Below are 60,948 nucleotides of genomic sequence, written 5' to 3'. Positions count from 1 at the left end.
CTTCCACAAAGGAGGTGAGATGGTCACTTAGCAGACCATAGCTTGGTGTGTCCCACCTATGCAGAGCCAGCCACAGCCCTACATTCCTGACACCAGGAAGTTAAGGATTCACACTCCCTTCAATCATGCCCAGATGCTGACTGAGCTTCTCCAAACATCTCTCAGCAAAATATTTCATCAAGGAAAATTGGCTTTTTTGCAAAACCTGGTGTAACTTTTTTTTTCCCACAGAAAACAAATACTTTTTTTTTCCCCGTGGCAATTTTTTTGGGTTTTTTTTTTTTTTTTTTAAATACAAAAAAAATGGGTAAGAGAGGTAGGGAGAAGGGTTCAAGTCTATTCTCTGGAGACCAATTTCAGTGACTTGAAAAGAGCTGTGGCACCTGGTACCTACCTAGGGTTTGGATCAGGGAATAAAAGTGGTGTTTGATTTTTTTCTGCTCTGATCAGTGTTGCAAGGTGGAGTCACTCACTGCCCTGTGTTTGATTTCAGAAGCTGCACCTCAGAGTGGTTGGACCAGGCAGTGATCCCTGCTTAGTGAGTGAAGTGGTTTGGTCCAAAATACTCATTACTTATTTACACACTTGTGGAAAACCTACGTGGAAGCCCAGAAAATCAGTGGGTCATGGATAAAAAGAAAGCAGCATTCAAACAACCTTCTGAAAAAACCAAAAATACCCTGAAGAAAGAAGGGTTTGTATTTCCTTTCTTAAAACCATATCCAGAAGCTGTTACAGTGCCTCTCCCACCAGAAGAACCAGAAGAAGCTGATCTGATGTCAGAGAACATGTTTGAGAGAAGGCCTGACTATGAGCAGAAGGACTTGGAGAAAGAATTTTCCGGAGAAGAGGACAAGGTAAGGCAAGAAGAGGGCACAGATTCTCCCACTCTTACTCTGTTGTTTCACTTTGTGCCTCAAAATGAATTCCTTGGTCTCTTCAGGCAATCTGCACTTGTTTGGTCTAAGGAGGACTTTTGGGATCAGGGCCAAGCAGTTATTTGTGTAGCTAGGAAGAGAGGTACCTGCAATTAATCTGCAGACATTAACCATGCAGGTCTAAAAAAAAGAGATGGCTGCAGCCTAGAAGCCAGTTTAATGTGTGACATGTATCTGTTTTGATCCTAACAACAAATGTTGAACAGAAATCATAAAAGCTGAGATATTTTTTACTTGAGGCTCTTCAACCCTCAACAGAAATGCACAGAAAGGTTAATAATAACCTGCTTGGATATTTTCCACTGAACACAGATTGGTTTAAAGTCTGTGACACAGTTATTGAAGTTTTTTGACAATTTGCTAGCTATTAAACATTGTAGTGAAGAGAGTGGGCAGGGGTTACCAAAAAGGGTTTAAAATGCCTGCCTCCATTAATATGTGCTGCCCTCCTCATCTTGAATCAAAAAATCTGCTCTGTTTGAGTACATCTGATCCACAGACATACTTTTAGATGCATCTTTTTTGGATAAAAGTGATGGAGAGAAACGTAAGTTTTTCTTTTCGAAAAATCAGGGTTGAATGTGTCTGGCCCAATATGTCTGAAACAGATTGGTGTTCCCAAAATTGCATCTCTAAATGCAGCAGTCAGACTGGAACATGGAGAGAGGAACAGGGAGAAGAGACCAAGCTGATCTTTATATACTTCAGTTGAGCATATTTAATAGCAGATGGACGAATTTTGCCAAAGACTGGAAATTATTTGTTTTGTTTTCATGTAAATGAAGAGCCTGTGTTGATATCTGGACATGTATCAAACCCAGAAAATGACAATAATCAGTCATTTAAAACAACCCACTCATATCCATGCCTTATGTGAGCCTAAAATGAGGTAAATAAAGAAGACCCCTGATGATCTAAAATATTTCAGCCACCTGTTAAGAATGTTACAGCGGAACACTTTTGGTGTCTGTGCACAAACTAAATCTTCAAACTCCAAAATAAAGATCTAATAAGTTATTCTTTACCAAATTCAGTGATTTCTGGGATCAGTCTTCATTTGCATACACATATTCAGTACATCTGTGGATGAGTGGAAGAAAATGGCAGTTATTAAAAAAATTGTTATTAAAAAAAATTAACAAAGTACACTTAGTAATGTGCTCTTTACCTTCTCAGGATGGCTTCCAAAATTTGGTATTTTTACTAAGCATGGTCTTTGAGCCAGCCTCAACTGTTTCTTTCATATTTCCAGACACCTGTTTATTACCTGGAGATGTAAGGATGCACAGTGATATGAAATACAGCTTGATGCCAGTAAATAAATTTTACTGAGGAAAAATGAGTACAAAATGAGTCTAATTTTATTTTTTTTTTAAATTATGGAAAATTCACTGGAAGTTTAACTCCAGCAGGCTGCAGAACACACCTTGTACAACCAGTATGAGGAGAAGATCCGACCCTGCATTGATCTTGTCGACAGCCTGAGAGCTCTTGGAATAGAAAAGGACCTGTCCTTGCCTGCAATTGCAGTGATTGGAGACCAGAGCTCTGGGAAAAGTTCTGTGCTCGAAGCCCTGTCTGGTGTTGCTCTTCCCAGGGGCAATGGTAAGAATTCACTCTCTCAGGTTTTCACTTTGATGAGGTGGAAGGGGGGTTTTTCTCTTCTTTTTTTATTTTTTGGTCTAGAATTGGATAACTCCATGACTGAGACATGGAGGTGCCAGTGAGGCACCACAAAGTAAATCAAGGCACATGTTCCAGGTGGTCAAGAGGGCAGGAGTAAGAAGTGTGGTGTAGTTGCCCCACCTGATTCTGTGCATTTCCCAGAAAACAGCAGTGCAGCAGAGTATTAATTTCCCATGGAAAACCAGTTTTTAAATTTGCTTCTAGGGTTGGTTTGGGTTTTTTAAACAACATTTTCTTACAAATACCATTATTATTATTATTATTATCATTATTACTATTATTACTATTATTATTATTATTATTATTATTGTTGTTATTATGTGTAAAAAGTGTACAAAGACCTTTACTTAAAGCATTGTCAGAGATAATTGTTGGAAAACTTTGCAGCTCAAGAAGATCCACTTTTCTGCTCTGTGTGTGTATTTTCACACATATAAATTCTGCAAGTTCCGTGTGAGTTTACCATATAATCTAGTCTTTCAGGCTGGACTTGTGGAAAAGTTTTTCATGGGACTTAGCTGCAGCAGTGAAACAGATCATCCAGAGAGGAGAAAAGCTCCATCTGTGGAGGTTTGCAGGGCCAGACGTGTCTGGGAAGAGCCGTGGTTGTCCTCATCTAGCACTGGTGACAATCCTGCTCTGAGCAGGAAGTTGGACAAGCCCCCTCTGGCAGCATCTCTTGGAACATTTCCATGTTTTTGTGTGAAACATTAGGCAACCCTGTGTACATCACACACTTCGAGGCTGTGTTTCATGCACAACAGCCTCTGCCTTTGGAACTGCTGCAGGTATTGTCACTCGCTGTCCCTTGGAACTTAAACTCAAGAGGGTACCTGAAGGCCAGCCATGGAAAGGGAAAATCTGCTACCGGAATGTTGCCCTGGAGCTCCAGAACGCCTCTGAGGTGGACAGAGCAATAAGGCAAGGTGAGTGGATTTGGCTGGCTCCATCTCCTCTGAATCCTCCTCTTAGACTGAGCAGCATCCACAGTGATTGTGGAGTAACACCAAGAGCTGGATTCAGAGCAGAAGAAGCTGGGCCAGGAAACTCTCTCGAGGGAGTTGTACCAGGGCTTCAGTGGTGAAGATGATCCATGATGAAGATCTCAGAATGGCCTGGGTTGGAAGGAACCTTAAAGTCTTTTGGTTCCAACACCTCGGGGAGGGATGCCACCCACTAGATCCATGATCCTTTTATCCTGATCCATGATAAAGGCTCAGGCTGTGTCTTACCTGGGTGTTGTCTTCCTGGTTTCCTGGTTTGGGGAGGTTGTCTGTCAAATTGTAAACATGCAAAGCCTTAAATGGTTCCTGTCATCAGTTCAAAAGCCCAGCGTGCTTGCGGTGTCTCTGGTTGGAAATCTAATGATTTTGGAGGAAATTGCAAGAAGGCAGGGTGGAGGACAGAGAGCTTCTGCCAGGTACTGTGACCACGGGCTCGGTCACTGCCCCTTGCACGTCACATTTGCTGTTATGGCATTTCGTGCTGTGTAAGAAATCAGTGTTCTTACCCACAGGGCAGTGAGCACTTGCCCTAAATGTGAAAGCTGGATTGTCCTTACTCCCTTGAATAGCTCTGCACACTGTTATTCTTTCTATTTTTTTATTAGCTTTTCAATACATTATTTGGATATTCTCAAAACTGGCCAGGTGATTGGTATGAATTAAGTAAGGTGATTAAAGACCTGAAAATCTCTCATGAGAATGACTGTGGGGTTTCCTTGCTTCTCTGTGTTCACAGTTCAAGCATTATTGCCTTGTAGGATCTGGGACAATTTACTCTCAATCTCCCTATCAAAATGTGAAGAGTATAAAACAGCACCTATTTTTCTTTCAAGGCATCCAAGGATTAATTAATGCCTACAGAGTCTCTTGTTGTTGAGGAAGCATTTCTACAACTGACCAGTATTTTACCTGATCCCTTTCATTGTGGTTTATTTACATGTATTTTGTCTGCATACATGAGAGTCCATAAATATATGCTCTGTAAAATATTACAGTTCATATTCCAACAGGACTTCACATCGCCCTGTGCTGCATGATAATTTCCTTTGATTTTTGCATAAATGGATTTAAGTGTGTGGCTGGATCTGAAAGAAAAAGCCAAGCCTAAAAGAACCTTAGGTGGTAGTAGGTACTTTTCAAAGTCATTGTGTTCAGCTTTGGTTTGATGCACCATCTGAAGCTTGTGTGCTTTGCCTTGCTCTTTTCTCTTCATAGCCCAGGATGTTGTGGCCGGTCCTAGAGGTGCCATTAGCGGACAGTTGATTTCCCTGGAAGTTCAGTCCCCTGATGTCCCAGACCTGACACTAATTGATCTTCCTGGAATTGCCAGGGTGGCCGTGGGGGACCAGCCAAAAGACATCGGGGACCAGGTAAAACTCGGCCTCGTGTGCCAGTCTGTGCCCAGGGTCTCATCCCTTGAGGGGTCCCAGCAGACCTTTTGTGAAGTAAACAGAATAAGTGGAGGGGATCTCTGCTTTTCCTCTGACTGCTTTTAGAATAAATGCTGGGGAATGCAAATAAAGCTCTAGTTGGATAAAACCTGCTGTGAGAGTGATGTGCAGGAGCTGGGTGTGTTGTTTCTCCTAAAATACCTTTAAATAGGAATTTGGAATAAGAGGAGCCCAAACTAAACTAGATATACCAAATAGAAATGAGACAAGATTGGCTTGTCTGGGCTTTACTTTCTGGGAGGAGAGTAATTTAATTTGACAGTTAGATAGCAATCTTTCTATTGTATTGAGAAGAAAGCAGCAGATGTGATAGAATCCAAACATTACCATTGTCCCCAGCTGTCTGCATGCTCCAGAGATGGAGTCTAAAGCATTGCAGCCTGTCAGAAATTGGGAGGGGTGGGAAGTAGAAAAGAGAGGCATCTTTACCAAAATCCAGGGGAAAAAGAGAATTGATTTACTGCAGAAGAAGCACAATAGGGCTGTGTGAAGCTTCTGCAAAACAACACAAATTATGAGAAACTTGTTTAGTTTGGCATTGAAACAGAAAAATGCCAACTAGATGCCATGTGCAGCTTCTGTTTTGGCTTTTTTTTGAATTTTCCCACAAACATTCTACTGAAATGTAAGCCAAAGATATTTGTGCTCCTTTCAGAGATACAAATTTGAGATTTATCAGCAGAATTGAGCTTGCTTTCTTTCCATAAGTGTGAACCTACACATCAGAACCAGATTTTCTTACATGTGATTAAATATCAAATACCTTTAATATTTCCATAATGAAAGATTATATATGCACAAGATGTTAAACTCAAGACAGGCTTAACAACATTAGCCTGGTCTCATTCAAGCCAGATGTCTGGATTAATCCTCACATCAGAAAAGAGTCTGCATTCTTCTGCTGACCCCTTTCCATGCCATCCTCTAGCATGTAATACTACCCTCAGCATATGTGGCATTTAATGTCATCTTACAGTGGCTCATATTGCTAGAAATTGTCACATCCTACAAGCAAACGTCTGATTTCACTGAACCTCCTCACTGCTGTATTGAATTGCAGATCAAAATGCTACTTAAAAAATTTATTGGCTGCAAAGAGACAGTCAATTTGGTCGTGGTGCCATGTAATGTGGATATTGCAACAACAGAAGCATTGAAAATGGCTCAAGAGGTGGACCCCAGCGGAGAAAGGACAATAGGTGAGAGAATTTTTAAGCTATGAGTTGAAAAGGAGGGCAAATCTTGGGGGTTTTTTCCCCATGAGGGCTGATGTCCTGTGTTCTGCACCAGATCTGTGAAATTAGCTACTAGAAGAAAAAAAAAAAAAAACCAAATAAGGAAAGCAGCCTAAAGAAAATATTTGCAAATATTTCTAGCCACAATTCCTGAGCAGCTCCAAGAATCCCTTAGATTGGTATCTTGCTGGCACTCATATTATGAATAACTGGAAGATGAAAATCTCAGTTAATGGTAGTTAATCTGAAGTTAATGGTAAAAAAGCTTTGCTGCTGCTTGGTAAAAAAGGTTTGCAAAGCAAAAGACGTGGTGGGAGGCCAACCACAGAGCGAGTTTTACAGTACAAAACCCGGGAGCTGAGAGCTTTCTAGGAGAGAGAATACAAAAAAATTGCTTTATAGAGCATGGTACAGAGTGTTCCTGCTTGATGGGCAACTTTCTGCTTTAATTTTACAGGAGTCCTCACAAAACCTGACCTGGTGGACAGAGGGACTGAAGAGTCTGTCATTAAGATAGTGCGAAACAGGGTAATCCCCCTCAAAAAAGGGTACATGATCGTGAAGTGCCGTGGGCAGCAGGACATCCACAACAGAATGACCTTGGCTGCTGCAATCCAACAGGAGAGAAACTTCTTTGAGAGTCACAAACATTTCAGGTACTCCTCGCAGAAAAGTTCTCATCAAAAACATGTTAAAGTCACCTCAAAGCTTCCTGTTGATTTGCTGAGATTTAACTTAGGGGTTACAAACAGGTATTAATTATACTCATTATTTCTCGTTGCCCATGTAGGGTTGTGTTTCAGTAACCCAGAAGATTTTTACGTAACCAAATAAACTTTTAAAATGTTGGTTTGTTGGTTTTTTTTTTTTTTTTTGGATGCAAAATGCATGGGGAAAGTGCAACGAACTTCAGAAGTTCAGAATAGTCCCAAAGAATTTGAGTTAAGCATCTGAGCACTTCAAGTCAGGCACTGAAGTATTTCTATTCACTGGAAAACATGGTGAAACAGCATGAGAAGGAAAGGCTGTGCTGAGGGCACAGGCTGCCCAGATGACTCAGCAGCTGATCAATCATAATACAGAGAATGGCATCTAAAAAGGGTTTTGGATCAATGAGCTTCACACATGAAGGAATAGTAGAGCAGCACATTTATCTGCTGTTAGAATTTGCTTTATTTCAGATTCTTTTCTGTTTCCCTTCGTTCAGTCAGTAGCTGTCAAACAACTCTAGAATAAAAGTGCCCAGAGTGTCCTGGGCTGTTGCCACATCTGCACCAGCATGGCCCAGAGACTCTTTTTTACTCAAATTGCATAATACAACTAGTGAAAACAGAGCAGAGCATCAGTGCTGCCTCCTTGCCCTGCACAGCCTGGCTATCCAAACCCACCTTTTCCTCTTTTTTCACAGGGCTGTTATGGAAGAAGGAAAGGCTACTATCCCCCATCTGGCAGAGAAGCTCACAAATGAACTTGTGAAACACATTATTGTAAGTAACAGAGGTCCCATGCTGAGCTGTTTGTATCAGTTACTACCTAAAATCTAGTTCAACCCTTCAGCCTTGGACTGCAGTCGGATTTCATCTTTATATGCACAGACAGTGCTTAATGATCCTTCAACCCAGTGATCTGAGAACAAACTGAACTGAGAGGCAGAGGTAAAAAGCCCCATGCTCTGTCCTCAAATTTGCCTTTTAACTGCAGATCAACAATAAGCAAATTATTTCATCTATTTGTGACTTGTAACTCCTGCCTTTTCAGTGGCAGCTTCTTTTTGATACTTCTTTTTGTTTATGAGGCATGTTGATCACCGGGGTGACAAGTTAGTGCTGTCAGCTTACTGAAACATGGTGATTTCTATTTAACTGAAAATGTCTTCAAAACATCAAGATGTTCTATTATATTACTATACTAATGTAAGGATATTGGGGGGTTTATTTGATATACATATATCTGTATGTAATTTATCTTATTCCATTAAGGGAAGATGCTAAACTATAGAGAACCTCTAAATTCAGTCTCAAAGGAGAAAAAAAAAATATTTATGTAAGTTACAGAAAATAAGCAATTACAAAGCCATGTTCCATCAGGTATTTATCAGGAATTGAGCAGTCACCACCTCATCACCACCTTTCTGGCACAACCTGTGAGGACAGTTTTTGGCTCACTGTGGGTGGAATCTTGCCCTAGACTGCAGCTGTTCTGCCCAACTCACAGTGAGGTCCAGCCTCATTCCTCAGGGAGATCCTGGCCCCTTGCATTCCCTCAATGAAGGCCATATTTGCTCTTCCATGTTATCCCACTAGCACACATGGGACACAGACAGCGAGCTCTTGGATTTGTAGAAATAGCAAAGATCCTATGCAGGTGTAGGTCACTCTTTCAAAACCAGGCAGGTTCAACCTATCTCAATGTCCTGCTTCACTGTCTCCTCTCCAGAAAACTTTGCCAGCACTGGAGAGCCAAATTCGTGACACCCTCCATAAAACATTACAGGATCTGCAAAGGTACAGCAGAGGCACACCCAAAAGAGAGTCTGAGAAGCTGTTTTTCCTCACAGATGTAAGTATCAGTATTGGTCACAGGAGGTAACTGGGGGAGAAAAAGAAACTGCTTGAAATTATCAAAACATCAACATGGACCACCAGGAAGTTTGTGGTATCTGTCACTGAAGTGCTTTGAGGGTAACGTAGACAAACCACACTTGCAAAAATAATGGACCACAGGAGCTCATGGCCCCTTCTAGCATTTTTTTTCCTGTAATTATGGGACAAAAAAGCCAAACAACTTGGTTGATTGGTCAAAATCAAGCATCTCAGCGAGGGAAAACTTATCCTCCTGCCTGCTCAACACTTTGAAGGGTTCCCATTGTTTACAGTGCTCATAAGATCAGATGTATTACTGATATGAAAATGTGATCTGCAAAATGTGATTTGCATCTAAGTGTCTCATCTCAGGGAGTTAGTCCCTCACAGTAAGCCTTCAGCAGGCAGGAGAGGTGCTTGTGAAAGCTCATCAGGCTTCATGCAAGTCTGGCTTATTAGAATTTAGTAAATGGTTCTAAAAGTCTACAGGGGGGAAAACAAGAGAGTATCAAGTTTGTTCTCCTCTAGCTGTGACAGTTTGGGGAAAAAAGAACAAAAACAAACCCAAAAAACAACAACAACAACAAAAAGAAAACAACTGCAGGGGCTGAGAGCATAAAAGATGCAAGAAAGGGATGTTTTTTATGAAATGTGTCCCTGCTTTAACATCAAACAACTGCAGATTTACTTAACATCCACAAATTAACCTGAAGAAATGGAACTTTACTAAATTGCCTACTTGTTGTTCAATTCTCTGCAGTTGATCAAACTCTTTAACCAAGACATCTCTCGGACCACACGGGGAGAGGAGCAGCTGTTTGGAGATGAAGTCAGGCTGTTCACGAAGATCCGCAAGGAGTTCCGAACGTGGGGCGTGATTCTCCTGGAGTGTGCTGCAAGGGGTAAGCACAGAAACCATCCTGGCAGCTGTCCTGAGAGCCCATCCCCCTGCTTTTAAACCTAGACACGGCATCTTCAATAAATATTTTTCAATAAATTTAAGAACAAGAAGCCAGGAGCATCCATCTGTTGTGGTGTTAGGCAAGTTATGCTCTGGTCCCTGGGGACACGGACATAGTTTGTGTTAAATGCTCTCATTACAGAGGGGTCAGTGCTTGTCTCTTCTCCCAGCACAGCAATAAAATCAAGACACTGGCACAGAATTTGTTGGTGATTTTCTGAACCACTCTTCTAAATAACAGCAACACCAATGAATAATAATAAGTAATAATAATCTATGTAATAATTTTTATGATTACTGCTAATGTTTTTATTTTATTATTGCTATTAATAGTTTAGAATATGGGTGGGGTTTGTTCCACTTTAGCTCTGGGCTAAGGTGATACCTCATACAAAAAAATATAGCACATTTGTATAATATCAACAAAGAAACATTGACTGTGATACCTTAAATAAAAACAGCTAGTCAACAGTAGATTCCCTGGAAAAAGTGTTTAAAAGTGTTTCGTGAGCTTGGGGGTTTGTTTTGTTCAGGGTTTTTTTTAAACTTGGAAGTGACTGGTAATGGCCAGCTACTTCTGTGGGGGTAAAAATACCAAGAAGAACCAAAATTTTTCTGCCCTATCATATCTTCTGTGAGTCAGATGCTCGATGCCATGTGTGAGAAGGCTCATTCACTGAGCCACAATGTGTTAGCTCTGTTCAGTGGTAACAAAAAATGATCTCAGTTGTTGTTCCTCTCAAGAACAACTCAAAGAGGAGAAATAAACTTCCTTCTTAAATCTGAAACGTATAAACGGAGTGATTTAGTAGCAAAGCAATGTTATTTTACCATTACAGCTAAAAAAACCGCCCCCAGTAGAGTGTGGAAATACGAAGACCAGTACCGTGGACGGGAGTTCCCAGGCTTCAGCAACTACAGGACTTTTGAGGACATTATAAAAGAGCAGATCAGAGAACTGGAGGAGCCAGCAGTTGAGATCCTGAACAGCGTGATGGGTATGGCCCAGGCCACGGGAGGCTCTTGTGTGGGAGACTCTGCTGGGCCTGATGAGTTTATTTTCCAGGAGAAGCTGATGCTCTCACTGATGCTCTCAGGATCCTTCAGAGTGAGGAAGTAAATCTGATTCGACTTGGGGGTTGCTCCTTCTCTAGAGCCTTCAATCTCCACCCATGGTCTCCAGCATTTGTTCATACTTTTCCCAGTGGCTCTTAGAAGGGAGTTAGAAAATAATAACTGTATAATAAATAACAAAGCAAGGAAGCAGTACTGTCGAAGTACCTAGTGCCAGTTTGGTATTCCCAAACCCAGGGAGTGGAATTCACAACCCTGAAGTGGGAACACAGCTTCTTTGCATGACATTGCATGTATTATACAAGGACTGCTGGGGCTGAAGGAAAGGGTACATAACTCATCCAGTAAAAAGCACCCAAGGAAAAATGATGTTGTGATCCTGTCTCTTCTGTGTTGTGCCAGACTCAGTGTCTGTAAGCACAGAAACTGCTTTATCCAAGAAAATCTCACTGTTATTCAATCTCTCCGGTGTTAAGTGGTCACACTCTTGGACCTGGAAAACTAAATTTCTACTTGTTTGTATTGATCATAAAGGCAGAATATACAGCTGCTCAGCTATTTCTGAATGAATACAGAAAATCTCCCAAGTCTCATATTAATACCTTAAAAACCCCACTTACTTACCTGACTTTATTTTGTCTCTCTGTTCTTCCCTTAGAACTGGTTGAAGAGAAATTTATGGAACTTGTTAAAAGGAATTTTGCTAATTTCCACAATCTAAGCAGAGCTGCCAAGGTGAGGCACTACCTATAACCTGACATAACTCAAAAGATGGAATGGCATTTGTAAATGCTTCCATGCTTGTGGTACCTGTCTCATTGCATTACCCTTGTGCAAGTGTGGAATTTCTTGCAGGAAAATAAGGAATATCTTGAAAATGTTAGCATGATTATAATGGCACTAATGAAAGTGCATTTTGCACAACTTTGACAAGATCTAATATATACATTCTTTATTCATTCTGCTCACATTCTTGATGTTTGCAACACAATGCAAAGAAAACCTGGTATGGCTGCCTTGAAGAGTTTATCACCAATTTCAGATTTAAGTCCTGCAATCATTTGTCAGAGTGCTAAACAGTGTTTTTCCCTCTCTGAAAGCAAGCCAGGGTTTTAGCCAGTGCAGGAATCTCATCTTTGATGAAAGGGAGCAGGAGGAGACAAGCCAAAAATCATCCAGCTATGAAAAAACTAGAAGATGACCATTCACAGTTTGGGCATTAGCATGTTTTGGGGTGGAGTTCAGTGATATGGATGTCCTTGAAGGCCTTTTCTCAGAAAGAGCTTTGAAGAAGAGACGAGAAGCAATACTGGCAGCCAGGAAACAGAGTTCACTCACAGGGTACTGCTGAAAAAGGAAACTCAGAGGCAAATATAAGTGAAATAGGTGGTTTGCTATTTGACTTGCCTGGTCAAACCCTACTGAGCTCCCAGGCCAACCAGCTGGTGAACAAATAAATTATTTCATCCAAACACAGAGGTATTCAGGCAGGGTCTTTAGGTACTACACAGTGAGAGGAATGAAGAGGGAAGAAGTTCTGGCAGACACTGGATATGAGAAAAGAGATGGGGTGTTTTCTTAGGGGTGCTAGGAAAGCATTTTAAGGGAATTTGAGCATGACTGAGGGAACTTTGCCACCCCCACAGACTTTTAGATGGAAGTATCAAAAAGGCCAGAAAGCATCAGATGGCTGCAATAAAAGCATCAGACAGGGAGGGGCTGGGCAGGGTTGGTTTGCTGACAACAGGTATTTTCCTTTGGGCTTCAAGCACCAGGTTTGGGCTGATCCCACTCGTGCATAAGGAAGGGACAAAAGCCATGTTTTGTGCTCTTTCACAACAGAGGAACCACAGTCTAAAGCATTATCCATGTTCCCATGGTCTGGGATTAGACAGTGCTGCATAAGGGCAGTTGAACACTGTGCCCACCTTGCCATTCCCCGGGGACACTGCTAAGCACTGGACCCTTTCCAAAGGAAACAAATGTCTTAGGACTTCTTGTTGCTTTCTTTTGCAGGTGAAAATTGAAGACATTCGAGAGAAACAAGCAGCAGAGGCTGAAAGACATATCCGGACACAGTTTAAAATGGAGAGAATTGTGTACTGCCAGGATGACCTTTACATCAGTGCTTTAAATGCTGTTAAGGCAGAAAACGGCCCCAACCTTGCCACGGGGAAAGATGTGCAGTTTCTTGATCCAAAGGAGCCCTCTGTTGTCACGGAGATGGTTTCTCACACGAGCGCCTACTTCTCTGTGAGTTCACAGGCTGTGGTACAGAGATTTGCTGCCCCCTGAGTACTGTAGCAGATACCCCTCGAGCAGATCTTGCTGGGGTCAATATAGCCCTGTATGCCATACTACCACTATGCAGGGATAGCAGCCAGAGGGTATCTAAGTGTCTCATTCAGGTACATGCTCAGCTTCTGTACAAACTCCTTGGAGCTTCTGACCAGTGATGAGGATCTCAGGACGAACCGGGGTGTATCAGCACAGTCGCTGGGGACAGATGGTTGCAGGATGCTGGATATGATGGTTAGGAAAGCCTGAAGGTGTCAAAGTGAGAGCTGGCTCCTAAACCACTTGTTAGCTACCTCCCAGTCTGGCTCAGGTCAGCCTCAAGCCACTGCATATTCCTGCAGCCAGCAGAAAGTGGTGTCAGTGGCTTGTAGTCAGATCCTAAACTACTGCAGCAGGAGGAGCAATAATAAAACATTACATTATAATATATCAGCTGTCTGTAGAGATCAGAGTGCATCTGCTGTATTGCAGGTAGCACCCTCTAAGTGAAGTCTCTGGAGACAAATGGGGTGTTTAAATAAAGGATCACATTAAAGAAAGACAGAAAAGAGAGCACGCAGTATCCAGACTTGCTTTGTCATAAAACTCCCTCAGAAAGCAACAAGTTCAATATTAACAATGCAGGAAGGTAGGCAGCAGCTCACTTTGAATTCCAAGAGTAGGGTTTGTGACAAATCCCTGCAATTAAATGTTCAGGCTGCTCAGGCTGATGAAGAGAAAACCATTAGCTTTCAGAGAACAAGAAACAAAGCCAGGAGTGCATAAGCCCTTCCATCTCACCTTGCTACACACTCTGCTGTATGTCTTACCTGCAGTTAAATATTTTTGTAAATGACCTGAGAGCCATTTCCAACAAAAAAACCCCAACTGCCAGGGCATCACAGCTCCGTGGGACTGACTTATGCAAGGCCAAATGCAGTTTGAATGAGATGGAAGCTCTTTTAAGTGTCCATGGTTGCCTACACCCTATAGGACCTACGAATGCCATTTTCAAGTTGTATTAGAAAAAGAAAGAAAGAACCTCTCAATTGCAGAAAGGCACTTAGGTCTGAGTGCTCACCCAGTACCAGGAGGGCTGGAGGCAGCCACTTCCCAGAGCTGGGAGAGGTTTAGAACCTCATGTTGCCCCAAAGCACCAGGATGTCCATGGGGAAAGGGCCCCACGAGCTCTTCTAGGTTGGTCTGTTTCAGTTTGCATCCATAAATTGACCAGGCAGTTGGTCAGGTCAGACAGGAGATGATCTCTTGGAGATATCAGTAGATGTAACTTAGGCACAGACATTTCCCCTTAAGGCTAAAGCTTCCTCCAAAGCTGTCTTACACTTAAAAGAACAACCACATCAGAAATACCATCTAAATGCCACCATCTAATAGAGGAATTTACCAGCTTCAGGAAAAATCACTCTTTGATGGTCCTGCACCAAAACATATTGTCAGCATTCAGTGAAGATAGGTTGGACACCAGAAACTGCACAAGTTCTGTTCGTCAGGAATGTCCTCCTATAACTTGTCCCAGTGACAGCTGACAGAGCTGAGCAGAGAACAGCCTGCCTTGGCTTTAGTTTGCTGAGGGAAGAAAAGCAACAGCTGACATCCCAATGACTCCTAATTTTTAGATTTCAGGCACAAAAGAGACTGGTTGCAAACATTTTTAGTTCATAGCAGTATTCCCTTCTTGAACAGTAATTCAGTCCAACATTTTAAAACCTTGGTACCACTTTTTTTTTTTTACCAGATTACCTATAGACCCTTCATTTTTCAGTTCTTTTTACCAATTTAGTATTTTGCCTTTTCCCCCCCCCATCTTGCAGGGAGCAAGCAAACGCCTCTCCAATCAGATTCCTCTGATCATCCTGTCTTCTGTCCTTCATGACTTCGGAGAAAATGTGCAGACCGCAATGCTGCAACTTTTGCAAGATAAAGAGAAGTTAAACTTTCTCCTTGAGGAGGACACTGAAGCTGCTAAAACCAGGAATTACCTCAGCCAACGAGTTGATCGTCTCACCAAAGCCTGCCAGTACCTGAGAGACTTCAGCTTGTTGTAACTTCTTCGTTTTTCAGAAGTTTTTTTCTCCTCATCTTCTAGCATTACTGAAGAATTTTGTGTAAGCCCATAAAAATGTAATGTCAGCCCAGACCTTTAATACTAATTTCTAGTGTTCAGTTTTTCTTCATTTTCCATAATCAGTTATATGCAAACAGCTGCCTTTACGTAAAGGGCTCCACTGGGGAAGTTGTGATTAATGAACATTATCCCATTTCTAAACATTTTCTTAATGAACTCCGTGAAAACTGTGAAACTCTGTGAACCACTGAAATAATCACTAAAAAGCTACCACTCTGAGGATTACATGTTTTGTTGTTGTTTTTGTTTTTCTCTTTTTAATGATGGGAGCTGTGTAATTCACAAGCTGGAGAAATCAAATTATCTAACTGTTCCTCAATGAAGCTTAGTGCATGACACTCGTGATCTCCGACTTCCCTTTGTGTTTTTGTCTTGCTGGGGTTGTTCTCTTTCCTGCTATCACCTAAAAGACACCTCTGCAAAGTGTCACCACTAAGTCAGCCCAGGAGGGAGAGAGGGAGCACACAGCGGACATGAAACAGCTCCAGCCTCGAAGGAAAAGAAAGTTTATTTACTCCACTTCATCCAGAGGATGCCATTGGCTCTGTTCAGTCTCCTTTCCCAGCTGTCTAATTTGCAGAAGGGCCAAGAAGCCCTGGAGAGCACGATTTGGATGTCCAAAAGGAATGAAACCTCCCAGGATGTTAAATGTAACAAGGGTGTCTCAGCATGTGTTTTGCTGCTTTTCTCCTTCCCTTCCCCAGGGCAAGGAGAACCTTTCCAAAATCTCCTTCATTTCATGGAAGCCAATGCAAAATATGATATCACACACCGTGTTCATGACATCTTTTTCATAGAGTGCTTTGTGCACCAAAAGTAATGTCAGTATCCAGCTAGAAAAAATGTGCTTATACCAGTGTGGGATGTAGTAATTTCCAAGTTTCTTGCAAGAGAAGCCTTCTCTTCAGGCTAGAAATGACAGAAAGAGTTTGTCCCTGTGGCATGGAACTGCAGCTGGTGCCTGACTTCTGGTACAGCATTCACCCCAAGATCCAGCTTCCTTAACCCTCTTGAACACTGCAGCCAGTTTCTCCTTTCTTCCAGTACATGATTTATGCTACTATTGACTTGCAGTGCTGCAGGTCAGAAGCCACAGAAAAAGCACCTCAGACCTGTAACAACTTAATTTTTTAATTTCTGTTTTGAAAGTACTTTCAACTCATGGGCTATTTCACTGTATCCCCATGGCCCAAGGTGCACTTGATGCACAAGTGCTATTGAAAACACCCATCTCACACCTAAAGAGGAGAGGCAAGGACACATTGCTCCAGGCAGCATGAGGTGGAATAACAAAATAGGGTGCAACTCCCTCAAGCCACTGCCTGCAGGCTAAACTTCCTTATTTAATTCAATTAATTCAGAGTGATTTCACCAGACCCAGCCACCAAAGACATTCAGCATTCCTGGGCACCCTGCTCTCTGGGTTTGTTCAAGGGCCTGAAATATTGGAATTAAAAAAACCTCTTTGCTGACCCTCTTGAGGTGTTTTTCTTTTTTTTTTGTTTGTGTGTGCATTGTCGGTTTTGGTTTTTTCAGTCAGATTCTCAAAGCACTTCATGCACTGAATCCAGCAATTGCTTCCAAAAAAAACTCCAAGTAAACAGATACAGAACACAACTAGGGAAAACTATTTGTAAAAAAAAAAAAAAAACCAAACAACCACAATTTATTTGATGCAGTGTTTACATGTAAGATAATTGCATTTCAGTACCAAAAGAGAAAACAAGACTAGTGGAGTCATTTCATTCAATAAAGATTTATCCTTCTTAACAAAGTGACTTGATATGGCTTTTTGATCCTCTACCATGATTACAAATTATTTTCAAAATCCTAGTTCAGGTGGCACTTGGATATGAATTACATTTTGCTACAAACATCCAGGCAGATACACAAAGCAGAGCTCTAAGGAATCAGAAGCCAAATTTAGCAAATGAGGTAGTTCATCTCGTCCTGCAGAGACGCAGCTCTGTTTCCTTGTAGAAAACATCCAGTCTGTGTGTGTGTGTGTGTCTCTGTGTGTGTCTCTGTGTGTGTGTGTGTGCAGTAGAGCCTGGCTGAAAATGTTTGCCCTTCGCCTTTCACAGCAGGGAGAGGTCAGGAGTCACCCTCGATGTGCTCAGCCAGGGAGCTCAGCACTGACACTGCGCTCACTGCTTCCTGCTGCAGCTCCAGAGCATCCCTGTCCCGGGCATCCCTGTCCAAATCCCACATCCACAGTGGCAGCAGGCCTCGCCCATTTTGGGTTCAGAGCAGCTTAAGGCAGAACAGCACTTTTTGTAAGGACTGAGGCAGCCAGACTGCAACAATCTGACTTTTGATGACGGCTGTGTTGAGATCCTGAGGATTTTTAACTACCTGAATAGACAGTATTTTCTTTTTTTCTGTACCTGTACTGTAGTGCATGAAAAATTCCCTTCATATATACCCCTCACCCTCTACTCTCCTGAGACCCCACCTGGAATACTGCATCCAGCTCGGGGATCTCCAACATGGACCTGTTGGAGCGAGTCCAGAGGAGGCCACAAAGGTGTTCCAAGGGCTGGAGCACCTCTGCTGTGGAGGCAGGCTGATAGAGCTGGGGTTGTTCAGCCTGGAGAAGGTTCAGGAGAGACCTTAGCGCCCTTTCCAGTCCCCAATGAGCCTACAAGAGAGCTGGAGAGGGACTTTGGACAAGGACATGTAGTGAGAGGACAAGGGGTAGTGACATCAGACTGAAAGAGGGCACATTTAAATTAGATTTTAGGAAGAAATTCTTCCCTGTGAAGGTGGTGAGGCACTGGAACAGGTTGCCCAGGGAAGTTGAGGATGCTCCAGCCCTGGAAGTGTTTAATGCCAGGTTGGATAGGGATCTGAGCAACCTGGGATATTGGAAGGTGTCCCTGCCCATGGCAGCGAGGGTGGAACTGGATGATCCTTAAGATCCCTTCCAACCCAAACCATTCTATGATTCTATACTAAAAAAACATTCATTTCTTTTTAAATTGCCAACCAGCAGCTCGGAAATTCAACATTCACATTACTTAACATTTAATTTAAAAACTACTAAACCAACTGTCTCGGCATCCCGCTAATGAAATCTGAAATTAAATTGTGATTTAAATTGTCATTAGAAGCCTGATTATCAAGCGAAAGTTACTCAACAAGGGAGAGGCATTTCTGCAAGCATTTGACAGAATGACTCTGCCAGGCACCACAAGGAGAAGAAAGGTGCTCATTGTAATAATCCTTCACTGATTAAGATCAGTCACTGTAGCCAGCACAGAACCAAGTGTGCAATCCTTCATGTTACTTTTAAAAAGAAAAATCAAAGAGGAAAAATGAAATCAACTGCAAAGTGAATAAATATCCCAGGCCCCCATGGCTTCATATATTCTTGTCCTCAGGAACATTGATTAGCAAAGAGAGCGTTGTCATCTGTTTGCCTGTTTAAAAGACAAAACAAAACAGAAAACAATGGTTCAAGTTCTGTCTTAACAATTGCTCAGATGCTTCCCAACAGAACAGCTTAGCTATCATGCAAATCACATGTATTTATTAACTTCTTTTAAGCAAAACCACATTTCAGGATGTGAGGCCTTTACATTTATGAAAAAACTCAGACTATTTTACCTGCATGTTTTTATAAATCCAGTCTGTAAACACAGTCATATTTCCATACACCCCAGGTTTGTTGGGAGTGGCACAGCCAGTGCCCCAGCTGGTGTCTCCAACCAGCCACCACACGGAGTGGTGGTAAGTCACCAGAGGACCTCCACTGTCACCCTGCCCGGGACACAAACACCTTGTTAGTGACACAGCCACCAGGAAAGACACGACCCATTCCACTCCAGGAACACAGGTCTGGTTTCAAAAAAAATCTACCCACCATTTAGGGAGTCACTAAAAAAAAAATGTGATGGTGATTTTGGTATTAAATGATGTCTGCTTCCAATAGGGATGAAAATAATTTGCCCAGAGCCCCCTAAGTAAGATTGGCATTATTGACTTTCTTGTTCACAAGCACAACACTGTGATTAATAATATAATAATGATAATAACGCTGTGATTATGAGGAGCATTTGATCACTTTCAAGTACCAGGTAACAAACCATCCTTGAAGCATTAAAAAGGAGCCTCATCCTCTTTGGGAATTCAGTGAGAACTCAGCACAGGCAGCCATTCAGGTGATGAAACAAAAGCTCTCCTCTTTAAAAGGATACACCACCAAAGGAACAAGAAGCCCAACCAGATGTTATGCAAATGTTTCATTTTTGGGGGGGCATGTGATTTATTTGAACTAGAGAAATGGAGAAATGGAGAATTTTAAAAGCCTACTAGCAAGGCCTCAAAAGTAATCAGATCATTATTAGCTATTATTTAGGAATAATTACCTGACAGGAATCAATTCCCCCTGCTAGGTCTCCAGCACAGATCATTGTAGGCAGAATCATGCCATTGTAGATATAAACAGCATTACACCTCGAACGTTCTATCAAGGGCACCGCCACGTAATTCAAGTTATTGGATGTTTTACCTGGAATTGAAATATGCACAAACAGACAAAATTAGAATAAGCATCACATTACCTTGCTGTTACAAAAAATCCCAGCAGCCAAGAAGAAAAAACCTCCTGGAAGCAGCTGGATGGAAGTTTAAGATGTAAGAAGTCTACAAGAGGTCCTCCCCCAGTACCTTTTTCATACCAAAAAAAAACCCCTTTCCTTTCCTTTTCCCATTCTTGCAAATTTACTTGCATTGTGCTGTTTCAGCCTGAGGTGGTGGAAAGGAGCAGCTCCTGCCCTGTCCCACATCCACAGGACACTCTTGGCACACAGCAACCCTTGCTGCAGAAGAGGTGGCCCTGCCAGCAGGGGCACAGAATTATTTCCTGGGTGGGCATTTCTTGCCCCCAGTACTGATTTGAGGGTCCTTTTCAGTCTGCTGAGTGCAACACATCACAACTTGCTTTGAGACAGAATGCCCTGGCTAAATATTGGATGCTGTAAAACAGGTGAAAAAATAGTGTATCAACAGATCTAATTCAAACTGCCCCATCAGCCCATGCAGCAGTTATTTGTAGGCTGAAGAGGACTAGTTTATGTTAAAGATCAAAAAATTCCAGAAGCACTCTTTACCTCCTTGGTACTCTGCTCCCCATCCTGATATCCAGCACTGCTGGTTAGGCTGGAACATCATTCCTGGATTAGGCAGACAAACTGGCCTCACAGTTTCTGAAAAACAAACAGAATAACAGATGTTCAGACAGAATTCAAAATAAATTTGAACAGCCACCGCTTACACACCATGCATTTCCTCTGTACTTTACATTCCTTGCAGGCAGCAGCAGAAAGTTTACCAGCTGCCCTTTCCCTGAGGGATACCTGATCTTCACCTCAAATCTATCTATCTTCACCTCAGAGTGAGGAACAAGCAGTTAAAGGTTCTAGCTTAATTCATGAGGTTAAATAGAACAATTAATACCAGCTCTTCTGAGCAGTAGAAGATGAAGGAAAAATTCTGAAAACTACAGCTCTGCATTCTCTTTGCAAAACTCTGCTGAAAATAATCACAAGACAAGCAGGATTCAGTACTGATATATACAAGAAGTGTGAAGCACAAAAACCTGGAAAACAGAGAACCTCCCTGCTCTCGGCAGCAGAAAATCCCTTTCAGATTACTCCTGGTAGCTTTAAGCTGATGCACTGAAACACAAAGGGCCTGTACACAAAAGCACTTCGAGTTGAAGTAATGGCTTGTGCTCTATTTTGTACCCATTGCTTACAAACAACTTACATCTGTTTTTGTGGAAGGAACTTCTTGTAATGTTTAGTTTTCTGAGGGTTTTTTTGACCATCATTTGACCTGACTTGATTTGGGATTTAATCAGCTGCTCCAGCACTGCACCTGTAGTTGTCTGCACATATAGCAGTGGCTAAACTGAAGAACCATACAGCATTCTGGGGTAAAAGTACATTATTGAGATGAGCCTAAACCCCCTATCCATGTAATAGATTTAAATAAATCCTGCTTAGGAAATCAAAGGCTGTGCCCTTCCATCTCTAGGGTCATTTTGTGCTCTTCCCATAAGTACCTACAAGGATTTCTTGATGAAATTCAGAAGTTTTAAAAGATGTGCTCATTGCCACTGGATTTTTCCCTTAAGAAGAGCAGAATACCTACCAGTAAAACTCAGTGGTGTCTCCAGCTTCATAAGGGCAACATCATTGTCTTTAGAGTCTGTGTCATAATCTGGGTGGGAAATTATCTGTTGCACTCTGTATCCACTTCTAAAGAGCATCTCATCCTGATTCAGAATCCCAGCATAAACCCTCCAGCTGTGTGGGTCAGAAAATCGCCTACAGAACAAAGAAAAGGTCTGAAGGTTTTCTTCTATGGTGACAAGACATGGATTAGGACCTTCAAAAAATTGTCTTCAGGAGTTGTAGTCAAACGTTTGTGTGACCAAAAATGCACATGCATAGAATAAGACACAAACTGCCAGACATGTAACTTGAGGAAAGTTTGGCTTTAACTTCAAAAATATATAAAAAAAAAAAAATCTTTGCAATGGGTTAAGTATCACTGTCCATCCCCTTAATCATTCAGCACAACAAATTAAGTCTGAGACTACAACACTGAAGTCTTTTGATTTCCGTGGCTGAGGGATCAGGCAGGTATTTCTGAAGTCTCACATGTCAGCGGTATCAGCAGAAGCCAGAATTAGTAAAAACATGATCTAGTAGAAGAATTTCACTATCTTGAAAATGCCAGGGTCTTTTTGGCTGGTTTTGGGTTTTGGTGAGGGTTTTTTTAATGTTAAGCATGCTTGCTAGATGCAATTTAAGCAGCCTCTTGTGCTCCAGCACAATTTACAAAAGCTTAATAGAAAACTTGCCCCAAGTGCTAAAACTCCCTCCGTGAGAAGTGCCAAGGCAGTAGTGGCTGCAAATTATCCCACCTCCAAAAAAAAACCCCAAATCAGACTGAAAACCAGCTTTGTGCCAGCTGCAGCTTGGTTGCCATTCCCAAAGCTTTTGCACACTACAGAGCTCAAATCCAGGCAACAACAGAGGGATAAGATCTCCAGGTAGAAATCAACACTTGCATTCCTTTCTCAAGGTTAAGGGCAAATATTCTTCCTTGCCTTAGCCTGTGATCCAGCCAACCAACCTTTAAAAATGTTTTTGCTTTGTGGTCTTTCCCTCCAACAGATGCAAATTTTAAGCACCTTTTAAACAAATTCTGCCCTTTACACAAGGCACCACAGCACCCTCAACTCTCCTTCATAGGTTAAAAATGTACAAAGCACCAGCTATTTTTCCTGATGGCTACACAAAGTGCTCCTTGGATAGATAGAAATCTATATTTAGTACTGAATTGGACTTTGCTGCCCTGTGGCAGGAAGATATGGAGAAATAAATGGCACAGGCATCTTTAAATTGATCATATCTACGGGAGTGTGATATTTGAGAATTTGGGAGAGGGAGTTTCCTTTGGCTTTCCTCACAGTGTAATTCAACATCTTCATGAAATTGTACTGGCTGGCATTAAATTTGCTGCCTTGAGTTTACATCTTAAAGTGGGTGGATATTTGTGCTCAACACCACCGATTTCATTTTGCAAATAAGACAAAAAATAAAATAAAAGTTCCTGGAGAAAGCAGACAGATGAGCTGCAGCCAGCCTCCTATTAATCTTCCCTTAATACTTCAAACCCACACTGCTACAGAGACAAAATACTGTGCCCAGCACCTGCGTGCCAGGCAGGGGGGGAGGAATTCAATTTTAAAGGGGAAAGCTGGGAGAATTGAATAAATTTATGCATTTCAGCTTGAAGAAAGGCAAATAACCATGGAGAGCAGAACTCACCCTTCCACACAGTGTGCTGCTGTCACAATCCAGTGGTGGGTGATGATGGAGCCCCCGCAGACGTGGGTGCCCTGCACGTGCAGGCTGACCTGCCATGGCCACTGCCCCAGCACGGCCCCGCTGCCACCCACGATCCTGTTCATGATGCTCACGCTCTTACTGGACAGGCCACACTCTGGAAGGTCAGTGACACACAGGGGTTAATTAAAGAGCGAGCTGGGAGATGGATTCTGCACCTCAGGCTTCCCTGGCAGACGGGAGCACGTGTCTGACCTGTTGGGCACACCAGAGCTCCGACCCCTGCCCTGACACCAAATCCCAGGTCTGCCATTGCCCAGGCCCCATTAAATTGCAAACACCATCTGACAGCTGCTGCCCTTGGTTCACCGTGAACTCTTTACACCTTTCAGGAATCTCTGGCAATTCAGACACCTCTGTGCTGTGCAACAAAGCAGCCAATGGCCAGGAGACTCTTCAGGACAGCCATTACCATCAGGAGGGCACTGCCCACCCAGTTACTGAATCTTGGAGAGCCACGGACATCCCAACACAGCTGCTGGGTGAGGGATATGGAGCTTCACCACAAGTCATTTAAAGGAACCAGTGGAGCAAAGACAAAACCAACTGGGGATCCAACGTCCTCCTCTCCTCTCCCATCCTGCCCCTTAAACTGCACTATTTGAAACTTGGGAACCAGAGTTAAACCATTTGCCCATGCAAAGGCAGCAATTAATGCCACAGGTCCAAAAGGATTCCCCAGACAGAGCATTTCAAAGCGTGAACAAGCAGAAGTTTGAAAAAGCCAGTGAGTTACCTATGCAGCGCAGAGAAACCACGTTTCCTGAGGAACAGGAATCACTGCAGGAGAAATAAAAAAACCAAACAGGATCTTAGGCACTCAGTGAAGGAACTGATGAGCAGAGTCCACCCTCCAGCTGCTTCCTACCCTTTCCAGCTACGTGCCCTGCCTTCAGCCTCATCTTCCTGCGGAGCGTTCCCTCCTTTCTTCACTCTCTCCAGCTACCCTACCAGCAACCATCTGGCCTCCACCATGCCTTGCATTCACCAAAACTGTCCTGTGGGAAGCTGAAGACACCAGTACAAAAGGTTTGTAAGCCTACTGAGAAGCAAGATGAAGAACAGCATGCGAGAAAGTTGAGCTGATTTAGGAAGTCGTTGTAGAAGAACCTAAACAAGGGAGCTGCAGGAAGTTTGCAGGCCCAGCAGTCTACAGGTTTTGAAACTGGACACTTCAGAGTTGTTTAATGAGAATAAAAATGATACTTTCCCCAGTGAAAGATCTGTTTTTGCATGCTGTTTGTACATGTGACTGAAAAAAAGGCTGTGCCAGCTGTTGTGAATGTGTTGCAGCTCGTAGCTGTTGTCACCATACACAAACTCCTGCTGATGGTCAGAGAGCCTTAGAAAAATACCTTGGATATGGCAACCTTCCAGACAGCACAGAGGATGGGACATTTTTCCTTTTAGAAGAGGAGAGGGAGGATGGAAAATTGACAGCTGTGTTTTTAAAAAGAAGGAAGAACAGTTGCTGCAATCAGATTAAAAACAAAGTCTCTTTCCTTTCAACAACCCCCACTGAAAGACATGCTTGCATTGTGCTGCAGGCAGAAGCTACAGCTCTTACAGCCTCTGAAGAGATCCTGATGGAAGGGGAGAGGTTTGTATTAAACAAAGATACCTGCTGTACAGCTTTTTGTACAAGTCTATATTCCCAGCACTCGTGTTCAGCTTCATGTAGCTCTTAAAGCTGACTTCAGGTGGTACCCCACGACTGTAGAAATACGTATCTCTGCAAAACAGAAAGTCCACTGTGAAGCCCAACAGTGGTTTCAGTTTTCAAACAAGTGATAACAATAAGCTGTGCCAAACTACAGCTTCTGACATTGACAACATTAGAAATATTTATTTTTGTTTTTAAGCAAACGCGGAACCCTGGTGGTGCAGCTCAGCCAGAGTCTCGGATTCTTCAAACATTTGTCAAGTTCCACTTCCCACCAGTCACTAGGTTAAAATAATATTTTTAGCTGATGAGTATGCACCTCGTGTAACAGGGCAAGATGAAGAGATGCCTTTGCCAGCACATTTTCACAGCACGGCAAAGTCTCAGACACATTAAAAACGGCAAGAAGGGAATTTTAACCTTTCTGTGTCTGAGCAAAGGCTGACAGAAGTTGGACTTACACACTGTAGCCCATGTCTTTGCATGCAATCTTCCCATAGCTGTCATTCCAGTCATCTTGGCAAACAGGATGCCAGGATTTGCTGACAGGTGAATAAACTTCCAGGATAAAATTTGGTCCAAAAAGTCTAACTGCCAGAAAAGGAAGAAAGGGAAAAAGAAAAAAAAAGGAAATCAAGAACACCACACACTATTGCTCTTTCTCTTCTTGGAAGTAGTTACCCTTAATATCCACCTCATGCATGAACTGATGTTAACTTGATGCTGCCTTCTACTCAAATTCTGCATGAATATCCAGTAGACAGAAATATGGCAATGACTTACTTCTTTTCATGTAAGGCAACTTAAAAGAACTACCAGCTTTAAAATGCAAGTGTACAAGATAGGGTTCATCATTTCATTTCAGCTTTTATGCTCAAAATTCTATTTTATATTCTACCACTGAGAAAGGTTGCAATAGTCAAAATTTTCTTATCTTTTCTCTGTTCTACCATATATTTCTTATAATGTCACATACTGTCTATAAATAAAATATGATCTATTGAAAAATACTTTTTATTATCTCTTAATAAATTTCCTTAGAGAAGCACTTGTAGAGCAAGTATGTAACAAGGATCAATTAGCTCTGATGTTCCACGTCCCATTATGTATATACTTGCACAAGAATTTAATAAAAAATAGTTCCAGCAAAAGAATGGATTGAAACGAGCTTCTCCAAGAACCCATTATTCAACCAAATGGAGTGGAACAGCTCCAGAGCACAGGCCAGCAAATGCTGACCCTGCAGGAGAATGTGCTGAATCAAAGTTTACAGAGAGGGAATAAGAGCACAGCTGGAGTTTTCCAGTGTGGCACTGGCACAACACAAGATGCCAAAGCTCTGCAATGGACAAGTCAATGATGTTTCTACCTTCAGCTCTGCACTAAAGCCTCCCTTGGCATCTTTTCAGTACAAAGCAATGATCAGGCCAGGCTTTCTTACACAAATGAGTTATGAAGTAGTTGAAGAACTAAGGGCAGAACGAGGAATACAAGATACATGGAAAAAGACAAGCCTGACTGAAGACCACCAGGTTTATGTTAGCACCTGAAGCTTACTGAGAAATCAACAGTGCCTGTTCCTTCCAGAGACAATGCTAGATGCAGTTCTGCACAAACCCCACTCAAACTAAAAGGTAATATTTAAAAAACTGACTCAAAGTCAAGGCAGCTCAAACCCCTGAGCCAGGCATTTTATTTCAACTTTTCTAACAGGCTGGAAACAAACTGAATATCTCTATACATCCTTCCAAGTACTCTCACATCCTAAACCATTTCAAAGATATACTTGAAGCTAAACCAGCCTTGTTTAACAGCCTTAGGCAAGCTGTGGACAAGGCAATTTGCTCCCAAGCTCTTGCAGTTGATGCAGGTTTTGTCCCCCAGCCCTGGGCTGCTGTCACTCACCACAGCGGGTCTCGTCCTCCCCGTTGGGGCAGTCGCTCACTCCATCACACCACTGGGAGGGGGGCATGCACACCCCTGAAGATCCACACTCGATCAGGGAGCTGAGACAGTGGTTCTCTACTGCAGGGAGAGAGAAACACAGCCACGAGGCTGCACATCAGCTCCAGGTGCCCAGCTCACAAGAGGTTTCCCACTTTGATGGAGCAAAACTTGGGAAGCGGCTCTTAAACCCGGGGGTGGGAGGGAACCCAGCCTGCCACAACAGAAGATTTATTGCTCTGTCCTTTGCATCGCTTGTCAGATCAAGGCACTGATGCAGCTGGTTGGATTTTGGCCACTGGCCTCCCCTGAATAATCAGGCACCATTAAGTTGTCAGAAAGGTCAACTTTTCACTGGCAAAGCGTTAACGCTTAGAAAAGGAGGAAGGGGGTGAGTGCCTCAATTATATACTTTTGCTATCACTTAAAACAAGATTACATTCACCCTGCTTAAATCAAAATGAGTCAGAAAAACATCTCCAAGAACACAAAATGTCATCCTAATAGTTCTAAATGAACTCCCTTAAAATCACAGAATAGTTTGGAAGGAGTCTTTAAACATCATTTTAGTCCAGCCCCAATGCAATGAGCGGGGACATCTTCCATTAGAACTCTCTTCCTCTTTTCCTGAGCAGAACAGAAAGGAGAGGCTCCCTAAAACAGCAATTTGGGTTTTAGTTTCCTGCTTTTTCAGAAAAGCAGCTTCCATTGAAAGGGAAATTAAGACAGCACAAGGCAAACTTCACCTGAGCTGAACAGAATTGGTCCAGCCCTGCTTCAGAGCTCAGTCACCCCAGCTGGGGATGATTTCCAAGGCAAACATCCATGGTACAACTTACAGGGCTGAGACAGGCTGGGCTCACACAACATCTACACATTTTCAAAGCAAAAGCCCCCCAGAAACAAATAAATGGATGTAAATGACTTCTGCTTCAACAGAGATCCCATTTTACTAAAACAAAATACTTCTTGACCATTTATACTCTTGCAGTTAAGGTACACACTCTTACTACAATCCCCTCCCTTCACTTGAAATTAAGTGAAGCTCAAATTTGGAAAGTAACAGCGGCGTTAAAAAGAAAGAACATAAAAAAACCTCAACCCACAAACAAAACTGATCCATTAAGAAGCAATATTAGTTCACCTCTTAGGAGAAAAGGAACAAAGACTTTCCTGTCCTTAATTCAGCATAAAACATAAGGATGGATATTTCTGACTTTAAAAGCTTACAACATCTTTTCTTTCAAAACAAAAAAGAAAAAAAAGAGAGAAGAAAAAAAAAAAAACTTACCAAAATACCAGATGAAGAAAGCAGCAATTGCACAACAAATGACTATTAATATAGATAATAAAATTATTATGGTTTTCTTTAGACCTGAAATGAAAGCAAGGGAGAAAAGAGAAATTAGGTTTACCAGTAAGGCAATTTCCACTCACCAGCACTATTTATTTGACATTACAATCAGACATTTTCAGCCAGACTTTTCTCCATTCCACCATCATTCCTCCAAAACACCCCTATTCCCATCCTAGCCAGCTGCTCCTTCTTCGTCCACAGGAAAGTGACTCCTTCAATGCACAAGTTGGAAGGGAAGGTCCCTTTCCTTTGTAATCTTACTTCAACAGATCTCACATCCAAAATCAGAAGAAATGCCCCCAAAACTTACTGGCTGCACACGTTCTCCTGGACGGGTGTGCTACTGGCCTGGTGGACTGGTGGGTGGCAACCCTTGGGACGTAGCTTGGCACTGAGGGAGCGTTTGTGGAGAAGAACTGTGGGTATGGATTAGCACCTGCTGCCTGCCTGGCAGCATAGATGGGCTCTGGCTGAAAGCCCCGATTCTCGTAGTATGGCGGTGGACCCTGAGGGATGACGTGGGGAGGAAGGAAACAGGAGAAAGTGGAAAAACAAGGCAGCAATCAGGACAAAATTTCAGAACCTTACTCTGTGAAATACACCCCGCACACAGAACACTTACTAGTGACTCCAGCTTACACAGAGATTCACAGAACATGCCTAAAACCTCACGTTTTGAGTAATAGAAATAACGCAGAGTGAGGCTGGAAAACCTCTGGCAAGATCAGTTTCCTGATCCATAGCAACCCAGGCTAAGAAGGATTCTTGAGCCCAGCCCTCCTAAGCTGTTTGCACACACGCTTGCCCTGGAACGTCTGACAGGGTAGAAATAAACAGCAGGGACAGCTGTGGGCAGCACCATCACAGAAAGAAATGCTGACAAGTAACAGCCTTTGTCCAGCTCCAGGACAAATGCTTACTGCCCCATTTCGTGCTGTGACAGCACCAAGTACACCTAAGCTATTTCTGACACACGCTGGCCTGCAACAGGTTGTGGAATATTTATCCTGGAAGAGCTTTAAGAACTAGTTAGAAGTTGTGCTAACCTATCCCACCAAAATAAGCTTAAATAAATCAAAAGCATATGCTCAAAAGCATAAATCTCCCCTAAAAGTATCTGAGCACTTGAAATGTTGGTTAATTCAAGCCTCTTACACCTGCCTCACAGCATCTTTTTCCCAAAAAGGAAACACAACAAGTATTCCATGTTTTAACACTTGTTACTCAGGACATCACTCAATGGGCTGTTACATGTAAAGAACTAAAAACGCATTAGAAGAAAAAAAAAACAGAGAGGAATATTGTGAATATTTTGTTTACTTACTACAGTTGAGGTCATTTTTCCTTTGTCAACAGTACAGAAACAATTCAAGTGTTAGGGAGTAAAGTGTGAACCTATACAAACAAACAGAAAAGGAAACAATCACAACTGGAGGCTTTGTTCACCTTTCTTGTCAGTTTTTCCTTCGGAAAAAGGCCAAATTTGCAGAGGGGGGAAATAAAACAAACGAAAAAACCCCTGAACCAAGCGGAAGTATTTGAAGAGAGGGTACAAATCAAGGTGCAGCATGAAATCAGATCTCAGCAGCCTCTCAATACAAGGATTATACAGTGGCAGCTATTCATTAGCACGAGGGCAGCACAAACTGAGAAGGTCAAGTCAGTGCTCACTCTCGCTGACAGAACGAGAGTCAAAGAATATCCTGGCAGTGACCCACATGGTGTCAGTACCAAATTCAGGTCCTCCTGCCTCTCTCAACACTTGCTCATGTATCTTTATGCCACAGAAACCAGAACACGAGCAAAGCATCAGGAAATACAAATTCAACCAATTCATGGGAACACCACAACTTGCAGCCCCCACAGGCTACATTTTTTTTCACTCTTACGTGCTCCAAACAGTTGTTTTCTTGGCTGAGTGTTGCAGCCACTGCACCAAAAACAGGGAGAGAAGCACGGCAGGGGAACCTTGCCACAACAATAGGGAAGTTTTGCAAACAGGGTGGAAGAGAGGAGCTGCATCCAATGTCTCAAGCATCCAGCAGTTTATTTTGAAGTTAAACATTAACGTTGAGCAAAACCACCAATTGCCACAGACACAAGAAATACAAAATGTTTGCTGGTGCAGATCCAAAATAGGCAGTTATACCCCTCCACAAGCCATCATTCTAATAAATACTGCTAGCTACTGAATCCTCTCATGTTACTCTACAAGAAAAAAAAAGCCTAGAAAGTGCCTCCGTCAAGCACTGAGAAATACCTTTCCCTACCTTGCAGAGCAAAAGCCAGCACATGGGCCCACTGCAGCTGCATTAAGATACAGCATAATTCAGCCCAAAGTGTAAGTTTATTTTTTAGACCATCTCTCAAGGCATCATCTCACCCAAAACTGAACTGCAAACGTCTGTGGAGCAGATTTCAACAGCTGCTTGGCACCTCGAGCATGCCAATTCTTTGTGACACTTCAGGAAGGCCATGCTGGTATTTGCTTATCAGCACTAGCAAAAAGGTGTAAATAATGCACCACTGAACTTATTTGTGCATCAAACAAGTGAGAAACGAGTCTTACTCCTACTTACTGAAAGTCCATCAGACTGGTGACTAAGGCTCCAGGACTTCTGCTTAGCTTTATGTCCCATCCATCCTTGCCCAGCTCTTCACAGCAGTCGGGAAGTGCAGCTCTGCCCACACTCAGAGACAGATAAGTCACAGCAGGACTGTTCTGTTCCTTGTTTTCTGGAAAGGAGACAGGAAAAAAGGGTTAGGAAGTTTAGTGATACCAGACAGAAGTGGTGATTCTGAGGTAAGCCAACAGGTATTATGACCAAAAAAAAAAAAAAATCCCTGATTTTTTTTATTACCATTTGAAAGGCGTTGCAAATTAGCAGGGAAAAGTGTTCCTCACTCTTTTTGGGGAGTTTCTGGGAGTGGTTTTGGTTTGCGTTTTTTCAAATGAACTGAGGAAAAATTCTCTCTTGCTTAGATGGTTTTTAACCATCACTCCCAATTTAGTTCTTGTTAATCTATTTCCCATCCAGCTTCTGATTAATAACAATTTCCCTGTTATAAAATTCAGGAACTCATAGGTACATAGACTTCCATGGTATTACATATACACATTTGCCAGTGTTTTAAAATGACATGAAACCAAAAGCACTGAACTCCCATTAGTTTTGAAAATGTTTAATGCAAAAATCAATCTGTAGCATCCAGTAATGATAGAATCTGGTTTTCCTAAGCACACATCACTCCCACACTTCAAAACGTTTTACAAACACATCAAGGGAACTGCAACAACTTCTCAGATGAGGAAGCTGGGTCATGGAGAACCAAACTGACCTGTCAAACACTCCCCATCCCAACAACTAGAGAGCTAGACGGGACTGGTCTGCCTTATCTCAGCCCCCTACTTTGGCCTCTAGCTCACCTTATACATCAAACAAATTTAAATAGACCATCTAAAAGTGTCATAAACCCACTCTGGTGCAGAAGAGTTCAGTGGGAATGTACAACTGTCCTTCCCTCTCACTGCCATCACTCCTCCTGATGTCTGCTGAGCTGTAATGGCACTTTACTGGGTGCATCTGAAGGAACAAACTTAAAGAGTCCTTTAAAGGGAGCTGGAGATCCCAGGCAAGGGAACAGGGATGGAGCTCCCCAGCAGAGCAGGCTTCAAGGTGTCACAGGGTACCAGAGGCTTGAGGGTTGGCTTGGTAACACCTTCCAGCTCTGGAAAAAGTGCACCCAGATAATGAAAGGGACCCCTCAGTCCTATGCAGTCGAGTCCCAGAATTTCAAAAACACCAGTATGGATGGAGCAGAACCAGCATTTAGATCTCCAGCAACACAGAAGGTCCAAAACTGAGTGTGTTTTTCTTGCATGACTTGAATTACTGGAATAAAGCCACTGTTTCTTAATGACTGGGGAAGAAGAGTAAAAAGCCACCACTGAAACAGATCACTGATGAATAAAGCAAAATGTGTTGCCTCACAGCTGGCAGCTGCTACTTGCAGTATCTGAGCTCCTTCTCACATATGCCTTAGGAGTGTTAATATTAACCTTATGTCATGGGTCATTAAGATTAAAGGAATACACCATTACTTCCAGTAAATTTGTCAAAAATGAAAACAAAAAAGGAACAAAGAACAATACAAAAATTAAAAATATTAGATTAATTCAAAGCAAGTTCAATCCAATAGCTTTTGGGGTTTTTTGTTAGTTTTTCTATGGATTTCTGCAAATCAAGTCTTTAAATAAAAGTTGTAGCAGAATTGGTCAGTACTTCATTTGACAACATCCCATTTAACCAAAAATGGACTTTCCAGACTCTCAGCCCTCCAAAGGCTTGTCCTCCTCCCTACCACAGTGACAGTCACTCTTCCCCCTGAACAGGAAACACCAAGCACAGAGTTGTACTGCTCAGCTGTACATGGCCCTCACCACCAGTCCTAAAATCCCCCACCTGGCGGATTTTGGGCAAAAGTGAGACTCTGCTTTTCCCTCATGACAGCAGAATCAGCTCATGGCTCCTTCACACCTCCTGTGTCCTTTGCTGGCCAGGAACCAACATCCCAAAAAGGCAACAGAAAGGATGAAAGCCACAGAAACCCTAAAGGTCTAACCAGGATTTTGTTAATGTCACCACACCTGCTGCCTTTTACCCTGGCTCTCCATGCAAGAAATAATAACAGGACTTCCTTAGCACACACCATGTCGTGATTGTTAATTGGTTTCCACAAGCTTTCATACAGAGATCCCTATAGGCTGTTTCCATGCCCAGGTCAATAGGATGGAATAACCACCTCCAGATACCCTAATTCAACACTGTGAATTCAACTGGCCAGAGAAGCCAGAGTTTTATTGGCAACAGCTTGCTTCCTGCATTTACATATTGCTCCAATACATGTCTTGTGCTACTTCCTGAAACAGAAACATCAGCTGTTTGCTAAGCTCCGTAATAATTATCAACAATTGAAAAAAAAAAACCCAGAACCAAAAAACCAAACTAGTTCTTCACAGTCAGACCTACATAAAAGCAGCCACATGCAAACAAGAAAGATGTAAGACGACAGAACTGTCAAAAAACAAATGAAGTCAAATTCATCTTCTAAAAGGAGGAAGCATAAAAGCATCCAAACACTCTACATGACCCTGACTAACACACTGCATCACATCCAAAAAATTCCCTGTATCAAGCATATGAGCAAACCAACAGAACTCATTAAGATAGCAAAGGAGTAATTTCAGTGCAAAGCTCAACCTTAGAGAAGGGCAGGCCAACAAATTATGGCGTTGATGACGCTAGAAAGGAAATATGATTTCATTTTTTTCATTCCCAACAGTTTTATGACCACCTCAAAGCAACATAACCATGAACACAATATAACCATGACATGATGGTGTGGAGGAAAGGTCAGTGGTGCAATAAAATTTAAAAAAAAATAAATAAAAAGAGGGAAAACAAGCAAAGAGGTGATTCCAGATTCATTTTCATGATCTTTTCACAGAGCAATTTCACAGGACAGTTCCTGCCTTGTCACCTGGACAAGAGAAAAGAAACATGGTCAAGATTCCTGTTTAACAATCAGGACTAAAAATTATCATGAATTCCAAATGAAGCATAGAAAAGTTTTAAAAAAATCCAATTATGAATGAATGAATGAAAAAGGAAAGGAGCTAAATAAGATTTTTCATCTCATTTCATTAACAAGATTCCCTTGACACCTCTTCAGGAAGTGGCACTGAATATTTTTATTGTGATGATGATTAAAAAAAGTGATTTTAATTTACTCCATTTATCCTCTGGAAGGGGTCAAAGGCAAATTGACTGAATGTCTCAAAGTCATCAAAATCAGGGTCCTACAGTGTCCTGGCCTTCCAACAAACCTCCTCAACAGAGGTGAGCTCTACTCACGGTGCCTGTGAAGTAACATCACACGTCTTCAGAGAACTACGTGAGACTATGCAAATATTTACATGAAAGGCTGCCACAAATAAAACCTCGTCCTTCCCATAGCTCCTAAGAAATAGTTTTGAAGCTATTCTAGATTAGCTCCTTAAATACCATTATACTGTACAACTACTTATCAAGAGGTGTTAAAAACCAGTGCCTCTTAATAAGCACTATCAGCAGCTGCTCAGTGAGGTCCACAACAGTATTCCAGGTAAAACAGAGGCCAGGAAACCAAGATTAATTCTACTTCCACATGAAAAACAAAAAAAAAAAAAAAAAAGGAGGCATTAAAAGCCTCTGAGTGTAGCAGTCGCATTTTAAAAAGCTATAGTCATACTACAAATAATCATCTATTATTATTATCATCTGAAAAAAGACATGGACATCAAACTCAGCCTTATCACATCATGTGCTTTGTTAGGGAAAGTGGGGTGGGGAATGAGGCTGAAATGCTCTTTTCTCATTTCACTGAGTGGATGATGAGTGGCACAAGACCCTACAAAACCAGCCAGTTCTGAAACAGAAAGGACCAAGAGCCCAGAAGAACCAGAGGTTCTGGCATGGTAGGAGATGGACCCATTGGTCAGCAGCAACTGCAAACCACAGCACTCACCAGCACATCACCGGAGGAGCTGGAGCATGCAGCAACAGCCAGCTTGGCCTTTGGATTCTTACTTCACTACATCCCAGGTCCTGCCTCTGCCCTTCTTCCATGGCAGAAGCAAATGACTTTCTGGCAGAAGCATGTTCGCTTATCATCTTCATATTTGATTATTACCTTCTGGCAGTAAAATTCAAGTGTCTGTCTACATCACTGGAAGTCGCTGGCAAGGAATTAAACCTCTCAAAAACACTTGTTTACCATATTTGAGCTGGAAATTAATGTGCTCTGGGTACCCACAATGCAGAAAAATAAAACCCAGCAATGTTAACCAACCAGAGTTATTTAAGATACCTGTCCAGGTCAGCTATTTTTAACCTATGACCTACAGGTCCTGAGGAGCTGCAAACCACTTCTAAGAGGTCTATGGCAGATAAGAGTCAAAAGCAAATCTGCTGGCAGGAGGTTTGAATTCAGTCCATGGGGAGGTTCGTGTTGCCAGAAACAGGTTTCAGGATGCACACATCAAAGCTGTGGGGGAAGAAGTGCTGCAGAGCACAGGCACCACTGAGCCACAACCATGGCACCTGAGCTACTCGGTGTGGACCAGCCCTGGACTGGCACAAGAGGAAAACCCCATATCTTCAGAACTGGCAACTCCAAGACAAATATTTTGACCAGCATCCCAGAATAATGTGTTGCTTTGTTTTTCCATCAACATCCAGGAACATAGTTCCAACTTATTTCCATTTTCAGGCTACGCTACCATGATAGATTTGCTCCAGGTTGTTTGTCCTATGAACAAGTATAAATTTTAACGGTTTAAGAATGAAAGGAAGAGGGACAAAAAGTCACATGAAGTCCTACTTTGACATCAGAATTTATCTTAGTCCACCTGTCTTTTGGTTGTACATTTACACCTGTAGGTAAAAGCCACAACTTGCCATTTTCCCAGTTCATTGATCTATGCCACACACAATGTCCACCTTTTTCCCCACCTAATACTGCCCTACACGATGCAAATAACCCAAGCTGCTTCCTCTGGCTCTTTCTAAAGCACTGGAGACATTAGTGTCCCCTAACTCAGGGCAAACAGGGCCACTTAGGTCAAAGGCTCAGTGTGACAATGGTCCCTTAAACTCACAGACACCCACCCACCCAGGAAGCTGACGCTGAGATTCGAGGTCAATGAACATAAAGCCACCTGCGGGGGCTGTGGACTGGATTGATTTCAGCATGCAAGGCTTTGGCACAGATGTTTCAATGGTATGGCTCTTCCAAAAGTTACTCTTCCAAAATTACTTGACGAGCTGTGCCAACTTTCACCAAAAATGAGCGCTTTTGCTAAAAACCAAAGCGTTAATACACACTGAAGAGGCCCCAGCCCTAAACGCTGTTCTGGTTTGCTCTCTCTGCTCGCTCGGTGACCTTGAGGAAGTTGCCCAATCTTTCACCCTTCATGACCAGGGCAAGAGATGGACAAGCTCCATCTGGAGCGGTGCGGGGTGGGCCGGCGCTGGCTGCACCCTCCGCACCCTCCCCACTGCACCTCCTCGGACCGCGGTATCACTGAATCCACAGCGCCCATCCACCTCCTCCGTGCGCGCTTGGCTCCCGGCTATCTCGGCTTCCCCATCCACCTCTTCTGTGTGCGTTTGGCTCCCGGCTTTCCCTTACACCCCGGCCCGCGGGGAAGCACAACTTTATCGCGCTGCATCTACCCCTGGAGAAACAGGCTGCGGAGAGGGGGCAGCGGGGAAAGCGGGGGGAACGCCGCGGAGAGGGGCGAGCGACGGCCCCTCTTGGTTCTCAGTCATCCGGCGCCTCCTGCCCCGCGGGACGAGGATCCCAGACGCCGCCGCGATCCGTCCTCATCCCCCCGCAGAGCACAGCCGGAGTTCCTTCGTTAAAAGCCAAAACCAGCAGGCGCAACTCGCAGCGGCCGGGATGGCGATCCCCCTGCCCTGCTCTCCCTTCCCGGCGCTCGGGAGCCGCCCGGCCCCAGGTGGTTCCCGAGGCGAGGGGGCCGCGGGCGGGGAGAGCCGCGCTTACCTGGGGCTGCCGGAGCGGCCCGGCACGGCACGGGATGGGATGGAAGGCGGCGAAGGGAGCCGGGAGCGGGCGGTGCGGCCGGGGAGGAGCCTCGGTGCGGGGCAGGTGCCCGCAGGTGGATGCGCCGCCCGGCCCCCTCCTTCCTCCCGCGGCGGGCGGGACCCGCCTCGCTCGCCCCGAGCCACCGGAGCCCACCGGCCCCGCAGGGACACGGGCAGCTCTTCCCTTCCCTTCTCCTCTCCCCAGCCCTCCTCCTCCCGCGGGTGTTTGCGGAGCTAAGGAGCCGGAGGGAAGCGAGGAGAGCCCGGCAAGGGGCCGAGGGGGAGGCGGCGGCTGCGTCCCCTCCCTGTGTAAGACCCGCGGGTTTGGCTTTTGCTGCTGCAGCCCAGCGAGCTGTGGCTGTGCCCTGTGTTTTGAACTCGCCTATCGGTCCCTGTTGGCCTCCGTTTCAGGATGTTGCAGGCAAATACGGAGTCACAACACTTCCCCGAACAGGGCAGGTCGGCACCTGATAAAGATTGCTCGTAAAATACCGGCCGGGGCAAATGACTCCTGTTTTCTTTGGACTTTTCTAGGGTCATTTAATAACGGATCATTCTGGAAAATTACTGCGATCTCAATGGTCGCGTTACTTACAATGCACTGGTGGTGCCTCCTGTAAGGCAGAACTACAGAGAGGGTTTTTCTCTGCCAAAGCTGAGCTCCACGGCAAAACAAATAAATTCTACTCATATCCCAAAACTTCAGAGTAGTGCTGTAAAAGTCGTTAAATGAAGAAATTCCACTCACTGCTAATAACAGCTCCGATTTAGCTGCAATATTCCTGCATGCTACGCTTAGCATCTCTGTATGGAGACGGCAGATAAGGCAAAGTACACAAGTTCGGCATGCAAGTGTCTGGAGTTTGTTTATATTTCCAAATGCATATCAAGGAATTGCATCAAGCGCACCAAGATCATACCTTCCGTATTTTTCTGGGTCTATGTGTTTATTCAGAGAGAACTATGAATCTTCAGACTCGTTAGTGTGAAAACATAAGGAGTATTGTCTAAAACAATAGCTTAGGTTTTTCAGGTGCAGCATTTTGGGGGCTACTCCTGCTCCTGCGCTCCCAAAAGGAATCAGTGAGATTCAGTAATTTTCCAGCATGGATTCAGTTGCACGAATTGGATCTCAAGTTTCATCTGAAGCAAAAGGTAAAATCATCCCAAGACACAACCGAAACACTGTACTGTGCCCTTCTGTGGTTCTCTACGATGCCCACCTGTGTGGCATGTCCTTGCCTTTAATCCACAGCAATAGATGGCCTTCAGAGCTTAGAGATGTTTTAGGTTTGATGCAGGGTGCCTTGGTCATAAGACTTCCCTGTTGAGTTTCCTCATGAAAATGGAGGGAAATGGCCCTGCAAATTGTTACTTGGCATCATGGCCACGAGAAAAAAAATCCCTCAAGATCTGTTCTGTTCTACAAGAGAAGCCGAACATTTCTCTTATACAGAAATTCACTTATTTTTTTTCTTTAAAAGTCATTTGGCAGTTATGTACTCCTGTACTGATGGTGTCTCGTTCCTCTCTCAAGACATAACCCAATAACTTATAATTCAAAACTCTGTTTCTTTTGAGTTTAGAATATCCTGGAGCTCAGCTTGGATTGCTCCAAATGATCCAAATGTCTTGCACGGTGGCTACGGATAAGGAGAGAGATATAAAAAAAAGTAGGCTGGCTCCTGTCAGTCTGTAGGTAGCCACTCGTAAGGCAGGACATCAATTCAGGTGTCACAAGCAGAACTGGGCAGAAGGACACGGCAGCAGGTAACAAATACGCTGTGCTGCGCTGCCAGGGGAGTTTAAAACCCTTTACGAGGACCCAGCGTTGCTTTGTCCGCTAGGAAACAACACCAGACCTGCTGGGGGGCAGATCCAGGGCAGCTCGGCTAAAATGAATGGAGCCCTGCTTAGTTACAGCCTTGAAGATCTGGGCGTAGGCCAGCAGCTCGTTGATTACCCCTGTTCACACCTTTTCTTCTCGGAGAGGGCTGAGCTGGTCAGTGAACAGCGCATTCCCACCCTCTTTCCCCCACTTATTCCCTCCCTCCTGGCTGGTACCTGGCTCACTAAAAGGCCTTGCAGAGCTCAAGCGTAGTAAAAGCCTTTTTTTCTTTTTTTTTTTTTTTTTTTTTTAGCCTGGGTTAATATTCCCCGGGGTTAACTCAGCTTGCTAACAAAGGTCAGGAGAACAGGAGCGCTGGAGCGGCAGCGCTGGGGAGGGGGTCACTGCCTCCTCTTGGCAGCAGAAGCTGCCTGGTCTGTTCAGCTTGTCCTCCCTGGTCGAGGGCTGAGCTCATGGCCCTGTTATCTCATCCGGAATAGCTCCGTGAGCGTGTAATTGTGTTTTAAACCTTGCAGAGATGGCTTTGGCGGAGCGGGACGCAGAGCACTCGTTTTATTAACGGATTATAAACAACTTCTAAAGGAGAGATCAGGGCAGGGTTTGGTTTTTCCGAGTGGCTGCATGTTTTGGGAGGAGCAGGCAGCGTCTACTGGAGAGGGATGTGCTCTTGCTGGGTAGACCAGAGGTTACTGCCCAGAATTGAGGGTGTGGAGAGCTTCGACATGACCCAGCAATTCCTCCAAACACCTTTATCGCACTTAAATATGAGTAAGTTCAGTGATCTTAATAATAAAAGTTATTAATAAGGTAAATGTTTAGCAAACCACTTCCTCCTCCGTATTTCTGCAGCAAAACGATGTTTGGATGTTTTCTTTTGGTTCTTTACAGGCATGCAAGCTAGCCTTTTCACAGAGCTGCGCTAAGCATCTGAATAAATAAACTGATGAATAAACTGCTCTTTTTAGGGGTCTGGCACCGCTTACCATTGTTCATCCTTCCACGGGATACCTTTGGCTTCCTGTGGCACCTGCTCAGCCCTGTTCTATAAAGTAGCTCTGCCTACCCATTTAGTAGAATATTCGGAGTTGGAAGAGACCCACAAGAATCATCCAGTCCAACCTCACAGACCCCCCCAGCAATCCCAGCCTGGGCATCCCTGGCAGCGCTGTCCAAACGCTCCTGGAGCTCTGGCAGCCTCGGGGCCGTGCCCATTCCCTGGGGAGCCTGGGCAGTGCCCAGCAGCCTCTGGGGGAAGAACCTTTCCCTGCTCTCCAGCCTAAACCTCCAGACTCAGCTTCATTGTGTTTCACCGGTCACGAGAGTGAAGAGGTTGGATCCTGCCCCTCCGTTTCCCAAGACCACAATGAGGTCATTTGTCATAACTCCCTTTGTTTCTGCGGGCACTCTGTCAACACAGTTCGTTCCTCACTCAGTTAATGCCCAGCTTGCCATATGCTCCCTTGCATTGTGATTTTTGCCTGTGTTTCACGTGTTTAATCAAAACGCCGGGGCAGTGGGAGATAAAGTCTCCCTAAATCCAAACATCCGAGTACTTACTCCAAACGCAGGGAGTCAGGGTGAGCTTGCCCTTGACACTTCGGGATTACAGCACAAAACTTCCTTTTACCATTCCAATAGAACTACAATTAGAGCCATCTCCAGGGAATTTCGGTGCTAAAGCCCACAATTGGGAAAAAACCCACCAATATTCAAATGGTGTTGTCCTCTATGCATTCTTTCTTCCCGTGAAAGATCTCTGTGGTTGATAGAAACTAGAGTTACCCACTCACCCATAAAACTACACCAAACCTGGGAACATAATTAGTCATTTAATAACTAAGCTTAAACTAAATGTATGTTGACTTTGGAAGTACATTTGCATCTGGCTGGTATTACCATGAATACACACTCATAAATTCACCTGCTGCAGGCATGTTTGAAAATCAAGATAAATGGGCAGACATCTTCAAATATAATCTCTTTTTTTATTCCAACAGTTGAATGAAGCAGAAGGTGGTCCTTTGTTAGGGCATTAACTAAATATGCTGAAAATACACAACTCCTTAAAGCAATGACCCTGTTATCGGGGAAGCAGGAGAGGGTCTCATGGGCCTGCAGATTAGAAAGGTGTGTCCTTGTGAACATTCTCACTTCTTTCCCAGTCTTTCAGAAAATATTTTAAGAGTTTGAAGCCCCCCACAGATGGAAACCCATAAAATTGCCCAGACTCCTCTTAGTTCTCAATTTTTAATTTTTTTCCCTTTTTCCTCCCAATTCAGTTTTCTGGTATAGAGGCAAAGCCTCAGAGTTACGAAATTAAATTCTTTGCTGTCTCTCCGAGGGAAGACAGGAATAATAAGTGACCTTCACTTAAGATCAGGTGCATGTTGTTTCAGTGGGTTTCTCCTCTGTTATTGTATAACAAGAGAGAATAAAAATTCAAATACTTGCCCTTTGTTGGATTTTTCTGGGTGTATCATGCAAATACAGCTGCGTTTTCCCATATCAGAAGAGAATTTGACCTACAAATTTGACCTCCTATCCACATTAAAATAATCCTACTCTTGTGGCACAGATATTAAATGACAACTTCATTTATTGTATGATTTTTCTCCTGATACTTGGGACTTTTTTTTCCCTCACTGATCTGGTAGTTTAGCTTTGTCTTGCACTTGTAGCACAAAGCAGCCATAAATCCAAACTGCTCAACCAATTAAGCCAGGTTTTTAGTTACTCATATGCCAGCCTGGTCTGAAGTAGCTACAACGCATCAGTAAATTTGAGTTTCAATGTAGAATGATCTCACTGTTCTCATAAAAAGAAATGACAAAAATGCATTTTAACTTAACATTTTAAAAATTTTTATTTGCAAAAGAAAAATTACTCAGTTCTCATGTGGTTGGCTTCAAACAATCAGTGAAAGAACTGTGTTTCAATATAAATTAGAATCAAATACATTTAGTCTTCCTGATGCATACAGAAAAATACTGATTGGTAAAATAAAAAGAAAAAAAACACAATAAAACTTAAAATAAGATTTTTTTTTTTCTGATTTAGTAACCAAAAATTATGTTTTGGATGTAATCTTGGACAAAATTAACATTGATTTAATGGAGCCAGATTTTCTCAACTGATCATTTAATTATAAGTTTTTTAAATGTTGACTGTTAACCATGACATCTCATATTAAAAAAAAAACAAACAAAACAAAGAAAACATTTTTCTATACCTCCAGGAAGATCAGTGTTTTTCATTTATTTGGTAATAATTATATGCTAGTAGATTAAAAAAATGAACAAGAGCCTCTGAAGAGCTGAATTTTCTGAATACCTGCATGAGATAACCAGAGATAAATCCCATCCGAAAAGAATTGCCTTTTGTTTGTCTGAATAATAAAGAGACAGGGTTTTTTTTTCACTTTCCATAGTAGCTCAGCTCCAGATTTGCTGGATAACTTCAGTGAATTTGTTTCCATCTGCCTGCATTTTTGCTCTGCAAAAGGGAATTATTAATGGTACGCAATATCAGGAGGAGAACAGCTATATTCACATTTAACCCAACATTTGTAAAAGTGCTTGGAGACTTGTTGATTGACCTGCTATAAAAGGGTAACAATAAAGTGTCCTCTTTATATTTACCTGCAGATAGACAAGCTTTTATGGCCTGTTCCTGCATCAGGTATAAAAAGTACTTGATTTTTATCAACAATTGGACATTGTTTTAATTCCATGATAAACAAAGCAGATGAAGTCAGAAAACTGTAAATCACTGATTGGTCACCAACAAAACACTGATCTCGTTCATTGGATCAGACAAGTTATAAAGGAGGAAAAATGCAGCTCAGTTTCATCTGTTTGTATTCTACAGCAAGCCAGAAGTTCACTTAGGAAAAAATAAATTTAGTTGTCATTATGAGGAAGTGCTGTTTGCATATGCAGTTTTCAGGGAGGTGTGCTTTCCATGGAAGCAGCCAAATCTGTTGTCCATAACTTTTTGACAAGACAACTTTGTTTTTGACTAAGGTAGGGTTTTACACTTTGATTCCAGTCTGTTCAATTATTTTACTTTACCTTTCTTTTTAATTTTAACTGAAGTGGCTCAGTGAAACACTATTTGCCCTATAATTTCAAGTGGAGGAAGAACGATGATTTCTGAAATTATTTCTGAATCACAACTACCACTCTTCCATGTCTTGGTATAAAAATTATTAACCTGTAGTAGGATGTCACACACTCGTCACTCTTGCTGCATTTTCCTTGTTAATGACTAAAATATGTCTTAGTTCATCAGCCTTAATTTAGGTCTGACTCTCTCTTTATTCTGGTTCAGTGGCTGCCTTAATTCCTTAAGAAAGAATTTGTTTGCTTGCCTGCTGCCTATGTAAAGAAGCCTTGTGTTTGAAGGCACAAATAAAGCCCAAATCCTTCTTCTCTTTAGAGAAGGTGGCGCAAGAAAACAGATCCTTTCTGGTCAACAACAAGAGCTGTGGCATTACAGTTTTCCTCTAAAAGGTGAAAGATTGATGATCTAGTTCAACCTTTACCTAATTGCCAACACTTTGTAATTAAGCAAGTAAATTTTCTAAAAGGAAATTCCTGGGCTTGGTTAACCAATTTGATTACCAGTTTTTTTCTTTGGAGTTCTACATCTCTTTTGTGATCAAAACCCAACCACACTGAGAGTTATCAAAACTTAATAGGAAGCTAAAAGAAGTTAGCTGGAAGTGTTTGTTTTCTCTGGGATTGGTTGGACATAGGTCATCAGACTCCTGTACGAGCACCTGATGAGTAATTTTCAGAAGGTAATTTGAACCCATCCTGGGAAAGGAGTACAAGCTGGCTGATACGAGTTCCTGCTGGTGATGGACCTGTTTTCTTAAGTATTTCTGTGTGCACAGCAGCAACAGTCCCCATAAATACCAGCTAGGGCTGGCATCTGCACTGCTGCTGTACATAAAACTGCTCAAAGGGCAGGTGCAATAGAAACCACTTGACAACACTGTATGGGCACTCTGGAAAATGGCTAAGAAATGAGTATTTCCATAAATACCCAAAGCTGGCAAAACCTCTGCTTTAGATCTTAACATTATACCACTATCAGGCTGGTCTTTGCAAAATGCTGTTTATCTTGCTATCTGTGTGGGCAGGTTTTGAAGGAAAAAATAAAGAATGATTGGCATAAATGGAAGTCAGGTAACTGAAGCTGACCAACAGTTCATTTTATGAACATATTGTGTCTGTAGTTAGGGATTTTATTTTATTTTGGTTTATTTTGCCACTTTTTTTGCTGCTACATGCTGCCTGATAGATAATGAGTATCTGAAACAGCTGGGTTGTATTTGTTTTGGAGCAGTTGTATTTACATTCCCTGTCTTATTTTTTAAGATCTAATTCAAGATCATCCTCCCCTATCTAATTTTGAGGAAGGCACATTGTAAATATTTTATGGTTTGGGGTTTTTTTTAATTTTCCTTTATTTATGGCTCTGGTTTTGTAATTTCTACTCCTATGTACATGTGGCAACTGTTAATATTAACTGTGCAGTAGTGAAATTGTTACGTGCTTTATATTCTCCCCTCTTCAAGACAAAACAATCCTCTGAGCCTGTTCCCTGTGAATTTCGTTCTACTGAGCTACTCCAGCCGGATGAAGAGGATTTCCACACCTTTGAGCACAGCTGCAACGTGCCTGTTGTACAAAAACAAGAAGTTCACTTCTTCTGGAACTGGCTGAAGTGGCAGAGAGAGTTTACAACTTCAGATTCCTGCTCAGGAGTGATGCAGGAGATGGGTGCTTGTGTGTCCTGCCCCTTCCTGAGCTCTCCAGGCCCATTCCCAAGGGAGACTGGCTTATCAGGAGTGCCAGTGCCAAGGCTGAGAGGGTCAGCTGGTAAATGCATGACGTTCAGACCGTGGAAAATAATAATTCCCAGGATGTGGGGTGGGTAACCCGATAATCCCTCTAAAAGCAGCAGGACGGCCAAGGTGGACACCTCACCACTGTGCCTGTCATAGATGTTGGCAGCATTTGGGTGCGTTTTAATGTATTTTTCCTACAGCTTATGAATACAAAATAACCCTCTTGTTTAAAGTTATCCCGTGAAGTTCGTGTACCTTGATACCAGTCAGGTTTGTTGGAAAAGCCTAGTCAATACTCAAGTCTTTTAATACTGGACTACACTTAAATTAAGGACTGTGGGATTCCACATGGAAAATATGATTTTCAGGGTATCCTCGCAGAGGTCAGAGCTGGGACTCAGAGAAGTTACCCTTTAAGTGTTGGGAACTGTCAGAAGACCTTAAAGCAAAGAATTCCCAAAATAGCCAGACTTCAGCATGCCATTACATGCCCCAGAAAGGCAGACTTGGAGCTAACAATTCAGGAGAGTGTCTGTACTTGAGCCCTTGCTTGATCCCTGTCTGAGAAGACTTGGAAGTTTTGTCTTAGATATGCTAAAGGTGACAAATTAGCCCAGATGCCCGTGAGTCATTTCATGAGCACAAACTGATTGACCTTCAAACACTCAGAGTTCGTCACTTATGAAAGGACTTAAAGGAGGCCACTGGGTCTCCTGCATCCTGTGCACCCAGAGTAGGTAAATTTTATGCAATTCGAATGCAACCGGTCCACACTGATCCAAAAATTGTAGCATCGTGTGATGGAGCTGCAAAAGCTGCAGCCTTGACTCTTACCTAGGTGGGAGATCAGGCTGTTTGTCAGGCTCTGAATGGGGCAAGAACAGCGGGTTTTGACTGTGGTGAGGCTTCACTCATTTGCATGTGAACAGAGAAGCCGAATGCCGGTGTTTCTGCAGGGAGGCTCAGCGCCATCATCCTCAAAGGGCCCCCAGAAGAAGCAGCAATAATCCTGTAACAGCTTCTTCAGGTGCTCCCTTCTGCAGGAGGAAAGTCGACTAGCAGGAATTATTTCAGCCAGCTGAGCTTAGCCTGCTTGTCTTGTGAGAGAGGGACAATCCTCGTGTCCTGGGGACATCCAGTGACCCAGTGCAGAAGGTGAGCAGTCCTGTGAAACAGCCCTGAAACTGGGTGTCTGTTCTTGTAGACGCTGTTGTGCTCATAATACACCCAAAGCTAAAGCTTAAAAGTGAAAGGCAAGTGGTCTGTTACCCCTGTTATGGGATTACACTCATTTTTTTCAGAGATGTCCCAATTGCTCTCCCATTGCCTGAATAAAAGGAAATGAACATAAGAGGAGAAGGCTAAGAAGAAAAACTCTGTGTCCCTCTCAGAGGTGCCTGAAAGATTGAGTCTTCCTTAGCAGCAGGAGCTTAGACACTTGCTTGGACACAGGTTGGTTTAAAACCTGCAAGAAGATGATTTTTTTGGTGTGGCTTTCAGAAAAAGGGTTGCTGTGGTACACAGCACGAAGGGTCTTGGTCAGCTTCAGAGAAAAGTGGTTACAGAGCATGAAACTGCAGGGCCTCAGAGCAGAGGAGCAGCTGAGCAAGACATGGGTCTTTAGGGACAAAAAAAAAAAAGTTAAGGCACCCTGATTTCACTGTGATGCTTTTGAGGTTCTTTCTTGTTTTATTCTTTCTGCTCAAGTGTCCCCAAGAACACTGATGCTTTTTTTAGGTTACACTCTCCAGCTGTCTGGAGCTACCTCCTAAATGTGGGCATCCCCTGAAGTCCCTGGAAGGAACAATGTTCCAGCAATGGCTCGAAATGCACTTTTGGTTATGCATAACACTCCAGTCCTCGCAGCACATACTGTTCTCAGGCCACTATTTCTGTCCCCTGTGAGCAGAGCAGTTGCAAATTGCCTTCCATTGAGGCTATTGTCTAGTGGGGTTATGGATCAGAAGCTTGATTTTCCCCCCTGGCTTTCACATGGAACACACAAAAGCATCCTGGCTCAGCCACCCAGGGTGATTGGCTGCCACCCACAAGTTCTGAGTCAGCAGGGTGTTTTGACTATAAAGTATATGCTGAAAGGAGTTTGAGGGGGCACGGTGTAGGGCAATGGCACTACTGCAAATCATGCTAGGAAATGGCACAGGTTTCAATGGGATTCCCCTCCAGGAATGTTTGTCGTTAAAAAAAATAGACCTATAATAGAAGGTTTCACCAACTTTTCAGGTATGTTTGAAGGCTGGCGGGTAGGCCTGGCAGATCTGTAAAAAAGCCTGGTTTAGCCAATGCAAGTGTTATGGAAGAGCTTAGAGTGAGGTGGATGTTAAGCCTGAAATCGAGAGCTTTCCCCTACCCTCGCATGGTCCACACGGGCTTGTGTCAGCCCGAAGGTGTGTGTGTGAGTCAGCACGGGCAGGCAGCCAGAACAACCACAAATAACCACAAATTCATGACTTAAACCCAAATAATAAATTATTTTCTCTCTAACCAAGGGATCCCCAAAGCAGAGGCACACAAGAGGAGACACAGACATTGTTAAACTCATGCCCATGCCACAGGATCTCTGTCCTGCTGTTTACACAGGCTTATCAAGGGTTATTCCCAGCTCCAAGGTCACTTCGGCTGATTTACAACCCTCCTCCAGTTTTTCTGCTTTTTAACCCATTCCTTCCAACACTGAGTATAAAAGAACTCTGCCAAATATCTGATGTGTCCTATTGAAACCTCGCCTGGAAAAAGAAAATAGACGAGCTATTCAGGACTATAAATCCACGTCAAATCAAGAAGGAGCTGGTTCTCCTTCCTGGTGCACACAGAGCACTCACTGTACTTGTGTGAAACCTTTGCCAATGTTTTTATGACTGAACCCAGGAAAGCTCTGAGATGCAGACTATAAAGCCCCTGAGACTTTTTGAGAAGTATTTTGAGAAATATTTGAGAAGTATTTCTGGAAATTAAGAGCTGTGTTCGGTCTGAGAATAAGCATGGAGCTGGCCAGCATCCTCATTCATCCTTGGGCTTGCTTTTCCATGTTCTTCAGGAATGTCAATACCTTGTGCCAGTTTGACATTTACTCAGGCCTGACTTAAGGAGTTACCGAAATGCCTGGGAAAGCTCAGGTACGTTATGATCCTTGTTTTAATTAAGAGATTGCCTGAAATTCTTCTCCTCACAGGTGCTGTTCAGTGTGTAGAGACCCACAGCTAAGTCTGAGGTCTCCTGAAGGGAACTCTCAAGCACAGCCTGGTGTTTTTCGAGGAGCTGTCTTGTTTCAAAGCCCACTTCCTCAGGATAAAGAGGCAGGTAAATTCGTCTTTTTCCCCATGGACACTTATGGACAGTCCATCTCATGTTGTGCTGCCTTTCACAGCTGCAGTGACAGACTCCATGGAGGATACCACCACAAAAAAAAACTTCTTTCAGGGTTCTCAAAGGGAAAAATTAAAAGAAATCTTTTTTTTCAGGGAGGGCCCCACTGACTCTGACATTTCTTGCATCAAATGTGCCCTCTGTTTAGTTTTGTTGCAGACTATCTGACCTCAAAGCAACATACAACAGTGATATTAGGACCTCAAAACAATAAACAAGAATGAAATTAGGGAACAGGCTCCTGCAGGATGGTTTGAGAAATGGAAGATGTGAAGAGTTGACTACAAAAAAGTCTTCCACATGTCCCAGGGACTGATTGATGGACAGATACGCTCCTGGGGAGGCAGCCTGGCTCTATCAGCATCAAAGGGGCAGGCAGCTGGAACAGGCTTTTCATACTGGGAGTGCAGCAACTAAGAAAAAAACGAGATGAAAAACATTTAATGGGGTATTGCATAAAAGAGTCTGCCACAAGACGACTTGAAATACTTGTTTCAGTAAAGCTACGTGAGAAACAAACAGAAAGATGGTTATGTCGTGTCCTGTGATAGATTTTTTTTCCTGGTTTTGGCTGGGTTTTTTTGGTGGGTTAGTGAGTCTAAAGCTAGTGTGAGCTCTTTTGTGCATGTCTTACCTATTCTGCAGGACACCCTCTTGTATAGGTTTTCCTCAGACAATTTTTCCAAGGTGGAGATGCCAGGACAACATGGTACCACTGGTCCCTGCACCACTTTGGTTCTTTGGGGTTCTCAGTGCCGTGCATCCCTTAGAAAGGAGCTGTTTTGGTCATGCTAACAGAGGCTGAGATGTGCTGGCAGGAATTGCCTGGATGTGGACATGAGCTGCTTGCTGACCTGAACACCTCCCTCATTTCTGTGCGTGCCTGTGTGACCCACATCCACCTTTTGCTTTTCCAGCAAAACCAACACAGAACTGTCCAGTTTCCTCCTGCTTTGACCCAACTATTTCTCTTCCTGACACGTTTTCCTAGTCTTAAATTTATGAGACCATTGCTTCATTCTGGCCCCTCTAAAAAGGTAATTCCATAATAAAACCCCACCTGTCAACACAAGAGAAAGGCAAAACCTTCTCTCTGAGTGTGATATCCACAGGAGAGAGGATTTCAGAACCCTCTTCACTTGCATTTCGTTGTGAACTTCTGCCAAGTCCATTTTTGTCATTATATAACAACATTTTAATATTAAATCTTAGAGATTATTCATATGATCAGCTGTATAACTGCAGTGAGCACTCAGCTTCTCACAGACTGTGCTGAAATGTCGGTGGTTATGCATTGAAAACAAACAGCAGCAGCCAGCTCCTTCGAAATCCAGTTTATTTCTTCATAAGGTACCCCATTTTTAAAGGAATACAGTCATCCTTATCAGCAAAGGCTGACCTTACATAGCTCAGTGAGGACAAGAATGCATAGTTTAGAACTGACCCTTTCCTCCTGCAGTTAATCTGGTGGAACATCTTGCCTAAAAGCACAAGTTTAGGATTGCAAAGGCACATTTTTGCCCTTGATTGCAACACAGGTGGAGTACAGTTAATACCTGCAATGTGGCCCAGGCTGCTGGCTTGGAGAACTGAAATTTCTGAGGGCAAACACAGGCCCCTTGCTGGGGGTGCTGTCCCCGGGGGCTCCACTGGGACAACCCTTGTGTGCTGGGTGGGGAATGCAGGGGGCAATCAAGTGAGCCTGCAGAGACCTCTGCTTTCCAGCCTCAGGAATTTTTTCACCTCATAGATAAGGTCCCAGACATTCCTCTGACTGGAACTGGGAGACTTTCCTGGCCTGATGGGATCTTACTGGCACAGGTTATGCAGAGCTTGGGATAAGTGCTCTGCTGGAGACTAGTGGACAGATCTTGAACATATGCAAAAATCCAAGGTGCTCAGAACAAAATCCCTGTTAAAGACATGGTGAATCACTGCCAAAACGTTCATGAGGGGTCTGGATGTGGCACTTTGGGATGGTTTAGGGGTGATTATGGGGTTGATGGCAGGACTGGGTGGTCTTGAAAGTGCCTTCCAACCTCGATGCTTCTGTGATTCAGTGATTCTGTGAATGCCCCATCCCAGGTGCAGTGCTTGGCCTTGTTGAACCTCATGAGGTTTTCTGGTCCCACTTCCCAAACTTATCCAGGCCCCACTTGGCTGGCAGTGGGACTGGAATATCTCACTGGTATCTCCCAGCCTTGATGATTCTGTGACTCTGTGACTAATGAGCTGGGGCAGACACAGCTTAATTAAAGCCGTAACAAAAATTTCCGCCTACTTATGAGATTTCAGTACTCTCAGAAAAGTGTCTTAAGTGCTACAAGGTGGGACATAATTTACAAAGTTAAGAACTTCAGTTTCATGTATCTTTTCCCTACTCCCATTTGTTTTCTGGTCAAAATCCTTAAGATTGATTCATCTCTCAAAAAAGGGACTTCAGAAAGACAAATTTAATTCAAAATCCAATAAGATAATTGGGAAATGTAATCTTTTTAATATCATTTAGTTCATTCCTAAATATCAAAATAAACTCCATGGGATTTTCTCCATTTTTTCCTCACTAAAATTTATTTCTGCTTTGTTTGACTTGCCAGTACTAAGACTTACCTAAGGTGCAAAGGGTTTTAAAAACAGAAACTGAAAAGCTATTAAAAAAAAGTTAAGTCAGTTGTTTTACTGAATATGAAAAATTGCTGTAGAGAGGATAAAATACTTGCATATTTGAATCCTAGATTGATATATAAGTAGACACATAGATCCAGGTTTCTGAAGGAAAAAAAGTATGTGTGTTTAGTGTAAAAGTTTTTGCTATCCTAATTGCTCAATAGTATTTAGTGAACGGGCTTTTCTGCATAAAGGTGAAGAAAAATATACATAATATATTCAATTATTAGAAATTAGAAAGAAAATTGAAAGGATGAAAGTATGTGGGTTTGCAAACCTGATGGCAAATAAAAATTAATGATCAAAATGACAGCAAGATGTGTGAACTTTCTCATTCATTATTCAGTTTTTCTTTTGCTGTTGTATTCATTATTTATGGTTCTTTGAAAATGAAGCTGTATGCTTAAAGTACAGTGCCTATTACCACTCCTGTTGTTGTAGATCCTTTGTTTGGCCATAAGTCCTTAAATTATCAAGCAATAGTTTTTATAAGATTAATACATTTACATTTCAAATGCATGTGCATGCTGTTGCATGAGTAAACTGAATGAATCACAAGCCTCAGAATAATAACTGTAGGCCATAGTGGCAGGAGAGATTTTGCTTTGGTTTATGGGTGTGTGTGAGAGAACGGTGAAGTGAGATTTTAGGAGGAGGAGGTCGGACTTTATCTTCCTGCTTCCCCCAAAACCTGCATTCAGTGACATGTTCAGAAACTCTCTGGAATTATAACGCCAAAGTGCAAAGGTTACCCGAGTAACTATACTAAAGAATAATAATTATATAGTAAGAACACAGCTGGTAAAGACTTATCAGACTGGATAGCACCACAAGCTTTTAAAAAGTTTTATTTATTAATACTGATGTAAGCAGTTAAATGTAGTAAATCCATATTGTTGGAAACCAGATGAAATGAACCCCAGGGGTAACCAATTAAAGGCAGTGCAATTATACAAGGATTTATTCTGAGCAAAACGTTGAAGGGAGAGGTGATATTAAGAGGCTTAGAGAAAATGAAGACATAAGCTAAAAATGATAGAATTAAATTAAGATGGGAGGTAATCAGAAAAGTTTACTTCTACTGGAACTTGGGATGAAAACGGTCTATTGACTCTATGAATCATTTTGGGATGATTGTGTAAAATAGTTTAAAGCTCTAATTCTTAGGATGGTGATCTCAATTCAAAGAGATACCAGAAAAAAAAAAAAAAAAAGGGAGTACACAGAAGGAGAAAGCAGGGACAGTGGTGGTGCCCCAAGGCATTGCAGAGCATGCAGGGATATGGTTGGGAAAACCAGAGCTCAGCTGGAGTTGAATCTAAAAAAGGATGTCAAGGACCACAAGAACTCTTCCTTTAAGTACATTTTGCAGTGAAATGAAGGCTAAGGAAGATGTTGCCCTGGGGTTGCGGATGCCATACCTAATGAAAGAAAGGCTGAGGTGTTCAGTGCCATTTTTTGCCTAGTTTATCACTGCTCAGATTGGTCCTCTGGCCCTTCAGGTGTCTGAGCCTCTTAGCAGAGCCTGTGGGAGCAAAACCATACCCAGAGAACACAGAGTTAGTGAGAGCTTGGGCTAACTAGGCATAGACAAGTCCATGGGAAGCATCTAGGGAGCTGGGGAAGTGGCCTCTGTCACTGCAAGGCCACTCTCTGTCAGTCATCACAGTGAGGTTTCCAATGACTGGAAAAAGCCAAATGAAACACCCATTCTCCAAAAGGACAAGGACGATCTGGGGAGCTAGAGGATGGTCAGCCCCAACTCAGTCCCTGGGGATGTCACACAGTCAGCCCTCTAACAAGCCATTTCCAGACATAGGAAGGACAAGAAGTTGTTTTGGATCAGCCAAGATGGATTTACCAAGGGGGTAATTGTGCCCTTCCAGCCTGAGCGCTTCCAATGATGGCATGACAAGCTCTGTGTACGAAGGGAGAGAAGAGGACCTCGAATTCCTAAACTCCAGCAAGGCATTTCATAGTGTTTCCTTCAATATCTTTATTGCCAAACTAGTGAGATACGGGCTGGATAAATGGATGATAAGGTGGGTGGAAAACTGGCTGGGCTGCTGAGCTCAGAGCATTGTTTGTACTCTGTCAGTGATCCAAAGTCCAACGGGGTGACCAGTTAGCAGCAGCGTGCCTGAGGGATCAATACTCGGACCAGGAGTGGTTCATGCCTTTATTAATGACCAAGACAACAGGACAGAGAGCAATAAAAGTTCCCACTGTGGAACCACTCGATGCACTGGGCTGCTATTTAGAAGGACCATGACAAGTGGCTCAGCACTAGTGAGGCCACACCTCGAATGCTGTGTTCAGTTTGGGGCTCCCAGTACAAGACATGGACTCTCAGGAGAAAGTGCAGCACAGGGCCACCAAAATGGTCAATGGGCTGGACCATAGCACATACAAGAAGAGTCAGGGACTGTTCAAACTGCAGAAGAGATTTTAAATTCCCAGCACAAGGGAATTTATCGCTGTCTGGGCCTAGCTCACGGGAGGTTGCAGGGGATAGAGCCAGGCTCTTCTCAGAAGGGTGACAGGGAAAAAGGCAATGGGCACAGGTTGAAACACTGGAATCCCTGAGTAGATATCAGGAAAAAGAAATATCAGCATGAGTCTGGTCCGACAGGGGCCCAGAGAGGTTGTGGGGTGGAGATACTGAAAACTCAATTGCACAAGCCCTGAGTAGCTGGAGCTGCCTGACCCTCCCATGAGCAATGGGTAACACTCAGCGACTTGTCTTTCACAGAATCACAGAATATTCTGAGTTGGAAGGGCCCCACAAGGTTCATTGAGTCCAACTCCTGGCCCTGCACAGAACAACCCAAGAATTAATTAAGTCAAGTGAGCACAAATTTGAAGACAAGAGAAGGGAGTACCAAAGGCCTGGAGAGGAGCTCTTTGCAGAACTTGGTGTGAGGACATATCTGTGGAATGTAATAGGAGGAAAACCTCACCTGAGTTTCAGGGAGAACAGCAAATCCCTTTCTCCATGTTTCTTTTATCTATTACAATTTTAGGATCCAAGCAGATCTTGCTTTAGCATATAATCTCTCCAGAACTTTTCTTTCTGATCAGTTTTCTGTCCAAATTAATTTAATTAAGAAGGCAAAGCACCTAGCAGCCTGGTTTAGGCACAAAGTTAAGTAAAAACCTCATTATAGTAAAATAATTTTATGTATTATCTTACACATTCAATACAGTAATTTTGTTTCCAGGCTGCTGTTAGAGTACATAATTTCCCCAACAGCCATAAGGAAGGGAACATGTTTTTTCATATCTGTCTGGTTGCCTGAGGAATTACCATAACATGATGAAGGATATTAACAGTTAAAGCTGAGTTGAAGGTGCCCTTTTGTGCCTCGTCATGTGAATAAATCAGAAGTTTGAACAGTGACATTTCCATTGGGCTGTTTTGCTACTAAAGGGCTTTTATTTTATAATCTTATAATTAGTACTTGTACAACAACTCTGTTCCTCTCTGGCATGTTGCCAGTCAACTGTGCCCATCACGTGCTGGGTTTTGGGCCTCTCCGCAGTTCAAGTTACAGGGAACGAATTTAATTCACATTTCAAACAAAGTGAAGTCGTTACTAGGAGATGATGTGTGCAAACGGACTGCACAAATATCAGTGGAAAACACGGGGTTGTGTGTTTGGAGACGCCTCTAGGAGTGGCTGTGAGTGCCAAGGTACTCCTATGTAGGGGTATAAGCTATGGCCCAAGCTTCCTCTTCTCCTCACTGCTGGTCTTCATTTTCACAGGAAAGCAGGATGGAAGGTGGCTGCAGCTGGAGTCGTCCAAATTCTGCAGGAGTCTGAAGGAAGGAAACATGGGATATGAGGATAAAGATGTCCTAAGGAAGGTCACTGATAAGAATGAGCACTCTTTCTACCTGTGGAGTAACCACCATCCTGGCATAGGGAAGATCCACATTCGAGTTACAGCCACAAATCACATGGCAGGTAGGCTGAGGTCCTTGTCCCTGTCCATGTCCCAGCTAGCACTTCCCACTCCACTGACTTTCTGGATCAGATTATATGCAAAAATTCAGTCTGGCCCAGGAAGAAGGTGCTGGCATGCATGGAGCTGGCGGGGGACCTCTGCACTTCCTCATGACCAAGGACTCCAGGTCACACAGCAAAGAGCTACAGAGGGATAGATGGCAGATGATGGGGGCCTGGAGGGACTTCAGTGGAGCTAAAATTTTGGATTTGAGTTTGGTTCCACAAGGCTTGACCTCTTTTGGTTTCCTTCTCTCTGTGTTAAATGGGGAGCAGACAGTAGTTGCCTGCCTGGCTTTCTAAGGATAAGTGCAATAAACACAGGATCCAGACACCACGATGTGAAAGGTAGATTATCTTTTATACAAATAAGGAACTGCTAGGCCTTCTAGCAAAAAAAAAAAAAAAAAAAAAAAAAAAAAAAAAAAAAGATAAGGACTGAAGAAATTTGACTACAGCTGGCCTGACACCATGTGTGTTATACACAGCAGTGCTGTGGTGTTTGCATCTCTCCAATGTGGCCAGTGTGCCAACAAGCTCTTGTTGATCAGCAGGACTTATGTCAGCACCTCTCATCCAGAAATGCTGTACAGGCAGTGCTCTCTCTCCAGAAGATGGGAAATCCATCGAGTGTTGCTTTCCCCTGTATTTTAATCTAAATTGATGCGTGGGAGAATGGGTTGAAAAAAAAAGCTTGGAGATATCTTGCTATATTTTATCACATGCATTTGCACTGTTGGCATCGGGCTTTTTGGAACTCCTCCATTTTTCTTCCTTTCCTTCTGTGTTGCTCAATCTTCTGGTCACAACTGGGAGAACAAATAGCACAGTTTATAATCTCTGAAGCATGAGTAAAACGTGTTATCTTAAACTGCAGGCCAGCTACAAAAATAGCTGCAAATACTAACTATAAATATATAATAACACAGAAATATTAGGGGAAGAAAAAAGCTAAAAACTCTTTTCAAAATGCCATTCATTTTCTCAGTTCTGCCCAGCTCTGTGTGGAGCCACATCCATGCCCTTTGGAGGATAACTGTGTTGGGGCCCACGTTTTCCCTCTTTTTTTTTTGACTCTGGAGAGCTCCTATAGCCTGGATTCTCCCCTTAGTTAATGGTTAATGGAATTTTAGCTGAGGTGATAAATCCTGCTTCCTGCTTCAACCTACACAGCCCCTTCCCTCCCCCCCCAAAAAGAGGGTTAACTGGGGATTTACATTTCTCCACCTCCTCCCCTGCCTCCACACTGCTGCCCTTTGCATCCCCATTGGGGATTGCTCCAGATCTGAACAAAGGGAAGGGTCTTCAGCGAGAAGAATGGGGGTGGTATGTGTATAAATAAAAACACACCAGCTCGTGGTGTTTCTGTTGCTGGTTTTGTGTTTTCATTCTGGCTCAGTACTGGTTTAGTTTGTCTGGCATTTTCTGGGAATGGGATTGGGTTTTAGGAAAGAGAATCCCACCTTTCAACTCAACAAGTGTGAGATCTGCATGGCAAATCTCATGACTGGGGAACAGGTTTTTTTGGAGAGGACACAGACAGACAGAATGACAGGGTTTGGACATGATTCCACATATAGATGCCTAAATTTAGTTTCCTGACATGTAGGTGACTTCATGTGAGCTAAGCTTCCACAACAGGATAAGCTGAATTGCCCTCCCAATACTGCACATTGCACAGTGGAGTCTTAGCCAATAAAAGTATTTTATCAGCAGCATTTGGGATTAATTCCCTCTTTTAGTACTCCATCCTAACTTGAGTCAGGCTTTCAAAATAATTTTTGGATGCTACACTTTTCTTCTTTTTTTAAGACTAATATCCTACTTTAGGTGTAACAGGCAGAGTTACAGTGCTGCTTTATTGTGACAATTTCATATTTGCATTATTGTTAACCATTTATTTGATTACATTTCTGTAGGGAATCCAGTGAAATATTTTAATCTTGCTAAATCTACTGCTGCAGAGTAGAAGTAAAAACTTCCTTGGACAGCCATGCCCCAAGAGCAGTTTGCAGCAGTTCACTGTCAAAACAGTGGCAAATTCTGTAGAAAAGACTTCTAGGTCTGCAGGAGGTCAAAAGTGGGGCATCAGTCAGCAATGCTGTGGTTTTGTGAAAATAAGCACAGTCTGGAAGTATAAATGAGAGCAGTGCCTGCAAATGGGGGAAGGGATCTTTCCCCCCGGCTCCATCGCTGGTCGGGCTGGAGTTCTGTATTCAGGAACTGACTGAGCACAGTTCAAGAAAGCCCCAAGGAGAGTGATGGGAAAGATCAGGAGCAAAACCTCCCTCCCAGGATTTCCAGGGAAATACTGTAGTCTTGTTTAGCTTAGAGCAGTTGAAGGCAAAGAGCGCAAGCTTCACGTGCATAGAAGGTGTAATAGTTTCTACATCACTTTAGGATTTTGCATCCAAACCGTGTTTGTTTTTACTCCTTTGATGTACCTACCCTGGACACAATCTACAGACCAAACAATTCAATCAATAATTCTGCTTTTGAAAGCACACAAACTGCATAAATGTTTATAAACCCCAAATCACGTCACTGTGCAGGTAAACATGGTCAGGGCTCCTCTCCTGAGCTATGGAGTGGTTCCCTGACAGCTGCTGAGGTGCTGGACAGCCTTTGGAGACAGGCCACCACCTGACAAATTATGGAAAAACTATCTGAAATCGATATTTCATGGAGGACATATTGTTAATAGATTGCCTATATGTAGTTTACAGATACAACTTTCTGCCTGTGAGTAAGCTGTTAGGTAAAAATTCCTCTGATTAACAACCACATTGTTATTTCATTTCTTATTTGCATTAGTATTAATCCTATCCATCTTATTTGAATTCCAGCATTTGGTAGCTGCTGTCATGGAATCAAAAACATGCTGAGATGAAGTTTGACATTAAAATAAACTGATCAAGCAACTGCTAAAAACTTGAGCTCTGGTTGCTTCCCTGGCTTGGAACTGAATTTGGAAGCACTGGTCTGGACACAGATGCAAGAGGGAGAAAGGGGAAGAAATTGATTTTGCTTAATTACTGAATTAAATTGTCTGTGGAGACTGTGATTAGGGGCTTCTGGTAAAGCCCAGCCTATAACCTCAGCCTAAACACCAGATCCTCCATGCCATCCTCATGGATGGACCCTTCTAATCCAACTTGTAGTCCATTGCAGAATTGCTAGAGGACTTTTACCATTCTACTTAGTTTGTATTCCAGTTACCCATTGCTTTTGAGGGCACTTCTTAGTATTTTTTAGTTCCTTACTTGTAGAATAAGCCACTTGAGAACTAGAGTGGCAGAATTAAATATCCTCAGTCTGATTTAACCTGGTGAATAAGAATGTTCCCCATGCAATTAGCCACAATTTTTATATTACCACCAGCGGGAATCCCATGGCTGCTTCTCAGAGTACTGCACTGAAAATGAACTCTTAGTCATAAATGAGCTTTTTCAAAAGCTAAATCTCCTGAATATGCACAACTTTACTTCAATATTGGCGAAGATTGCTCTCAGTTAGATTTGACAGACTCTCTTCTCCAAGGAAGTTCAATAAATATATTACATTTATCCTGTGCTAGAGATTGGCTTCCACCTCCACACTGAGGCAGGAATTGTTATCTTTGTCACTTGCCTATTCAAAGAAAGAAATTACTGCTCCAAAGACTTGTGGCAACCAATTTGGAAGGACTTAGGGGAAGGGGAAAGAGATTCAAATAAAAGAGTGATGTACACACAAAGAAACTCTAATGTTCAGTAAGGACCAGATCAATCCCATTTCAAATTTCAGGACAAACACACAAATCTTGGACTGCAGGAACATGTTGCCTTTGGCAGAGAAGTTCTGCCTCAGAAATCCTTCTTGTCCTTGGCTGGTCACTCCCTGGCCACTGCATTTACTGCCTCCTCTGCAGATATGTCCGTGCAGCCTTGATGTAAACTGAGTCTCTGAGATAAGTTGTCATAAATCTCCTCTCTTCTTCCTTTCCCTTTATATTTTGGGTTTTTTCCTGAATTTATTTACTTCCAGCCTAGATAATTTCAGAACACCAACCAATAGCTGCACGGGGAGGAGCAGGGAAGTGTGACTCTGGGAACCAACCTGTTTTGTAACACTGCCCTCGTCTGACTGAAGCAGCTGCCAGTGCCCTAAACTGTGGCGTACCCTTCACCTCAGAATGAAACATTTGAATTCCACAGGCATTCCAGAGCGAGTGGGAGAGACTTGGACACTGAGGGGCTTGAAGCAACAGAGATGATAGAGGCTAATAGAGGAGCAAGTAACAAATTTTGACTGAACAACAAGAGATTTTCCAGGAGAGCAAGGTTGTGTGGAGGAGCAGCAGGTGAATTGAAAGGAAGATGCTCTAAAGGAGACAGAATCAGGAAAAGGATGTGTAAACATAAAGGGTGGCTGTGAAGGAAAGCAGAGAAGGAGGAATAGAATGAGAGAGGTAAACAGCTCCCTTGGGGCAGACCTAGAACAGAGGATCTGAGCCATTGCTTAGAGCCATAGCAGGGTTTTAACTTCTCAAACAAGGGGATACTGCTCTATCAGTACTGAAAGGTTACAGACTAAATACTTCATCAAGCATAACCAACTCTGGTCTTCAGCGTGACAAAATACCCCAAACTTCTGTAATGGTTTGGCGGACAATTGTGATAGAAACAAGGAAACATGGAATGGTTTGGGTTGGAAGGGACCTTAAAGATCATCTCATTCCAACCCCTGCCATGGGCAGGGACACCTTCCACTATCCCAGGTGGCTCAGAGGTCCCTCCAACCTGGCCTTGGACACTTCCAGGGCCTGATGGGGCACCCCCTTCTCAATTTGCCTGGAAGCAGCAGGGAACTGCAGTGCCACCTCATATCAGTCACTTGCCACAGGAAAACCCCAGCTGCTCCTTTGTCTTTTTGTGCCAGCTGAGTGTCATTTAATTGTATCAAGAGAGATGGAGCACTGAAGCAGCAGGTGTGAAGGAGACACACACTGTATAGCCATGCACTAACTTGGACAAATCCTGAATGATGTTTGGACTTGTTGCTCTTCTGCAAAAGGCCCATCCTGTTCACCACAGAAAAACCAAAAGTGCCATGAAGCAACAACCCCTGTTCAAGCTTGTGACTTGTCTTAAAACACAGCTGAAACCACTTTTGTTTTTCTGCAGAGTCAGACCTTTATAGATCAATCATGCGAGAAGGTTTCCTGCAGCTGTGATTTTTAAGGACTTCCCAGGTGCTTTGTGTTTCCTTTTTAGTGCTCTCAGAATCTATATAATGTGAGGAGGGTTCAGGGAGTTTTTCTTTTACTGTTTTCTTAAAAGCCAGTGTACATTTTGGGCTAAGAGATGCAATTATTGCAACTTCCCTGTGTCAGGAGAGGCCTCACCTGGGAAGATTATTCCATGAGAGAGCAGGTGAGAATGAAAGCAGCTCAGTGTTATTCTCCTTTTTGTTTGCTTGGTTTTGCTTTCTGTCTTTTCACCATGAACCTGCCTGTGGGCACCTTTCAAAACAAGGTGGGGATGAAAAGCTTGACTTTTGCTTTAGTAAAAGGAAATTGCTGGATTTGAGTGATCAAAGTGTGACTGGTGATTCTGCCTGGCTGTTGGAAGCTGCAGGAAGGGGGGATGTAGCCAGAGGAAAGCAGGTGGATATGGGGCACCCTGCCTCCAGACTCTGACATGAAGCATTAGTTAATGGGATTGGAGAGGCATAGGTGCCCTCAGCTCACCCCAGTGGGGTCCAGACTCATGAATTCAAAGTATTTGTCTCTCACTTTTTTGCTCTAGATTACATAGTTTGGAGGAGATTAAAGAAAAACTTGCAACAGGTATCCTGGGAATGGTGGATGTCACATGCTTCCAATGTTCTTTGTCATTAAAAGTCAGGCACTCATGTATTAGGGCACGACTGCTTCACAGGCAAATGGGATACTGTGAGTACTCCATCCTCAATAAACACCACACTGAGGTTGTAATTGTGCCTTATTCTGGCATTTCCTGGATGAGAATTCCCATAATTGAGTCTCACTTTGAGAGCCTGGTTGTGACCTGACCAGTCTTGTGTTTTCTCCTCCGGATGTTATGTTTTGAAATAGTGAATGGCAGAGCTGAAGGGGTTCAGGACTTGTGGTAGTTTGCAAATGCGTGCTTTCAGTGGACCTTATTAACTAAATACATAAATAAAATTCCAAACTCCTTCGTGGCCACTATGTCTAGACCAGTGTGTGAACTTGCTCTCCCCACCTAGGCCTGTTTGTCCACTTCCTCACTTTGGGATATCACTGCCTCAAT

At 43.0% G+C, this 60,948-nt stretch overlaps 2 protein-coding genes across 2 annotated transcripts; one reads left to right on the top strand and one right to left on the bottom strand.

Annotated features, from left to right (window-relative positions):
* Positions 1-626: 626 nt before the first annotated feature.
* Positions 627-15,274, top strand: LOC309571541 (interferon-induced GTP-binding protein Mx-like; the record flags this gene model as incomplete). Its single annotated transcript, XM_082279140.1, has 13 exons — positions 627-857; positions 2,348-2,543; positions 3,413-3,550; positions 4,844-4,998; positions 6,140-6,278; positions 6,772-6,970; positions 7,723-7,801; positions 8,751-8,873; positions 9,657-9,798; positions 10,697-10,855; positions 11,590-11,666; positions 12,948-13,184; positions 15,041-15,274. The coding sequence occupies 13 exons, from the start codon at positions 627-629 to the stop codon at positions 15,272-15,274; spliced, it is 2,109 nt and encodes a 702-aa protein (XP_082135266.1).
* A 3,680-nt stretch (positions 15,275-18,954) lies between these two features.
* On the bottom strand, positions 18,955-29,582 carry TMPRSS2 (transmembrane serine protease 2; the record flags this gene model as incomplete). Its single annotated transcript, XM_082278480.1, has 12 exons — positions 18,955-19,116; positions 19,725-19,867; positions 20,469-20,564; positions 21,514-21,689; positions 23,202-23,376; positions 24,016-24,059; positions 24,901-25,011; positions 25,404-25,533; positions 26,848-26,967; positions 28,178-28,261; positions 28,554-28,749; positions 29,568-29,582. The coding sequence occupies 12 exons, from the start codon at positions 29,580-29,582 to the stop codon at positions 18,955-18,957; spliced, it is 1,452 nt and encodes a 483-aa protein (XP_082134606.1).
* Between the last annotated feature and the right edge of the window lie 31,366 nt (positions 29,583-60,948).

Source organism: Coloeus monedula, assembly GCF_965178545.1.
Source record: "Coloeus monedula genome assembly, chromosome: 3".
Classification (NCBI taxonomy): Eukaryota; Metazoa; Chordata; class Aves; order Passeriformes; family Corvidae; genus Coloeus; species Coloeus monedula.
The sequence above is the reverse complement of the archived record's forward strand: the minus strand, read 5'-3'. Positions and strand labels throughout refer to the sequence as shown.